We start from the raw sequence: 53,086 nt of genomic DNA on the forward strand, positions 1-53,086 counted from the left end.
CTCCAATGGATATATATTTAGATAGCGGGACATACGATGCCAGGATTTTGTTGGATTACGGTCTTTGTCAGGAATGGGAGTCTGTATCGCGGCAGAAGTTAGATACACGTTAAACCTAGCCGGCTAGCTACACGCCTTGTTAACCCCTAACGTTGTCTTAACGAATGGCTAGGCTTCGTCTTATTCTTATGAAATTCATTGAAAACCTCAGAAGCCACTAACACGCCTCCCCTGATTTTCCAGTAACAACATTGCTACTCCTAAATAAACACACCAGTAGAACCGTGTGCCGTGGCTTTATATCGAACGAGGTAAGGTGGACCCTCCTCTACCCATCTCTCTGGCCTGTGTTTAAACTTAAATTTCGTGAGACCCGACGTTTCACCTGGAATAATACTACTTGCTCAAGCCACGTCTATACCTTGCGTATAATCCCTTTCTCTCAAGTGCGGTCCCTCTGTCACCAATACTCCCACTCCCAAAAAACCACCTACGGAGGATGCTCTCTCTTTAGCTTTAACCTGAAAGCAAACGATAAAATCCACAAACCGAATGTGTTATTTAATATGTCCTATGAGCAGTGGCGCTATAACAAGATACTCATTGAAATAGAGCTAAAATGTCAAGTCAATGGAGTCATTAATTTATCAATGTAAAAATCTTTGGAAGTATTATGTTCACCACAGTTCGTCATTACTGTATGTCTTGCGTGTCGCAGGTAAGAAGTAGGGTCACTTCGAAAACCAATTGCAACAACATGCGAATGTTAACCACTTTGAAATTATAAATCATTACTGAATTTTGTTTATTTAACACCTAATACAAAATCACTACTGTATCTTAATCTCAAATCAAAATATTGTAACAAACCGAATAAAATTGCACACCTATAAAAGATGGGTGCAACGGAAAGAATTAAATAACACATAGAGATATTAAAGATTTAAATAAAAACATCTATCATCATGACCGACCACATCCAATTTGTACAACGAAGACCTCATATAACACAATATATCCTTAAGTGCAATTGTAGCCAACCAGGCAGTTCTTCCAACATAATGAATCAGCGCGTTATGTCCGAGACTTAGGGTGAACATGGCGAACTCATCTATGGAGGAGCGCAGGAACCTCCGTAATGGTGTAATGATTATCATGAAACTAAGTATATTGAATAGCAGTTTTCCACATACAGGCCTTGTAAATAAATAGTATGCAACTCATAGGATTGTCATGTAAAGGTTATAGAAACCACTGGGCGCTAAATATTCCACAGAAGGGCAGATACGGGTGAAATGGTCTTTCACAAAACACTTAACACTATTGTTATAAAAACTCACCTGCTCGCACCACCACTTGTGCTCTCTTAATCAAGCTACAGTTGAATAATTAAAGTACGCGGGTCCCTCTTTATCATGTATTAAGGATAATTCACCCACAGTTAAATAACAAGATGGTAGTCGGCGATCTCCGCATGGAAACATTAGATATGATAAATGATTTCAGTATGTATTAATTAATAAATATCTGAAGAACTCTTCCACTGAACAGCTACGAGATCATCTTTTCACTGCTCAGCTGTTTTGTACAAGTTTGAAGAGTTATAAACAAGTGAAGAGATGTGCATTGTCACACATTATATTCTAAGCTCCAAGTGGGTTAGAGGTAAAAAAGACACTCTCCTCTTTATTTACCCAGTTACTCATCGTGAATCGTGTGCCCTACTGACGTCAGCTCCAATTCTGAATAGAATGGAAGTCAATATTAATCATTACCACGCCGCACTCCGACAACCCACCCTAACTTCCACATGACTCCACACCACACCTACTCAAAAGACTATGAACCAATGACCATTACTGATCACACTTCCGTCCTTACACTGGCTCATATCTCTCAATATCTAGACACACAAAGAAGCTAATGATGCACTATCTGAGCCTTGTCTCTGAAACCACCAAGGAGAAGAACCGCTGACCCTGACACAATAGCGTACTCACCTCTGTAATCCCTTTGCTGAATGACCCTCCCTTTTTCTGTGAGAGCTGCCCTCAATTGGTTATTTTTAGTATATATATTGTCTTTTTAACGCAATTATTCTAAACAACCAACACAAAGTTCTACGAAAAACTTGCTGACTACCAACAAAGAAGCAGACAACAGACTGAACATTCTTAGTGGGTCGACATAGAGATCCAACCCAACCACGACGATGACAAACGTGAGTACAAAGACACACCCATAGTGAATCATAATCAAACCATTCATTACCACAAAGATGGCTGATTTTTAATGTACACTGGACATAATTTAGACGCACTGTTGCTCCTTTCCAATCCACGCTCTGCTTTTAATTTATCTTATATCTCTAGCCTTCTCTTAGCAATAACAACTATAATGGCTTTGAAGCAGATCAAAACAATTGTGTCCTACCAAAGGGTGAGCCTCATATTTATGAATCAGGTGTAAATGTATCCTAGGACACTGTGTGTTAAGTTTACTGTGTCGTTCAATCTGACTACCTGTCACTTAAGATAAGGATTTATTAACGGTGAGGAAATTTAGTAACAAGATATAATCCCACACCTGTTGTAACCTCCGTGCCAACATAACGGACCTATCAACACAAAAATAATACTGCATCGCGTTTTGCAGTATTAATAACGCGTAGTAGAGTTTCTACGTAATGTTGAGGCAAACTATTGTCTTCGACCCACAATATATAATATTATATACATATGAATCTTGTCTCCAGTGACGCTGACGGAGCATTCATCGTCTAGAATGCCCAATAAATCTCAAAGAGTCTCTAGAAAAACATCTTACGTACGCAGAGGACCAGTAGTTACCATTCTCCCTTTTCACCAATGTAAAGTTATTTTCTTATATTAATCATTGTCTGGCCAGGCCAACTCACTTTCTCTTTGTGGGCCAGCCCTTATATTGTATCTGTATACATGCCCGAGCTCACTAACAACCAATCTTGCTTTCTGTTAGTTTAAACGACCTAGGCACATAACTAAAATATCACAGACAGGTAGGTAGAGATTGATGTCAATTGCCGCCGGTCGAGCCCTCCCGAGCGAAAACACGGAACTCCTTCTGGTTCCTATTGTTCAGAACGGTCAAATGCAGAGCAATAACACAATCTAGTGAACCACCAGTATGGAACTATGAAAGTTGACTTCCTTAACAACTCACTCAGGTCTCTAATATCTCTATACATACATCAGCGAGGTTACACATTTGAGCTGTAACAAAATAGTAATACTAATATTGAGATCTTCGCTTTCTCACAGTACTAATCAATGTCAAGCCAGATAAACTATATTGGGAATTTAAATGCCCGTTATTTGGGCCTAGGACGCTCATTGAAGAAATCAATGGTGTGTCTTCAGTTTGACTGGAATGTCCGATTACTTCTGTTCTATTTTGAACTGGCATGAGCAGTGATGGATCGGTTTGTGTACTCATGATTTTAATATGGGAAAGGTGAGTTTGGAGTGGCTCTGACTATATGAGGAAGCAAAAACGCTGTCAAACGAATTGGCAGAAAGCAGCTGAAAGATGTATTAACCTACAGATTGGAGGTTGATTCTTAATGAGCTGGACCTGTTTCTTGTAACCAGCTTCTTCCCAGATATACAAGTGTTTGATTTCACATAGTAGTCATACAAATGTCTTGTGCTTGACCATAGCTTTAAATTCTGCTCCCAGAAATGACTACGTGTTAAATAATGTATTGTAGGGCAGAAATACATTCACTTCTCGAGAGTTGTTGAGTTCCAATTACAGACCAGCGTGTGCAGCTGAACATCAATACTTCAGGAGAAAAACACAAAACTAAAACCATTAGCGATCACACTTGCTCTGTAGTCCATCTAGCAATCAACTCTACAGCCAAATTTGAGACGTTTCATGGTGGCTAGTCACCAGCAGCGCACGAGAACCAAAACACAGCCGCACGCCTTGCTGACTTAACACGAAACATTGTCATTTTTTTTTATATTGAAGTCTCTACCCATTTATCATCATCATTATTCAGTTATCTAAAATTTCTTGCCACAGAGTTTCTTCACATATGCCACTTGTTTATCTTCTCGTCTTATAAAAGTTTTACGATGGGGCTGGAATTTTTGCTGTAATCTGAGAGGTTGTGGTCACATGTTAAAAAACTCTAATAATCTGGCAACTATCTTCACCACAAAGTCATCAGTGTGTTTTACAACAACAATCAAACTGACTGTCCAATTATATCAGAGGCGTCGCTGTTACACTACATCGACACTAATTCTGTTCGACCATACATAAAGCCCAGATCTCGTTTATTTATGGCCACATATCATAAACACTTCATACAATAGGGAGCGCCATAGCTCTTTTGGGACTGGATTGTGAAATGAGAACATCTGCTGCCATTGAGTGTAGCGTTGTTTAAACTAAAGTATTTTCCTTAACACCTGTGCATATACCCTCTCTTCCCAGAGTGGTGGTCACAAAGGAGGCAGTGTTCTTCCAGTCTCACAGTATGAACTAAGCCGACTAAATCGCCTTCTACATGATGGTTGTAGCAACGTGACGCAATCGTACCTCATAATATGAGGCCCTCGAGGGTAACCATCCACTTGCGAATTAAAAACAGTATGCAGAACTTTAGGCCTTTATATTGTTATGTTATATGAATTACATTACCATCTTTCTGTGGCCAGCAGCATACCCATGATTGAAATATCTAACAGTTAGTGGGCAAAATCTGTACCCAAACTTCCATGTCAATCCACCACCTATATCCCACCCTCCTACCAAAATCAGTGACTCAAAAAACTCAGTTTGAGGAAATACTTTTGTTCCTGTGCCACACATCTTTGATCTACCGTTTCTCCTAACAGGAGCTATGAGACTGCTACTACGTCTGCACGGCTCCTCACTTGTGACATAGATGGACCAGAGTAACCGCATGGTGATTTGATGAAGAGGGTCTACATTTGGCATCTTAACAGTACTGCCATTCACACAAAAAAATGCTCACTTCACCGAGCTGCAGAACGTTCAAATAGATATGTTTTATGATCTAACTATACAGTCAGTAATTCTACACATATTGGTAATAATGAATATGATATACATATCTTACTGTACAATTTGCAGGTACTGATGTTGGTCAGACCCTCGAAGATCTTCTTTTATGACATGCGGCTTGTCAGACACCATTCAGTGCTAATATAATGTATCAATAGTTTTTTAACAGTCTTCCTTTTCTAAAATGTGTTTTGTTACGATTAAAGAATCAGTTGTTTCAGATGCTCTCTGAGTATTTTACTGAAACATAAAATATTACAAGATATTCATACTCAACATGCTTAACATAATGCCTTTATAGATTATTCGCATTAGCGCTGGAAAAACCCATGCCCTTTAGTCAGCAAAGAAGAGTTGTCCTCTACAGTAGTTATCGCGGGTTCATAACCCGTGCATTATTTCCTCTTACTGTAAAAAGCATGAATGCGTTTGGTTTGATTTTGGCCAAAAAAAAAAGGCGTTACTACAGATTTCATCTTTGAGAGCAAGTCATCCCTGATTTGGGGAAACAAAAAAACTTCCCACCGTTGTTGCTGTTACATGTGGAATGATGAATATTTACAGTCCTACTTCCTCTTTCTCTCAAAATATATACTTCCAAACCAAGACGTTTTGCGTACACTGTCGCGACTATTACTTCAAAAGCAACGTGGACCCACTCAAAAGCAAATAACTCATCTTTCCCATGACCAGTGCATGCATCCACATTGCAACAAGAACAACAACGCCTGTTACTTCCCATGACCACACCCCTGACCACACGGTTCTTTGAAAGGCAGCTGCACAGTCTGCTGCTGTTCATCATCACAACCAAAGGCAATCTGTGCACAGAATGATGCACCCAAAATAGGCTACTGACAAAAACTGCATTACACTAGAGATGTTTCACTCGAGCAGTCTTGTTTGCCAATGATGTTGCTGATTACGTCTTCATAATGACATAAGCCGGTCTTTTTTATTTGAATGTGCTTTTGATTTGTCTTCAAATTGCTTTTCAGTGAACATTGTGTCCGAGGAGCGCAGTGGGGAGCCAGCCTGCCCCCAAACATGAAGGAGAAACTGAAAAGCCGCGGCCCCAAAGAGTCCATCTATTGACACCACACTTGCCCTCCAAGCTGCAAAGGCTGACAGAGTGTAAGGGCCGCATTTCTCAGCATTCAGAGAAGGCCATATACAGACAGAGCTTTGATGACATTGGCATATTGAAGTGAGTCAACTTTGTTGCCTCTTAGATGTCACAAGGAATAAAATGATTATTTGTCCTGGCAAATTTAGTGTTTTGCAGTTGTGCAAACATGGACAAAACTGGGTTTTTTTCAATGCTAAAAGGTATGCTCAACAATACTTTGTATATGTTTCAGTTTTCTCATCGGAGGAAAGATGGTACAGTGTTCGAGGTGCCGGGCTGGGGTTGTTCGGTTAGGGGCACACAACCAAAGTGCAAAATCTCATGCACTCAGTGGGGACCTCCTTCATGGGCAATATTCAACATTAGCGTACATTATTTACTTTGTATTGTGGCAGCAAATTGAAAACACATACTGTCTATTGAGAGGGAAAGAGCTATAGTTTACTATGAAGGCAGTGATCATACTATTCTGGAGACATCCTTTTCTTATGCACCAATATGCATTACAGCATAGAATGGTAAAGTTCTGCATGCATTAATGTATAAACGTCTTTCTGATTTTCAGACTGAAACACCAAGCAAAGAGGCAATTATTGTCAGTGAAACACCGCTGCTGCAGTCTGGACTTTCCCAGGGCTTTTATATTCTAAAGAAGTTTCCTGTGTTTGGGCAACAGAGATCTCGGCAGAGACAGAACTGTCCAGCGAGAAAAAGCATTTATGCTTGTGCTACCACAACTGAAGGGTAGCACATAAAAGAGCCTGCTGCAATTGTGATGAAAATTTCTTATCCTTTTGGCACATAGCCTCAGCCTTTGTATAAACAAGGGTAACACAGCTTCAGAGATAAAACACTATACTCTCCAATCTGTTTCTTTTCTTTTCAATTTGATTATGGGTCTTGAAAAACACAAAGTTCAACCACATAGTTTCACAGCCCATCTCTCTTGCAGCAGAGGGAAGCCCTCACATGGGATGGACCTACAGGCGCGAGTTGTCAATGAGATACATGTCAGAGTGGCTCACACTTTCTTTTAGTTTGTCATCTTATTTTTTAAGTTTAATTTGAGTCTAGGTGCAATATTCTAATTATGGTGTGCCAATCACATTTTCCTTAGTCAAATACTCTGTTTGATATTGTTATGTAGTGCACCATGGTGTAAAATAAACCATTCACATGGATTTAACCTGTTCTAATGTTATGCTACGTGTCTTTTTGGAAACATAAACACTAATTATCTCAGCAAATATTATCACTATTATTTAGTTTTTCATTTAGTAAGGACCATTGCTTGCCTTCTTACCAAGAAGGTCAGAGTCTGCCACCAAGATTAGCATCTGCTGCTTGGATTTCACCGTCTGGCGGTCCACGGCACACTTGAGCAGGGATCCTCCAAACAGAACTAATTCAAAACAGCAATAAAACTATATTTTGTATAGGCCTATGGGTCTTTCTTTGGAGAAGATACGGAGAAAGATCATCCCAACGGGGATTACAAGTGTATTCGAGTCAAACAAGTGCATGCGTTTCTGCAGTGCCAGAAGACATCCCAACAACGCTCACTGATGTGGACCTAGGCATTATGGAGGGAGGCTCCTATCAAATTGACAACAAAATTAAGTAGTTAACAGCGTACATGTTGTGTAGTTCCGGTTGTTTCATGCCTGATGACTGTATATGGACCTATAAAACTGCCAATATAACAGTTGATTTGATTGGTAACCAATGACTGAAAAATTAACCTAAGTTGGTTTACAGCTATTGGTTAAAAGTAACCCCCACAGTTGACATTATAAGTGGCCAGTAAGGTGTGGCCTCTTGTCTGTGGTGCTTCAGGCTCTATGCCAGTGGTCAGAAATGCATCCAATCTATATTGGTATTTTTTTTTTTTAATGTGTGATCACTGCCTATTTTTTGCAAATTTACCAAAAAAAAATCTCCACTCTTTGCCCCTGCCCCTTTCAGAAAGCCTGTTCTGGCTTTTTACCTGCTATTGTTTTAGCTATTCATTTGTCAACTTGAGCATCAAAGATATCAATGCCCTGACTTTTTGTCAGTGATTTTATTCCAATATCTTTTGACTGGGCAACTAACATAACTCATAAGGCTAATACAAATACAAAATAAGGGTGTGTGGTGGCCTTTGAACCGATAGTGTCACAGGTGTTAAAACATTAACACAAGACTCATGACTCGACGCCCCCAATAGGACATGTTTCGCTCTCTTCTGGCTGGATCCTTATTGAGAAACAGTCTGCAGCAAATAGGTGGAAGTGTCCTGTACTGTTTGACTCTCAGCAAACACCACAGACTACCTGAGTGTATGTTTTGTACTGCAGTCCATAACAGTGCAAAGTTTTTTTCCATTTTTAGTCACGTGTGCCTCCAGATTGACTAATAAAACATGCATAAAGCTCATTGTCTGAACATGCTTCATTCACACTGAAGGATGTAATTGCGGTCGTCTAGGAAAGCCAATTACCACAACAGTAAAAAACACATTTGATTTTGAGTCAGCAAAATGTAGTTGGTTGCTATATTCAAGATGTCAAAAGAATTTTTACATTCAAGTATCTAGCACAAACACACATCACTACTCGCTGTTACTTCTTGATTATCTACAGATTTATTAATAGTCTGTAGCTCAAATTATGGTATTTTGGATCAGAATTACCATAAAGCAACATGGCACTAAGAGGAAAGCAGCAGAGCTCATGTGCAGTATGGCCCACTATGGGGGGATGTTGGACCCAGGCCTGTTTTCTGTCTGGTCAGTATTGTGCTTTCCTTTGCCACGTCTTACCATAATTGGCATTTGTTTAAAATCTTGTAATAGCAGGTTTAGAAATACAGTGGAATTTTTTGTGCCTATTTTGCTGAAGTTTTACACATCTTAATGCATCTAGTCCATTGCGTTTTACTGTGTGTTTTGTTTAGGCCTATTATCGACAGCATCGGTGAGGCTCACCTACTTCTTTCTTCTTTGATCGGAATGCCTATTTTGAAAGATTCAAGTGGTTCAGCAAAAGCAGCGCGCAGAGAGAAACAGATGAGGCCAGCCCAGAGGGGCAAAGGCGCGTGTGTGAGAGTTAGAGTTTCATAAAGTCACGGAAGTGTATATAATTTGAACCTAAGAGTTCACTAGATCAGTCACACAGCATTGACAGCACACCCGTTTCTCACGATTTTTTAAGGTCTCTGCCAGACTAAATTGAGTTTTTTGCATGTTTTTTATTTAAATTAGGGTCAAGAAGTATCCAATGCAAGTAATCCATTTTAGTTCCGTTTTGGCTAACTTCTTGATTTAATGGAGAAAAATGATTAAATATCTGTAGAGGTACCAATTAGTTATCTACATCAGCTACTAAGTACTGGAAACGTGTACAAGATACATCCACACTCATGTTTCAACTTTTAGATCCTTTATATAAATCCCATATCAAAGTAAAATATCACTACTTTTTGTAAGTAACGAGCCCTGCCCGGCTGGTGATCATGCGCATTTGTGTGTCGCGCTGTCTGGCCAGCGTGAGTCTTTGGCTTCCTTCACCACCTTTGAATCAGCGCCATCCTTTGCATCCTGTGATGTTTCAGTGACCTCATCTCTGCTCTGAACACCGTAACAACTTAATGAGGATTTAGGATTTGAGGGCCGCCCTAAACCTTTGAGATGAGGATTGAAAACTTCAGAGCGATTGTTAACACAAAGTCCTCATTCAGCATCAGCAGCCTGCTTGTGCAGACAGAGGGGTGTCGAGTGACAGGATGTCTCCTCTCGTCCCAGAAACTGCGCTCCGCACATCCAGAGAAATTCCAGTTGAAAGAGGAAAAGTTAGACAACGAAAAGAACTTCTTAGAAACCAAAACAGTGCGCTATGTAGTAAACCGGTGACTGCGAGTGGAAACGAGAAGGAAACCTCCAAAGGAGATTCCAAGGAACAGCGGGGGAGCAGAAGGAAGTGTTAAACCGAAAAACCTCCTTTCGTTACAACGCGCTCATCATGATGCGATCCGCCAGAGCCAGAGCGACGCGCTCACACTCAACGGCATCTATGAGTTCATTCATGGACACTTCCCATACTACCGACAGAACAGACAAGGATGGCAAAATTCAATCAGCCACAACCTGAGATCTTAATAAGTGTTTTCGTTAAAGTGCCGCGCCACTATGATGACCCGGGCAAAAAAGCAAAACTACTGGATGCTTGGACCCCTGCAGTGAGGATGTCTTCATAGTGCGCACATTCAGGGAACTCCGGCGCAGGGCCGCATCCTAGCTCCAGGGCCAAACTCGCTCTGAAAAGAGGCAGGGCGTCCGTCTGATTGTCCTCCGGCACTGCACCGACCTCACGTGTGACCTTTGGCCGCAGGGGTTCGTTTTACTGGCCGGTGCCGCCGTTTCTGCCCCTTGCAAACACCAGTGCGACCCACCTTGGCGCAGGGACTTATCTGAGCGCCTCATCCCCGCTTCTCCAAACCACGCCACATCGGTTGTTTCGCAGCGGTCCCGGCTGAGTGCTGCAAGTGCTGCAGAACGCCGACCGGTTCGTGCAGGACCGCACCAGGAGATGTCTTACATCGGGAGTCAGCTGCCGCGGCAATCCGCCGCCATCAGATTGGCACTGCCTGCACGCTTTTCTCCACATCCATCCCTTGCGTGCACACTGCGCTGTCGGCATCCGTGCTCTTTTAACATGATTTCCGGGACAGGCCAGCTACTTTACTCGCATTCAAATACCATGTTGCCGCACACTTTTTAGTCCAGGGCAGAGGACGCGCGCAACGACCAACTCCGTCTTCCGGGACAATTTTTTTCCAAGAGCGGCACTCAGACCTCGCGGGATTGCTGTACATGACTTTCCAAATTATTGCCCTCAAACTCAGTTTTCAAGCCCTCCTCCTCTTGGGAACTATAGAAAAATAAGTAACTACCTCCTAACACTCAAATCTAAGATTTAAAATAGGCCTATTAACTGTAGAATTTAGGATGATCAAAAGAAAAGCCAGAGCATTACACTTCAATGAGAGCCTGCAACGTTGAATTTATTAAAGTTTATGAAACGCCTGTTAATTATAATTGCCCTGCAATATTTGCGCCAATTTTAAATTCTCTGTTAGAAATATCTGAATTGGATCGAGCAAATGTTTTGCACTAGACTTGAAATATTATTTCTCAGACGGCGTGCTGTGCTAATTTGTGTCAAATGAACAAAAATGAGCTGATAAACAGCAATTGTAAGGTCTCACTGAAAAATTAAGTCAATCCTTCTAACACGAGTCATTTTAAAAAACATCTTTTTAGAAATATGTTTATTTGCGCAATTGTATTCAAAACACCATCAGTGTTACCAGGGACAGGCGTCAAAATTATTATTGTAAACTAATGGACACTTTATCCCTAGCTATCTGTTAGCTGAAACACATAACATCTTTATAAACACACACACTCTCTCCCAATTTATGTCAACATCATTATTTTTCACACGTCTTTTTTTTTTCTTCCCCTTTTTTGCTATTTTTTTTGCTTTTATGGCCTTGTGTTTTTATTTTGTCTTATATTAATGCTGATTTTGATGATGTTGACATATAAATGGAGAACATTTGTTGGTAAAATGTATGTGGTTTTCAGCTAACAGATAGGGCCTAGATCAGGGCATTAGTACATTTTATAATGCTTCTTATTTCCTATAAAAGGGTCTCTCTCGAATTCCCTAAGCAACACGTATTCTTATTTGTTATTTAGTGTTTTCTTTCTTTAATTTTATTTTTTTTGTTTTTTTTATTTATATTTATTTTTTTTTTTTTTTTTTATTTATGTTTTTATCTTTTTTTTTAATTTTTTTTTTTTTTTTTTTTTTTTGTTTTTTATGTCTTTTTTTTTTTTCTTTTTTATCTTTTATTTTTTTGTTGTTTTTTTCTACTTTGTTTTTATTTCTATTTGATCTCCACACTTTTTTTTTAATTTTCTTTTGTTTCTTTGTTTTTTTTTTTTTTTTTATCTTTTTTTTTTTTTTTTGTTTTTTTTTTTTTTATTATTTTTTTTTTTTTGTTATTTTTTTTTTATATTATTTTTTTTTTTTTTTTTTTTTTTATTTATTTGCTCTTTTTTTTTTTCTTTTTTCGTTTCTTTCTTTTAATTGTTTTTGTATTTACTATATTTCTTTTTTTTTTTCATAATTTTTTTTCTAGTTTTATTTTTTTTTTAATTTTTTTTTTACTGCTCTTTTTCATTTATTTCTTTTTTTTTTTTTTCTTTTTCTTTCTTTTTTTTTTATTTATTTTTTTTTTTTTTATTCTTATTTTTTTTTTTTTATTTTTGTTTTCTCTTTTTTTTTAATTCTTTTTTAATATTTTTTTAATTTTTTCTATTTTTATGCTATTAAATTTTTTTTTTTTTTTTTTTTTATTTTAATTTTTCATTTCTTTCTTTTTTTTTTTTTTTCCTTTCTTATCTTTTTTTTGTTTTATTTTTTTTTTTATAATCTTCTTTTTTTATCTTTTTTCTTTTTTTATCTTTTTATTTTTTTTTTTTTTTTTATTTTTTTTTTTTTTTTTATTCTTGTTTTTAGTCTTTTTTTATTCTTTTCCATGGTCTTCTTTATTTTTTTTTGTTTTTATTATTTTTTTTTTGTTTTTATCTTTTTTTTTTCTTTTTTATTTTTTTTATATTTTTTTTTTTTTTTATTTTTTTTTTTTTTTATTTTAGTTCTATGATCTCAGTTTTTTTTTTTTCTCTTTTTTCTTTTTTTTTTTTTTTTTTGTTTCTTGGGTGGTTGTTTTTTTATTTTTTTTTTTTTTATTTTTTTTTTTTTCTTTTTTTTTGGTTATTTTTTTTTATGTAGTTTTTTTCCCCATTTTTTGTATTTTTTTTTTTTTGTGTGTGTGTGTTTTTTTTTTTTTTTATCTAGCCATTTTTTTTTTTTTTTTTTAATTTTTTTACAATAGCATTGGTTGTTCTCACTTATTTCTGTATCTCGTGTGTCTCTTCTGCGAACTGTTTGATAGTGGCGAGGTGCTCAATGGGGTAAATAAAAAAAAAAATAAAATAAAAAAAAATACATGTTTTGTTTCATGTATTTCCACGCACCCAAGTAAGATTAGCGCCATTTTAACAAATGCAGGTGGGGCTTGCTTATGTTGTGCAGTCCAGTAGGCACTGAGGATGTTTGAATATCCTATAACTAAGGATGTTTTTCAGAATTAATTTTTCATGGCGAGCCTCTTCTTCATGTTTTATGTCCTCAGCTCTGAACTTCTGTATCTTTACCCTTTAATCATTTACCATCTAGTTAAGTTATCAACACATTATCATTAAACTATAAAATCAACAATTTGACACTTCTAAACTATGTGTATAAACTGCCTAAACTCTAACTCACTAATACATGAGTATATAACAGTGTCATCTGCTACGATGATATAACATTTGTCAAATACACACAATTATCTACTCAAAATTATATTTCTAATATCAGCTTTATATATCTCATATTATGAATCGTGTGCTATAGTATCATTTAACAGTAATTATGTGATATCTCGTCTCTTTAATATTGTCTTCCCCTCTGTCTCTTGCCTGTCTACTCTTTTTCCCTTCTTCCCAGGGTGACCTTGTGATTTCGGAGTGTGGCTGTTGACCACCACCTGCATTTCCACACTCCTCAGTTTGTCTGTTTGTGTATCTGTGAGTTGACAGGCGGAGGGAGGCAGGCATGGAGGGCAGAAACTGGTGGGTCCTGGGGAAGGGAGCACCACTGGGGAGCAGGATCTGGAGGGGGTTGGGGGGGGGGGTAAAAAAAAGTGGGAAATGGGTCTTTGCTGTAACATGATGTTTATTCTCGTGATGTATTTAACTGTAGAAGACAACAGAGGATTGTCTGTTTGGTTATACGAGAAAAACTTGAATACAAATACCAAAACATTCGTTGACGAACATTTAAGAGAAATCTTGTAATGGAAAAGACATTTATGAAGAAAAAAAATATTGTAGTAATATTTAACTTGAGAGAATGTATTTGTCTGTGCTGTGTAAATATCAACATGCTGATATATACGTATGATTATATGTACACAGTTGAATAATTGTGCACTCCATATTAGTTGTTATACAACAAATGTTGAGCACAGAGTTATTCAATTGCAATTACTTTGGTTCTGTTTAGGAGCTCACATAGTTTAGCCTTTGCCCTTAAATTCCCTTAGATTATTCATGCCACAATGATGGTTTTATGCATTCATCTCAGAATCTGTGAAAATCTTTTTTTCTTTTTTTTTCTCATGTGATTGCAAATGTTGAAGGGAAAACAGAAGAGAATTATTGATATATAAGTGAGCAGAAAAAGAGTAATATATAGTAGTAGCAGTGAATATATGATACCAGAAGGTTATAAGTAGGTTGTTTCAACTTTATTTATGTTTTTATATGTATTTTTCCATCAAATATCAATGTCGAGAGAGGGTGAACTCTTGTGATACACAGAAAATTTTGAATCCTGACATACAAAATCAAAACTAGCATATAAGGTTAAGAAAATTAGTGAGCATGGTTGCATCCCATATTTGCTGTGCTCTATAGTGTGCTGTCAGTATGAATATCGTGAGTCGGGGCAGAGAACAACAGTTTTAGCGGCGTGTGTTTGTTTATTTGTTCAGATTTATGTAAAGGCATCCAACAGATTTTGTCAGTGAACCTCTTCATGTTTTTTTTGATCGCCTTTTACTGTGGTCCAGAAAGTTGTAAGACAGAGTCATATAGTTTTTTAACTGGCGTTTCTATCACACTGTAATCAGTGACTTACATAACTCACATTAACATGAACCATAGGTAAAATGAGAATAAAGTATATTTACACTTTAAAGACCTTGGCTATGCCATGGTAAACATACGTTATCACGAGGCGGTCTGAACAGTATGTCTCCATAAATACTTCTCCATCCTCAATCCTTCTTTATCTCTTCTCTTTCTGAAGGCAAGCCAATTCACTGCACGCATCTTACACCTTATATCCTAAAGCATCCCTAAACATGTTTGAGAGGCCGAGGCTCAAAGCTGCAGGAAAGCATTAGACTAAACAGTGATACTGTGGTATGTTTGATCCATCTCAGTAGATACTGCACAGCACATACAGCAGCTCTGCTATATTCCACTCAAAGCACACAAGTGCTGCAATAATTACTTCTTTCCAGATATAAATACACCCTTCCTACCGCCGGTCCTCCGTTTGGATATACAAGATCGTGTTTGCCAAATGGTAAGAGATGTGTCTTGATTGGTAGTTTTTGCTTCCACAGTCTTCATCAGAATGAGTATCGTCCATCTCCAGTATATCAATCCATTGCACAACCTTGGTTCACTTGTATGTTTTTTTTTTAAATCAGGGTTCTTTGAGTCAGGCAGTGTAGAAGCACCTGACTTTCTCTCTTCCTCTAGTCCGCCCCACCTCTGTTTTTTTCTCTTCCTCTTTCATTGTAGCTCTTATAAATATGCTGAAATGAAATATACTCTGTTGTTAGTGGTGAATGATGTCTTGTGATACTCTCTACGCCTTTGGATAGTGCTGTGTTTATTGTGTATGATGTATACATATTAGTATTTATGATAATGATAAGTCAGAGAAAAAAAATATCCAAGACTCTCCAGAATTCTGCTGTATTCTTATTATATGGGATCCATGTGAAACAAAATGAAATAAACTTGAAATTATTCTGTTGAAGGTTAAAATGTGCACTTCTGTTCATAGGAGTTGATTGTCCATTTTTTTTTTCTTGGTTGAGTTGAGTTCACTAAAAGTGTATTTTGAAATGTTAATCAGTTTCATTAATATGCTGTAAAAAAGATTATCGTAAAAGTAAACACCAATTGTTGTTTTGTTTTTTGTTTTTTTACAATAAAATGTGCTATATAGTCTTCAGATAATTAGAAGGTTCTAACATGCTAAAGGTGTTCAGGTATTTTACTTGACTGGCCTATATTTGTTAGTGCAACAGCCCTTTAAACACCATTTCAGGCAGGCTGTGGATCAATATGTAAGTTAGCTCGATCAAAACTCTAAAAATAGCCCTTAAACTTTGTCAGTCTATGGTTTGGCCCAATTTGGTGAGGACTCTGGTACTTCCTATTGGTAATTGAATTAAGGTGTTAAATATAGTTAAAATATTCTATTATACAGTGGCTAATGTTTCTACAAAGACGTCACTGGATATAATAAACCCATAGCAATTAATGATGATCATATATTATAATTTTATGTCATACTGGGTTAATACGTGCATGCAAAGAGGTAGACGCCTATGTTATCAGTGTGCCGGTCTTATCAGTTTGTTGCTGTTGTTGCCAAAGCAGATACGGTTGCCTTTCCAAAATAAGTTTCTCGTAAAGACGTCTCACTGTCTATTCAAATTTACAACCCACTTCACTTCACTTACATCAGTAGCTGTCTCAGACAGACTGTAAATCCACACAGTTGAAAATAATATAACTGTACATTTACTTCACTTTGCATATAAATTAGAGGCATATAGTGTACGCACATTACACTACATTTATTTGGTCTGTAGTTTTTACTTTACTGATTCTATATACAAAATCATAATCAGCGTATAAAATATATGTTGTTATAGAATAAACTACCTATCAGTATAAAAATCAGTTAAAAAGGGTTTTTCTTTGACCAGCTACAACATTAAAATGTCACTTACACATTAATGTATCAACAATAATATTTGAATAATATAATTTATAAAATGATATAACACTGCATAATGACTGATTTTTCTTGTGATACTTTAAGTACATTTTCTGCTAGTACTTTATACTAGTGGGGGAAGAAATGCTGAGATCATTTACTTATTTTTTCTTACCAATATAACAATCTAAAAATACTACTGTCTTAATAATACTTCCACATTTCATATAAAATATTGTTTATTTTATCTTGCTGTGTTTCTGTTTGTGAATTGCTTGATCCATGGACCAGATGTGCCTTTAACAAATTATTATTATTATTATTATTATTATTATTATTATTATTATTGATACAAAATAATGCTAATAGATAAAAAATAAAATGGTGCTGTTCCTCCCTTATTTCCTGCACATCCACAAACCATCAGGGGTTTATTCTACATACACACAGTTTGGCCACAGACACTCATCATAATCTAACCTCAGTGTAGAGAAGAAACTCTTGTTGTGCCACCTCAATGAGAACTATGAAAACTTGCCCCGCCACTGTAACACCAGTGGGGCAACAAGTACTCAGAACATCCACAAAACGTCACTTTTTGCCACAGATCTTAAGAGTTGTGGAGTTTCCGAGTAGCCCCTGAAGGCAAGAGGGCAGCTCAGCTCGATGGTGCCCGGAACAGCAGCGGCTCCTCCTGAGACCAATGGGAGCCAACGCCCCTCTGTCAGTTCCTGAGCTCCGCCCTCCCTCCTCAGAGAGAAAGCAGAGTTTCCACAGAGCTGCTGTGGCAGTGACTAAGATCAACCAGGGCTTTACACCCGGACTTTTCATTGGAGAAGTTGATTCATCGGACTGGGGAGAAAAAAAAACAACAACGTTCAGCTAGCTTTAGCGGGAGCAGCAGCGGTCAACAACAACTGGGACTTTTGCTTTCGAAACGAAAGTTTTTATACCAGAAGCTGTTCGTCGGTTGGCGATAAGGCTCTTAAACGACACACAGCTGGTATAATAAGTTAGTTATTAAAGAATGGCTGATACAAACGCGTCCAGTTCTGGTGCCAACTGCCTGGAGAAGCTGAAAAGTTACTTGAGGACCCAGAAAGGGTTTATCCTCGCAGCAGAAATAGTAAGTTCACTGACCTGAGCAGCTAACGTAACTTTGAGCTACTGTGCAGCTTTTTTTGTTTTTTAAATGAATGGTTATAATTGGTGTGTGTAACGTTTGCTTAACTAGCCTGCAGCTAATCAGTATTTTATAAAGTGGGTTAATGTAGCCTCGGTGGTTGTTATTGATTTAATTTCTGTCACAAATGCTTTCTTCTTCAAAAGTGTCTAATTTTCAAAGGCAGTTTGGTTAGTAGGGAATGAAAAGCATGTGGCGTGGGGGTTGAGGGATCATGAACAGAGGTTAAGGAATCCCACCTGTCACATGTGCTCCACTGTTTCCTCATTTTGGCACCAAAGAGCCAAATGCTGAGTGCTAACGGCAGATGAAAGGTTATATGGGTTAACTCAGCCCAGTGACTGTTGTCAGGCATCTCGCTGTTCTCCTCATTACCACAGGCTGTATACTATTTGTAGGCAGAGAGGTAGTAGCCCAAATATGGGGAGGAGAAAATGCAACTGCAATGGATATTACATTCCTATTAGTATAAAAGCTCATAAAGTGACACACCCCCCCACCCCCCAACATAACATCATTGCACATCTTGCACACAAGAGGAGTAGAAACACCAAAGCAACGCCTTAGTCCTGTTGATAAATAGGTTTGCGGGAAAGTATTACCACATTCTTTCTGGGAATACTTCTTTATTTATACTGTCCTTGACCAGCATTTTCACATGATTGCCTTTGTTTGCATTTCACAGTGGTGTGCTCTCTTAACACGAGTCACTTTGACCTTAAATTCTTTACATACACTTACCGAAGTAACTTTCTTAAGTAGCCTACAGCTTGGAGGTACTCGTACTTTACTCTGCACCTTTGTACTTTTTCTACACAACATTTCAATGGCAAATGTTGTGCTTTTAGATTTTTACACACAAAATATATGATCCAGTTCTAAAATATGATGCATTGTTACAAATTAAACCGCAAAACAGTACATGAAAGAGTAAAAATTAGCTCCACCTTCATCAACGACAACATTTCAGTACCACTTGCATATCAACACCTCAATAATAATGCAGTACTTTTAGTTGTAATTGAGTCATTTTATAGTTTCCTATATTGCTTCTTTAACCTAAGTAAATGATTTGAATACTTCTTCAGGTTCTCAGCGTGCACATGCAGTGGCGTATTATCACATATCTCACAGTATCCTACAAAGCACTGAAAATGTTACTGTTCAACAGCATTATTACTCACCAAGTTTCCAAAACTGAGGAAAGCACTTTGTATCAGTGATGAAAAGCTCTGCCCTCATAACTCAGCGAGCTCATTATAAAGCAGGCTCTCAGATGTTCGTGGTCAGTGGTCCACCCAAGTTTTTTTTTTTTTTTTGGATGTAATGGAAATTCCAGGCCTTGTGTGAAGTTTGGCCCCGGGAGCAAAGAATGTGTGAATTGCTTAGCACACATCTCTGGTGTGCCATTCAAGGATATCTTCGTGCTTCACTGGACACACTCGATAGTTTGTTGTTTCCTCTCCCACTCAGGACTCCACTCTAAAGGAAGTCATCTGTGATGTTGGATGTCTGAAATAGTTTACAGTGCAGGGAGAGGGCTGTGGGAGCGAAACAGGAAGTCAAATGTCATTACTGCTCATTATGTCCAATATAGCAGGAAATAGGATATTTAACCCCCAGGAAACCAGGAATACTGATGTTTAAATCTTCCAGCTAGTGAACCAAATGCCTAATGGAAAAATGTAATTTTTGACTTCATGCACTCTCAGCAAGTTTTGACAGCAAGGTTTTTCCGTGCCTCGCCAGGTTACATCTAAAGTTATTCTCCGTTCTTTTACTCTCCCTGTCAGAGGCATGACCGTACTTGAACATTTGAAGCTGGAGAACAGCATACAGGTCACAGTCACACCCATGTAGTGCAATTTTCTGTTTGTCATGGAGCACCGCTAAGCCAGTAGTGATAAGTGGGGGATGAGTCATGCACTGAGTTAATCTTCCACCTTACTGTTAGTTTTATGAATATGAAGAGATCACACTGTCTCAGGACTGGAAACCATTTCCTGTTTGGTTTTCACCTTTTAGAAAATTCTTAATCAGAAGAAAGGGCCAAAGAGAAATAAGTTGAGGGAAATAGAGGGAAAGAGTGAAATGAGTAGACATTGAGCAAGAGGAGTGATGAAATGGAACCAAACTTTCCGTTTTCCCGTGAACACACATGATACACACTTTAGTGAGCCACAGCAAGCGCAAAAAACCGCCTCAAAATGTAAGTGACTTCCTTAGCAACTGTTGCTGTTTGGTTTGCCTCTGCACAACGGACTACCTCTTGGCTCTCATGTTGCTGCTGACTATAATTAGCCAACAGTTCACAACAATTTCTCTCCGGTCAGGTTAAAAGAGCAGCTCATTATACTGATGTGAATAGATCCTAGTTGGGATCTTTTAAAGCTGAGCCATGCAAACAGATCCGCCGCTGTGTGGAAAACATAAAGGTGTCGACATCTCAGAGCCTTTCTTGTTCTCAGGGACTCGTGTAGTGGGTGTTTCTCTGTGTGACGGCTGCTGCCCTCAGAGCAGCCTGCTCCGGCCTAAATAGAGCCTTCTTTGTGTAGGACCTTGGGCTCGGCCACCCCGCTACTCTACAGAGGCAGTTTGTGCCAGTCTCGAGAACACATGAACTACTGATGCATCTAGCTCGCTGTGCGTTTGTGTAACAGTTGCGGGTGAGGGGAGGGGAGGCAGCATTGACAGATGCAGGGCTGGTGTCGAGTCAGTTAGATCATGTGTGTATCATATAGACTGCAGTGATTTGACACTTGCCACTGAGTTGTGTGTGTCTGAGAATAAAACACTGCAATGTGCAAAGTGTGCTTTTTTTAAACGCACATCAGAATCAGAGCTGTTTTATTTAGTAAGCGTTACAAGAATAAACTATATCACAAGAAAGCAATGCAGATAAATGGGTTATATGTAATTACAGATGATATAATTACATATTTTACAAAAGGTCACAAGCTGATATAATATGTGCAGTGAAATTCAGGGTGACATACTCTTTGCCAAAAAGGATATTGTGCAAAAAAGAATAATTTGAATAAGAAAAAGAAATGCAGAATAAAAAAAATAATAAAAGGTCAAAGATACAAATGAGAAATATATGTAATGTAACTATTAATATGCTGTATTAGAGCTGCAACAATTAGTTGATTAATCAGTTAGTCAGGCAGTTGATCAACAAAATTAATCAGCAATTACAATAATCATTAACGTCACTTTTCGAACAAAAATGTGAGACATTTAATGGTTCCAGCTTCTCAAATGTGAGACTTTGTGGATTTTCCTCGTTTTACATTGTAGTCAATTGAATATTTGTCTGTGGTGTAGAAATTGTTTTAAAATGACAAAGTAAATGCTCTTTAGTGTCTTATAGTACATGATATTGTTAGACTTAAAAAGGCTTTAGGACTAAGTTTCTACTCTTTCGCAGCTGGCATACACTCACTGTATTAGAACACCTGTGCACCTGCTTATCCATGCATTTATGCAATCAGCCAATCAGATGGCAGCAGTGCAATGCATAAAGTCATGCAGATACAAGTTAGGAGCTTTACTGACATGATTGCTGGTGCCAGATGAGGAGAGTGGCAAGACTGGTTGCAGCTGACAGAAAGGTTATTGCAACTTAGTTGACCACTGTTTACAACTGTGGTGAGCAGAAAAGCTTCTCCCAATGCACAACATGTAGAACCTTGAGGTAGATGAGCTACAACAGCAGAAGACCACGTCTGGCTCCACTCCTGTCAGCCTAGAACAGAAATCTGAGGCTACAGTGGACACAGGATCATCAAAACTGGACAGTTGAAGACTGGAAAAGTGTGGTTTGGTCTGATGAGTCTGGATAACTGCTGAGGCAGCAGATGGTAGGAACAGAATTTGGTGTCAACAGCATGAATCCATGGACCCAACCTGCCTTGTGTCAACAGTCCAGCCTTGTGGTGGTGTAATGGTGTGGGGAATGTTTTCTTGGCACATTTTGGGCCCCTTAATACCGTTCAATCATGGTTAAATGCCACCATCTATATGAGTTTTGCTGCTTGCCATGTGCTTCACTTTATGGCCAAGATTTTCCATTTTCTAATGGCTACTTCCAGCATGACAGTGCACCATGCCACGGTGTACTTCAGTGGCCTCCCAAGTCATGAGATCTGAATCCAGTAGAGCACCTTTGGGATGTGGTAGAGCAGGAGATTCACAGCTGCCAAATCTGCAGAAGACTCTCAAAAGAAAGTTTCCCACATCTTGTGGAATCCATGCCACAAAGAACTGAGGCTATTTTGAGAGCAAAATGGAGGCCCTACCCAGTATTAGTGTGGTGCTCCTAATGAAGTGTCCAGTGAGGGTATGTCACTGTTGTGTGAGAGCATCTACCCACACAGTTTGACAACAACAAGCCTCTGAGCCGTAGGCTGCATAAGTTTATGATTTTTCCACATTGGCAGAATTTCAGTGGAATTTACTGAGAAAAATGCTCACTGCTTTTTTTTTTACCCTCATATGGAACGATACGACCTAGATGGAGCAAACGCTCACTGTAAATCTAACAAGAAAGCAGCGTGCGATTGGCGGAGTGCAATATGATCCGTACAGTTGTCTCACTTTGTTTATTTGCGTAGAAAATATTTTTTCTTGGCAAAAATGGTTAACATTATGTGGTTGTTGAATTGTGAACTGGCTGGAGTAAATGAAACAATGCTGGCTTTGTCGGAGTGATTTACTGTCTGACTGGCCTCGGCTATTTAGTGGACACAGATCTTTTACTGTTACTGGGCATTGAGATGACCAGTCCTCTGTCAGGTTAATTGCAGCTGATTTGCAAACTGTTTTAATCAAGTCATTGAAGTGTCATTGAAGTGTCAATGTCTAACACACAGGAGGAATTTAGGCAGAATCTGTTAGTTTTCTGAAGCTTTCTGGGATATTTTCATCATTCTGACATCAAAATCAACATTCTCTCTTTATTGTTTTTCCCACCTCCCGCTTTCCCTCTTATCACCCTTAGGTTCTCAGTTTAATCGTCCTCATCTGCTATGCTGCATCTACGTATGGAGGCTACTCCGCTGTGGCCATCTGTGAGATGATCTTCGCTATTGTCTTCTTCGGGATCTTCATGATGGAGTTGGACAAGCAGATCCAAGTGGTCAACTGGGTCTGGAGTGTGAGTATTCATGTTTCTTGCAACTGACATGCACAAACACATGTACACTAGTTGCACAATGCTTCATCGTCCGCTTCCTTCTTTTGTGCAGGATCTTTTCCGTGCTGGTATTGGTGCTGTACTTTACATCATCACTTCTCTGATTTGTATCATCGGAGGATCCCAGGATGGCGCTCGTATCGCAGGCGGGGTCAGTTAAGCCTTTGTGACTCAGCCTGAGTTTTTAACTGAATTCTGAAACTTTATAATCATGCAAGTTTCATTGTTTGTTTTGACAACCATGGTTCATAAGAAGCATATCAACGTAACTCTATCTCACGCTTCCTTCCTGTTTAAGTCAAGTGTTAACAGTTTGCCTGTTGCAGATAGATTTCTTCCCAACTGAGACAATAATTCATAATAAATAACCACAATAAATCACCACACGTCCTCTAGTTCAAGCAGGAGCTGTCCCAGACGCTATGACAGTTTTCAAATGTGTTTGATTTTATCGTAGCCAAAAACAGGCTGGAAAAAATGAAGAACACAGTGGCTTGAATCATACAAGCATCCATCCATATTTTGTTGTTTATTGAATGGTTAATTCATGATATTCAATAGTATTGTTCTTATTCTTTCTATTTTTTGTCGTATTTATTACAATTAGTTTATTCAGTTTTAATTGTGTGGTGTGGGATGTCAGAGAGAGTTGTGGTGATTAAAGGTAAATTTCACGTCTCTTTTCCCACCACAACATTCCTTGTGGCTTGTGTAAATGAGCTAATTTTATGCCTGTTCTTTTGTTTATGCATACTCCACATGTACTTGAGACTGAGCGCATCATGTCTACACATGAACAACTGATGCAACTTTGCCCCATAGTAATTTCTCACATTCCTTTTTTTTTTTTTTTTAATATCACAGTCATTTCTCCAGTTGGGGATTTCTCAAAGTGTGATGTCATAGTAATCGGTACACCACATCTGAGACAGTTTTGTAGTTTGTGCACTCTCAGATGACAGAGGTGTGAATGGGACAGAAGTTCTGACATTTTGAAAGTCTTGTAGTCTTCACTTTGCTTAACTGTGTAACGTATGAGAGATTTATTGTGGTATTTAACTGTGTTACAGGATTTTCACATATTGCCATTTGAATGTTTGCATTAATCACAAAAGTGGTGTTTTATGTGACCAGTGAATGGGACTATCATTGTGATTCTGATCCTGAGTTGTTGTTTCTTAGGTATTTGGTTTGATCGCTGGTCTGTTGTTTGCCTATGATACCTACATCATCTTCCTGCAAATCAAGAGCACCAGGCAGCACACAGCAGCTTCCACCGGTGAGAGCGACACGCATTCACTTTCGTGATACTCTCAAAATATGCTGCTGATGACAGTAATCTGCTTTATTTCCTATGTAGAACAACTTTCTTTCTCAAAAGTCTGATTTAAAAAAAAAAAATCTTTTTTTTTTTTTTTTTTTGCAGATGACAGAGTTTAAACACTCCAAGACACACGTACCTCTGTCAAGAATGCAGCAGAAGAACAAAAAAGGACATTTGTGCAGAAGTTAACAGAAGGGTGGAGCAGAGAGGACGATGGACAGTAAAATGAACAGGTCACAGTTTAATCAATGCCACTGTATGGTGTGAAGAGATTTGTTTTAGAGCCGCACCTGAGAGGAGGGTGACATAGCCAAAGTGAGTGGTACTGTACATCTGTGCCTGCGTGCCATACTATACACAATGAAACACCCCCTCAGAAACGTTTAGTCCACCCTCGATGTACCACTCATTACAAAGGGAAATCTGTAAATAACCAGTAATATAAAACTTTGGTTGATGTTGTAAAGTAGCTTGTCTAATACACATCGACTGTTAATGCACTGCTGTATTAAGTAGTAACTGTAATTTGGACCGAAGAAGTAACTGACACATGAATGGGTGCTTTAGGAATTGTTTAACATCATAATTGTGCTCTTCCTGAGTTTAATTTCTGTATTTTCACTGAGGTTTCTCAGCGGCTTAAAGATTTCCCTCTCTGTTATTTAATCATTGAGCTTTAGAGTGCTTCCTGTGTGACACAGTTCCTTTAAGTCTCATTCACAGTAACCAGTTCCTTCATCCTATTCATCTTTTATTCCTGAATCCTAAACATTTCAAGGAGCCTTCTTTCATTGATCAGGATCATTAGGAACTGTAGACATCCATTAACCATCAACCACATGTTCATTATTTGAGTTAGTGTCATCCTCCACTTTTACCTGTCTACTTTGATTCTTGCTCAGGTTGTTTTTTTTTTGTACATTTGTAACACATTGTTAAGGTGCAGAATGTTTCTCTGCTGTCACTTTTTACAGTCCAGTAGTAAAGTCCAGTTTTATTATAATATTTTTTGAATGCATATGGCAGATCAAGAAAAAAAATAATTTCTAAAGAAAAATCACATTTGAAATTTTATTATATGAATATCACAGTTTTAATATGTTGTGTAACTGTTCCTGGTGGTTATTTGTCCAACTAAAACATTGCCTTATTTTATTTTATTTTTTTCTAACAGGCTTTACAAGTTTGTAATTTCAATATTCAAAGCAGCCATGCTTTGGGAAATAAAAGCCATTGTTACTGCAAAGAAAATCTGTTTTGTGGCTTAAATTGTACACTAATCTCCCACACTGCACAATCCTAGTGTTAAACAACAGCTTTACAGCAACAACTTCCTTTGCTTGCATGTTTCTGGATGTTTGGCCTAACTTGTCTTCTATCAGATTGCCACTAGATGGAGGCAGACTGCCATTCATTAAATGAAATGACTTGCTTGTTAAAAGCCCCTGCCTCATCAGTTACTGGGGGAATTAACAGTGAAAAATATCAACATTGTTATTAGGGCGTTGGCTTCAGTCTCTCATCAGGCTGTTGGTGTTCAGATTTGATCAGGAATTACTACGTTTTCACACAATCCCTGCCAGGATCTTCACTGACCTTGTGCTGCATGCATCTCTGCTCTCTAATCTCATCTGAAAAAATTCTCTCGCAGTTATACACGCTGTTCCCCTCTATTCAATTTGAGATTACATTGCGTTTTAAAAAAAATCCTCTCCTACTTTGTTTTCCGCCATGGCGCTGCTGCCTTTCATTTGCAATAACCACTGTATTACCCATTTTAAAGACCTACAGTGGAACCATAATCCTTTGTTTGGGGTCATACTGACTGTCATCAAACTAATTCCCCATGTTGCTGCTGCTGAAGCAGACCGGGTTCAGTAATAACTCTCTCCCAAACAAATTTGTATTGGTTTGTTCTTATTCCCTTGTCAAACTGTTTACTTATTCATTTATTTATTATCTATTTATTCATAAGTTTAAAAAAAACTACAGTCGCCGACCCCTCCCATGCTCAATGTTTCCACGATGAACCAGACTCTGCATATGGATAAATAAAGACTAATTTTGGTATGAATCAAAATGTGTAGGTCAGATTTTTAAAGCAGTCAATTGAGAGGGTTTTGTGTGTAGGCGGTCAACTTCCTTGTAGCCAAGGTGAAGTAAAATCCATAACTTTGGGTCAGTTTGCTGCTTGTGTTCAAGTCTGGGACAGGAGGTAAAGTTGAAGCTTCGTCAAGTTACACAGGTCCTGCCAGGATGGCTGTTAAGCGACCGCACCTTCAAGATAAAAGTGGAAACTGTTTCAGTTTGACTCAAAAGAGTTTGTTTGTGAATATGTTGTCTAATAGAGTGGTGTTATGTGGATTTACTTAACATTTATTTCTTAATTTGGTTTTAGTTTTGCCAATGCTGAAGAAATGTCATACATAGGGATTAATAAGTGTTTTAATTTGAAAGCTTAGCCGGAAGTCACATTTTTCAGTTAAAGTAGCTTGTCGGTTAAGTTGCCAAAGTAGTTAGCTAAGGCGGAATGAGGAGTGCGGGACAGTGTGAAGGGAACATCATGTAGTTTAACTCAGTCTGTGTTACTTTAAATATCCTGAATTCTGTTTTCCTTCCCTCCGTTTCTTCACCTGGAAACTGTGTTTTTAACGTCCAAACGACATCATGTTCCTGCGTGGGTCTAAAAAGCGACGGTCGAACCGCTCGGTAGGTGTCTTATTTTTCGCCACACATTTATTTCTTAATGACTTTCACAACTCAGTAAACGCTTTGGATAATCTCTCATACTGTCTTATTTTAGCACGAAACAAACCAAATGGTTATTTTTACGGTATTGAGGCCATTTTCTGCTTCTCTTCAGTAGTAAGCTTGAAATGAACTTGTGGGGTATTGAAGTCCAACACAGAAAACAGCCCGAGCGGAACTTTGTCCCACCTTCACCTGGCGTTTGTGTCGGTGAATTCTTTTTTGTATAAAGCGTCCCACTCCTTTCCTATACTGAAGATAGTACGTATGTTAAGTTATTTTATAATAGGGAGTACCAGAAAGCCCTGCATTCTTTGTTTCTTGAGTCATTTCGGGCGCCCCAGGTAATAGTCAGGAGGGGTCAGACTACGTCATAGATCTCTTACCTGAGCAGGTTGGGATGTAGTAGCTGTAACTTGAACATGTTTATTACCTTTGTCAGGTTTTCGTCATCACAGCAATTAATGCTGTGTTAAATTGTGTTCCAGTTGGAGTTTTGCCCAAAACACAGCCGATATGGTCAGGTTACAGACCAAATGAAGCTTGTTTTCAGACCAGGCTAACAGCTGTGGCCATGAAACATCTGGCTCTGCAGCACACTTGGAATATATCCAGACAGTGACTGTTAATCCAACTATAATTATACCACACTACTTTGTGTACAATTCACATACAAAGTGAACTTGATATAATATAATATAATGGCAAACCATATTTCTTAACTTGGCTTAACTCTTTTAGTGAGTTTGTACATAAAATTGTTGGTATTTAATTGAGAGCTTGTAATTTACCTGCAGTATATCCTTTGGGTAAGTGCTTTAACAGTGTTTAAACACTCAGGACACCTGGTCTCACCTTATACATACAATAACTACACTCAAGTATTAATGAACCCATGAATATTTTATGCAACACTCTACACACAGCAACACACTACATCAGCACTAGAAAAAAGTGAATTATGAATGTTTTTTGCAACAAAAATATTTAGCAGAGCAAAGTGTATCTTAAAAACTTTAAACAAACATACAATTATTTGTAGATAATAGGGATGTAACTCACAATTTCTTCCATTAAGTAAGTAAAGTTTATTTATATAGCACCTATAGATCAAATGTCACAAAGTGCTCCACAATGAAAGATAAAGCAAATAAAGACACAATGTAATAGTACTAAATAAAATAGAAAAGAACATTACTAGAAGGCAAATTGATAATCAATTCATTGTGTAGTTTATAAAACATCAATAAGATTAAGTAATTTAAAGTAATTACTGATTGTTTTCTGTTGATCAACTAATCTCTGACTGTTTCAGCTAGTAGATTAATAGGAGGCAGAGTAATTTCTTATTGATGTTGCTATGTGAGAGGTATAGAGCCAAAATATGCAGGACTCAAGGTGTTGAAACATTTGTTTCACAGTGATTGATAAGGTGGATGTACAGCCAGATCCCATAACAGAAACATGCAGTCAAAATATAGCATGACCAAACTTTATGCGTTCTTTTTACAATCATTTTGTGATTGTTTTGTGTCTTAGAAGTTTTTGTTGCATGACAATGTCCACTTAACCTGGAATATGTGTTGGAGCCAGTGTTCTGGGCTGTCTGCTGCGTCTGGATGAATATCAAGTTTGGTTATTGTTTTTTAGCAATAAATACCTTTTAGATAGTGACTTGCTGAATATCTAGCAATAGTCCTTTTTGTTTGAAGACATTTTCACATGTCACACTAGGAAAAGCACAGGTGTAAATAATAGAGTTAATTGATTGGCTGAACTCAGTTCAGCTGCTTCAGTTTCATGGTCCTGGTAATGTGCATGCCGGCTCACACTCACACTGTCATGGAACGGAGCCATCGTTAATGTTATTAGTAACACCTGTGTTTTTTCCTTCTATGACAAATGAATATGTCTACTGCTGTGGAAAAAAGTCTCTACAAATTTACTATAAGAAATGCATCTGCTCGGCATGCCGAGGCAGCAAAGGCCCCTGACCTCTGACCTCTCCTGTTAATGTTTAACCCCTCCCACACCACAACATTGAGGAGAGGAGCAAAACCTTAATGACACTGAGCCATTTCTTTTATTTGGGTAGTGAGGGTGGGTAGTTGTGAGTGCTTTTCTCCTACCTGAGGAGTACCACTCTCTTAATAGGTGCCTAATGAAGTGTGTATTACTTTTTCATTCTGTCATATTATTGCAAGTAATCAGCTGAGCCAATGTGATTGCCTTCTGATGTAAGATAACAGAGCTGGCAGGCTTTCAGCGCGTCCATTACCTGGTTACACGGTTACTTGGTAGCAACAGAGAGCTCAAGCAAACTGAGGCAGCACCATGTGATTAAACACACTTGGTAAAAAGTAGCTGATATGAAGAGTCTGACGCTGGTCTAAGTGTGAGCATGAGAGCTCATGTGAACTTAGCACACTTAGTTTAGAAGAAACTTCCTACCACCACTCCCATCACATCCTTCATGCGCAGCACAACAGGCAAACCTCATTGTTGGGTCACAAACTTGACACATTATCTTTTTGTGGAAAACTGAAAGGAAACACACATGAAACCCTCAAGTCTCTGTGTAGCTTTGACATGTAGGACACTGCCATCATGATAAGGAAACATTCAAGGAAATGTAAAACTAACTGGAAGCTGGTAATGTTCAAGGCTGAAAGGTGGTCCTTTTATTTTTTCACCAAAACACAGTCACAACACAGAAGTAAATTAAAGGTTTCTACACATTTATATTAACCTTTGATTTTAACTAGGAGAAAACAACAGCTGTGAGGACCCAGGATGGTGATGAAAGCCCTCTCAGTTTATGTTGTTTCCATCTCACAATGTTTGACTTTATAAACATTTGGTTCTAATTAGAACCGAGTTGACAGATTGGATAAGATCATATCTTTATTTTTTCATAAGTAAAATTAGCCTTAATGGACAAAGTTTAACGTTGTCAAACTTATATTGAATATTGTGAAAACTATCTGTGGTGGTCCCATGTTGTCTGTTAGCACAATACGGGACTATTTCAAGTAAATTTAAGGCTTTTCTCAGGATGCCTAATCCTTCATTATTCATTATGTCACAATTGTACCTTAACTCTTAATTTCTATCTGTCCTCGAGTGAGTGAAAATCTTGCTGGTTTAGTTGGTGGTTAGTTGTTTGTGGTCTTGTGGAGATTATGGAAGCATCATCAAACTACAAGTGTAAACAGACCAAAACCAGATCATTATTCCAAACCAGATCATCATGCTGAGCTTAATCTAATGTAGGCAGACCTCCATCTCAGCAACCTCCTAGAGCTCTGGAGACAATCAACCAGAAAACAGAGACACAGTATTTGTCATTTTACATTAGACAAATAATATTACACTCAGAAGGACGTCTTTGTTTCCAGTAGAAATAATCCTAGATAGCCAGAGGTGGGCTCTCAAAGAGCACCTCCAAGTTCAGAGGCAAAGAGCCTTCAACATAAGCCACCATGGTATCTCTTTCCAAATGAAAGAGGGACAATGAAATCATAATTTTCTGAAATTTTTTCTGTTCATAAATGATCATAGTTCACTTCATAAGTTATGAAGAAAATAAGTTAATACTGTTCTCACTCCCTAAAATTGTCCAGTTATGATGACTTGTTTGTGATCTGCTCTGAAATGTTGTGCACTGGCAAATGAACTAGGCTTCACTTAAATAAACAGGTCAAAGAGTACACGTGTGGAGAAAAATGTCAGTGCAAACATGAACATATAAAGTGTCATTTCATTTCTTCCCTCTATGAATGGAGAGTCAGTAACACCCTAGTATCCTGAAGTGTAGTCGTCTCAGGTCAGCTACAGTTTCCCAAAGTGTTTTTATCCTGCAGCTATTTACTTTCATTCTCTGTAACTTTAATAATAAATGTAATATTTAGGAGTGTAGCCGTGCACCACGTGTGTGTGCCTGCCAGGCCCAGTCACCATGTCAGTGTGTGACAGTTCAGGAGCTCCTTTCTAAGGAAATAACAGCTGAAAGGTTCAGTCACCCAGAAATCACCTGTACGCTTCATTTAGCCCATCTTGTCACCTTTCATACCTGGTTCTGTTAACAACAATCAGAGTGTTGATTAATAAGGCAGCATGGTGCAGGTCAGATCCCTGTGTGTGTGTGTGTGTGTGTGTGTGTGTGTGTGTGTGTGTGTGTGTGTGTGTGTGTGTGTGTGTGTTTGTGTGTGTGTGTGCGTGTGTGTGTTGCCTTGTGTCGCACACTATGAGGCATTAAAAATGGCATGTAAATTATTGTTCGCTGACACGTGGAACAATTCTGGACTAACTAGTTCATGTTCCTATGAAACTGGATATAGTTATCAGTGCACATAATCATACATCTCCACCCTGTAAGCATTTATAAAACTTCTCAAACAGAAAAATTTCTAATTGAAAAAACACATAAAAAGTAATTGTTCAAAAGCACATGAAAGCAAACTGCTAATAGCTCCCAGTTCATCTATCTGTCATCTCTCAGTGCATTAGTAAAGCACTTAAAACCCATGCAACAGCCCTTACAACCCACAGATATCAGCAAGATAAGCAAAACAAACCCAGTGTTGCCCTAATCAAAGCAATATATTGCACTGTGTGAAAATGTTACTAATAAACTCTGCATGAGAAATCAGGCTTGACATGAATACTGATGTTTTAGTGGTTAGGGCAGCTGTGTGTGTGGTTGTAAAAAGAAAGATCAAAACACAGCTGAGCAGGTATGCACAGGTACCTTGTATCACATATCTGAATTTTATTGCTTTCCTAATTAAACTCTGTTAGCTTCTGTGCGCATGTGAGTATTATGCATGGTGAAATTCGTTCATGTGTTTGAGGTGAAGAGCAAGTGTTGTTTTTATGTTTAAAAGTAAGTTTTAAGTTCAGTTTTCTACATTTATCTCGCTTTTTTTAAGTATAGAACAGATGAGGCACATACTTTGTCCTTCTCCGAGTAGTGGAGTTGAAAACAATAGCGTCAGGGTCCCATGAGAGGGGGGAAAAAACACAGTGTTTAACAGATCTGGAAAGAGCTAATAATCAACAAAGAAGATAAAATTCCCAATCACAGATGAGCTCTTCACACAAAAGACAGGAGAGATACAGTAGAGTTAAGGCGCTAAAGAAAAGGAAAGTAGAGACTGCATGGAGAGGGAAAGGGTGCAGCTCTCATCCTGTGTCTGCTTCCTTCCTCTCATCTCTAAAAAGAGGCCTGTGTCTGCAGTGTACGGTCTGCACACACACATAGACACACACTATGCTGCAGGAATAGAAGCGAAATATGAGGTAGCTGGTTTAGTGCAAAGCTGTTCAGTTGCTGTTGGCTTTGTCAGATGCACTGCTCAGCACTTTTGGCAAAAGGCATTTCTGCGATTTTGCTCCATGTGCTATATATCCCTCCATTATCAATTCAAAACACTCAATACAGCAGCACTCAGATTCACAGTTGAATCTAATTGTGTAGCTCAATGTGAGGACAGGTCTCAAACAAGTTTACCAAGGGGCTACTTATGTCAAGGTTAACACCCACTGCAAAATGTAGTTCTCATTCTTTTACCCCATTAATTAGTGATTTTACACGCTCAACAGGAGCTGCAGTGTTTGGTGTCAAGCCAGAATCCAGCAACAAAAATCATGTCATGTATAAGCATGAAAACGTTTGGGCACAGAAGTGTATTCAGACTAACCACCAGTGTCAAATACGACTTATCTATACAGATGTTACACATGCATATTATTCCTAATTGTTTATATCTCTTCCAGTTCAAGAATACATTCTGTATAATAGTAATTTATGGTTTTGATGTAATGTAGGGATATTCATAAAGTGACTCTACACATGACGTCATTAAGTCATATATAGACAACCCATAATCCACCCCAAATGCCGCTAAACTAAAGGCTGAAGCGATTGTCTCTAAGTGCATTCTGCTTGTGGCTTAAGTGGAAACAACACTCACCCACTCAGTATGATGTTGATGTTTCTACGACCATGTGTAGCAATCACTGTATGTGTTAACTATATCTTTTAACTTGATGGTCTTGTGTCAAAGGATATGATACTCCATTGTACTCCATGATTTGGGCTGAAGTGAGTTTGTGTTTTGTTTTCAGCAGGAGGAAGAGGACCCAGACAGAGGCCAGCCCTGTATGCGCTGTGGAGACCAGTGCCCCGGCTTCCGTGTCCATGGCTGGAGGTATGAACTGTAGGACTCTTAAACATTACCAGCACTGCCTGTTACCTTTGCAGGAAATGTTTTTCTTGTACTCTGTTTTCACCTTTGGTACAGTCTCAGTCTCTCCTGCTGCTTTTTGGATTCTGTGCAACCATTGTTAAGAATTAGCTGCTTAAAACCATTGTCTGATATCAGCTTTTCTGAGGCTGGGTAATTCGCAAAAGTACCTGCCAGTTTAACTTCAAAAAAGTATTTCACAGAAAAAGAAAACTGTGATTATTTTAACAGCATTTTGTGTACAGGAACTCCTGCTGTGTGTACAGATAACCAATTGCAATGTGTAGACTCACAAAAACAGATTCTCTTGGTTGAGTTTTAATTTTCTTTTAAAAACCAGCTATTGCATTTAGTGTGTTTCTGATAACATGGGGCCAGTTAACGTCTAGGCAGCAGACAAACAGGAGGTAAATTCTACCAAAGATGTCTCAGCTTTGTTGGGAGAAAGTGGAGCAGACTGCCAGTCAATCTATCATGCTGACTGATAGAGTGTGTGGCTATCAGCAAGGACTAAATTTGTTTCTGATTTATTCACTAGATTTCTGGGTACTTAAAAGTGAAGTCAGCATATGTAGGCATTGGTAGTTCAGGAGTTAAACTGTGTGTCTGTGTGTATTTGCACATCTCTTAGGAAGGACAGCAACTTTACTACCAAAGAAAATCAGCTTAACTGTGATCTGTGTACACGATGAGTGCAGATATACATTAAAAGACAACAAACATGACCCAGTCAGGGCACCACATGATATTCAGGGAGCCGATCAATCCTACTGACTCCGTGGTGGTAAAGAATCAGGGCTATAGAGTCATGAGTGCCATTAAGCCCTGACATCCACAACAGCAGCAGCTGCATTTAGTTTGAGTTGACATCATCTTCATGGGACAACAGAAGCACAACAGGGCAGCAGGATTACCAATAGTTACCCTGCAACATGTTGCTGTATGTCTGAGCTCCAGCGATTTAAACTAAGACCTAAGTCATTGTAGCATTTGTCATTTATTATACCAAAAACAGGACCATATGGTCTGTGGTCATGAGGGACTTTTAAGGTGAAAAGCATTGTGCGCTTGATATTACAGTTCATTTTCTTTTGTACAAATCAAATGAGATTTGCTACTCAGCAGAAAGATAAGTGTTTCGTACGATGTCTGTATTGTGTTTTTGAGTGTTTAGAGAGTTTTTGTAACTGCAGGAGTCTTTGCAACAAAGGGGCTTTCAATTCCTGTAATTCCTGCTTTTTAAACTCTGGCACAAGCCACTTGAAATGTCAGCCTATGTACCTCTTACACCTATTTGTTCAGGAGTTGTTAACCATTATCAAAGGACCTCCTGAACAACAATTTATTTTCTTCTCTTAAGCGGGTTCTCAGTTCTCACAGGCTTTTATTTGAGCCCCCTTTTCTTTTCTCTGTCTTTTCTATTCCTTTAGTGTATATCCAGCTGGTTGGGTCTCTTGGTTAGTCTAATCCTGTCAATCACGTTAATAAGATTAGGCTTTACTGCTGTGATAGTAACCCTCTGGACCACTTCATACCTCCCTCAGTTTGCCTCGCTGTCTCCCCCTTTCTCCATTTCACTGCGGCTTTTGTTTTTCAGATGTGACTGTCGTATTTCATTAAGGTTTAGTGTAGAAAATAACAGAAAATGGAAGTTTTAGTTCTAGACATTGTTATGTCAAAGTGTTATGCAACACTAAAGTATAGAAAATTACACCTGATTAGATATGAATGTAGAGGAAGTGAAGAGTCGATCACATAGAAGGAAGCTGTATGATACACTGTGTTGTGTTTTGACGTTCCAGACTTTAAGGCTCTAGAGAACAATCACCAGGTTTACCACACAGCTAAATGAATGAAGAAAGGAGGAAATTTATTCCCTATTCACAATTCCAGATGGGCATGGCTGAGGGCAGCCGTGGCTTGGTGGTGGAGAGAATAAAACAACAGGCACAGGAATGCGTACTTCATGTAACCAAAAGACTGTAATTGTATCTTTTAGCTTGTTCAGTTCTGTTCCTTCTATTCAAGTCAAGACAAAAGCGTAGAAGTTAGGATGTAATCTAAAACATGTGCGCGGTGCTTTACCTACAGCCACACTTTGGTGCAAGTGTGGCCCCTGTACACATCGATCTGTATACAGTATGTTTAATCAGTGTAGTATTAACATTGAAGCTTAGTATTGAAGCTGCTCAGTTATGTGTTTGGCTGAAGGACAAATCAGAAATGACTTTTAGGTGAGGTGACAAAGGGAAATGTCTTGTCAAGACATTTCAAGTCTTAGCTGATGCAGGAGAATGAAGAACATGAACGTGATTAAATGATTGAGATTTATGGGGGTCAGTTCTTAAGACCCCAGAGTCTGGTGCTAATTGCATCTTCCTTAATAACCAATTTAGAGTCACACCTTCCATGATGGAGAAAATCAGCCAAGTGACCACAGGCTCAGCTGCTGATGCTCGCTGAGAGGGAAGTGATCCATCTTCATCCTGAGCTTTCTCAGACAGAGCTTAAACTGAGGTGGGGGGCAGATGGTGCTTCCGCTGCCCAGCAGCGAGTGAATTGAGTTACTTCTGACCCACAGGTCCCCGCCACGCTTCAAAAGTGTTCAAAGTCGCCATCACTATTAGTCTGGGTGGCCATGTGGCAATTACTCAGTCACTAATTAGTGGCAGAGAGTTATAGGACAAGGCCCATCTGTTTCTTAGAACCAGATCTAAAGAGGGTTCACTATACCCCACTGAAGTCAGCTTCAGTTATAGATTATCACACCAGCGGCACACATTTAATGCAGAGGACTATTTTATGGCTGCTACACTTGCTACACAAACTCTGTTTGTTTGAAAGTTAGCTGTCTAAGAATTGCATTGCGGTAGGGCTATTGTTAGGTAACTAAAAATAGTTTTTTTATCAATTAATCTGCTGATTATCGTCTTGTCAGTAAAATGTGAAAGAGAACAATGAAAAAAGTGAAGGTGAAATTGAGATTACTTGTTTTATCTGGCCAACATTTCAAAACAAACAGATCTGAAACTATATAAAAAAAGTGGCTTTTTATTTTTTCGTCGATTGACTAATGGATAAATTAATTATTTATTGCAGCTCTAAAATGTGGCTATCGCAACAAAGTAGCATTACTTGCTCTGATCCTGCAGTTGGATAAAGCAACTTGGAAAAAAAAGAAATATTAATAAAAGAAAGATACGTGAATAATGAAGGATCGAAGCATACTGCCTCGTCTCCAGCAGACACATACTGACATTCATCCTCAGTGACTCACCGAAGTCAGATGAGCTAGAATGATTTCAGAGATGTGTCGTGACTTCAGTAAGACTGAAAGTCATGCTGTCTGCTTGATATTTCACCAGAGACACTTTGTTGTCATGCATGGCCATCTTGATCACATAATATGACAAATCCTTCACAGCACAGCATTGCTCACAGGCTCAAAATCTGCTCCACTTATTTCTATGATTAATAACTGCATCAAAGCAACAATCGTCCATCTGTTATGAATCAGTCAGAGCAGTCTGGCCAGAGGAGAAAAGACACTGCGAGTTTACTCTTCATGATTGTCGCTTGGACTCTGATGTTTCATATCTTCAAAGGCAGAGTGAGTAAATTGTCGGGCGTAATTGAAATGGGTAAAATAAATGTCCACTGTGTGTGTACTTTAGCTTATCTTATTTAAGAATTACATGAGCATGTGTGTACCTTGAGAGCTGTGTTTGTATATTGTGTATGGTTGTGTTCAGTGACGCCTTTTGTTTGAGCCCACTATCAGCACGGAGGAGGGTGGGAGATGGGGGTGGCAGCGACATTGAAAAGAGCCGCTCAGACCAAGAAATTACCACATGGAAAAGAGCTGCCATAGAATATCCTGCTCTTACTAACAGACAGGCTGACAGGCAGGCAGCAGTGGGCGCCTATTGGATGCAAACCTTTATAGTTTCAGTGGAAGATAAGTCTGGATGGGACAACTTCAACGGGCCAACCTGGGCTAATTTGTCATGATTACAGCAGGTAATGAAGACATCATATTTTACTGTCTAATAGGATTAGAGGGGCTAGAAACACAAACAGTCATTAAGTTGGGAGTGCAAGTAAACTATAGGTTTTGTTGTGTGTGTTTAGAAGATAATTCTTCTTTTGTGTGATTGTCTGACTTCATGTTGCTTTGCACACATATCTGTATGGACTTCAGGTGCAGAGCATGACGTCATGTGCAGGTAGTGTTGCTACTCACCTCCCTTTCACACAGTTTGCTGCCTATAATGCATCTTTACAAGAAAAACTGTATGGTATATTTGTGGAGATGTTATTTTATTTAAAGATTCAGAAAAAAAAAAATCTGAAAGTAAAGGCTAATGTATTACTGGCCAAACTCAGGTCAGTTTGGGAATCAGGGAGGGGCGAACAAGCCTTAATCTTTGCGTTAAACAAAATTAAAATGATTTCAAATCCCCACAGCTAAAGCTAATTAAAGCTGTTGGATTTCCACAAGTTCAAATGAGTTTATTTCAGTTCCATATAGTGTCAGTATTTACTGTGAAAATGTACTCCATCAGCATGACAGAGCAGTACTCACATAGACAAATACTTTCCTACCCTTTATGTCCTCTATCACCCTACTTTATTATCTAAAGTTTAATTCATTATTATTTTGTTGTAATTATTTAACTTATTATTGTTCCATTTATTAGAGGTAATCAATTAGTCATTGGACAGAAATTTAATGGGCAACCATTTTGATAATCAATTAATCATATCAGTGATTTTTCAAGCAAAAATATGAAACATTCTCTTGTTCCAGCTTCTCTATTGTGATGATGTTTCATGTATGACAAAGACAGTAAATTGAAAGTGTTAGCAAATTGAAGACATTACCATGCGCTTTAAGAAACTGTGACAGTCATTTCCTCACTATTTTTAAACATTGCAAAGACTGCTGATAAATCTATATTGAAAATAATCATTAGTAATAAAATAAAATAAAGAAAATAATCCCTACTATCTATAGCCAGCAAACAAACAAAAGATACATCATGAACAACAGTAGCAGCAGCAGCAGCTGTACCAGCAGTCTCAGTAACAATGTTTTGGTCCCACAAAGCAAATTTAGCAGCAGATTGTGGATTCCTGTCCAAAGCAGCATCTGCTGTGTCTCTTGGTTAATAACACATATGGCTGGTTATGGATTCAGTGTAGTACAATTACCTTGTATTTCTTGTTTTTTAATTTTGTAGACAGCACAGGTCGGATATACACAGATGTTGTAGAGAAATCTAATATTCCTTAATTAATTACATTTGTCCGTGCACTTTTATTTTCACCCCTTCACTCAGACTCATGGATATTTTCCCATAGTGACGTGGGAACTACAAGTTGATGTGTTTCCTCACAAGCAATATCTCGCACACTCCTGGTCTGATTTTGACAAGGCCTGCAACTAATGACTATACTTAATTAATAGTTAAGTTTATTATTTGACTAATCAGCAGTTTGGTGATTGTTAGATTTTACCATTTACAAAATTATAAACCCAATTGGCAGCTGCCATTACAGCTTGAAGTCATTTGATGACTTGATTGAATATTTTTATCAAATTTTGAACTTGAATAATAATTTTTTCAACTTATTAGTACCAAATGTGGTCAGTGTCCTGGGGGGACAAAGCCTTGTGGTATTACATCAGAGGCTTATGGCTCCAGTAATTGAACAGTACAGGGCTCAGCTAAGCAGTAAATTGCAGTGTGAATACCCTTCAGAAATGTACTGCTTTTAAGTTTAGTGAAGTCATGATTAAATTACCACCTACTAGCAAAAGAGATTCCCCTGCATATTAAAAACCATATAGTACACTCTAATATAGGGATGCTGCTTGCAGTTGCTGATTTGCTCACTTGTGTGTCCAGCAATTTGTCTCTTGTTCATGTAGTGAGTCCCTTTGGTTTATATTTATGCAGCATAAGTATATTTAAATGTTTTGGCATGTACACAAACCACCAGGCTTTGTTTGAACTCGGCTTTAATGTCAAGATGTCTGAGAAACAATCAGCACAAAAAGAGACATGATTTGAGCCTCTCCTACATACTTTCATATCCCAAATCCATCCAAACTGGCACTTTGTCATCTCTCAATTACTGTAGGGTGCTGTGAGGGTTGGCACCCGCTGGTGATTATATCCTTGTTACAGACGCTTTTATCATGTGGAGGCTGGTGGGGGTGGTACTGGTGGGGTTAGAGACTGGGTGAGGCGTGGTGCATCTGCCATCTGTCCCATCATGCCAGGTCTCCGACTGTGTTCTCCTACCCACTTACATAGGAATGTACGTGGAGGCCCCCCCCCCCCCCCCCCCTTTTTTTTTTTTTTTTTTTTTTGTTAACACAGGCACACACTTTCAAAGGCACGCACACACACACAAATACAGCTGGGACCAGATTTGTGCCAACATGGTTTAGGCTTAGCTGAGTTGCAGTGTTTACTATTATTTATATTGGTTCAACCTGCTTGACGACCATGGCTTTACAAGGTGCCAACCTGGGACAGCTTACATATTACAAGGATTTATTGTCCTGGGCCTGAGAAGGGATATTGGGATCACATAGTATCATTTCTTTTCTCTGTTTTGTCAACTCATTGACAATTAACTTGTGTTGAGTAAAGAGAGAAGAGCACATTCACATGACACGCAGTTATTACCCGCTGTCACTAACATTTCAAAGACTTTAGGAGACTATCGATTAAAAGAGGAGCTTTCATGCAGTTTACGAGCAGTTGTGTGTGTTTGTCTGCTAGCTTTTTGGTTGTGTGGGGGTTGGGTGCTGGAATAAAGCAGCTTTGTGCCTTGTGAACTTGAGCCACAAGTGCCAGCTGGCAGGCTGTTATGCAATCACAACAGAGATGTACACATGCAATGCACACTGCATATGGCCATAGTGTCACATCCATTCAAATACGTGACACCCACACCTCACTGTCACCCCGGGGGCACTTTATTCTGACTCCACCGGTCCCACACGTAGGCACGCCCACCGGCAGATTGAATGTGGCGAGGAGACAGAGGACAAGATGGGTTGTAATACGAGGCTGAGGGAGATTATTGCTCCCATCTTCACCTCCCTCTCTTAACCGCCGTGGGATTGGCAGCCAGGCTTATATCAGTGACCTCATTTCCTGCTTGTTTGGTAGAAAATGTTTGGGATGTGCTGGTCCTGATGCAGATCTAGTGAGATGTTGGTGTAATGAGGGCATGAATGCATCTGAGATTGTTTTAAGCGATCTGGAGATTGTGTTTCTTTGTTGTGACAACTGTTGTATTAGTAATTGTTGACAGCAGGAAGTCTAGTTGAGTCAACATCAAGAATGTGTGTGTGCTCGTTTGAGACGTGTCGTCTCCAACGCAAAGTGTGCATAAATAGTATAGTTAAACTGTAGGGGTGCTCGTGTGATTGTGGTGTTAATATACGCCATATAGCAGAGGAAAAGAGGGGATGAGTCATGTTCAAAGATTAACACTATGTTTTGCACCTTAGTACCGGACACACCAGGAGAACCCACCTGTCATACTGTATTCATTGAAAGATTTGACATTTGATCAGTTGTAGCTTGTGCTGTAAATCAGTCCAAAAAAAAAAAGTCCCCAGGGGTGAAGCCCAACGCTGTCCATGTCTCCACAGGAAAATCTGTGTGCACTGCAAGTGTGTGCGAGAGGAGCATGCCGTGCGCTCTGTGCCGGGCCAGCTGGAAAAGATGATGACGAAGCTGGTATCAGACTTCCAGAGACACTCCATCTCCGACGACGACTCGGGCTGCGCCTCTGAGGAATACGCATGGGTCCCACCTGGGCTCAAGCCCGAACAGGTAACAGCCAGGGTGCAGAGCAGACACAGAGTCAAGACATAAATTAATGCAACATAAGAACGCACAATGCATGCTTTCACTTAGACATGTCCATACAGACACTCAAACAATTTGATAATGATGGGGAAAAAATATTCAGTTTTTTGATTTATGACAGCAATTGAAAAAATTGCATGGTCGTTGAATAAATTGCTCTGTAATTGAATAAATTGCTGTCTTTATTCTGTCATTTATGCCTTTATGTGAACACACTTGTCTCTTCATACAGGTGTACCAGTATTTTAGCTGCTTACCAGAGGACAGGGTGCCTTATGTGAACAGTCCGGGGGAGAGATACCGAATCAAACAACTGCTGCACCAGCTGCCAGCCCACGACAGTGAGGTAACATCTCTGTGACTTCAGATTTTCTAGTCTTTGGCATCACTCCTGGTGCACTGTAACAGTGTTGTAACATGCCAAATACATACAATCCCTCCATCTAGTAGGCTTACTAAATCACGATACAGCAAACCTTCTCATTATTATTGATTCTGAGCTTTGTTTTTTTTATGACAGGAACAAACTTCATACAAAAACTTCATATGTCTTACAATTGTTTCTACCTATTTTGGGTTATGCTCTCCTGTCTTTTACCTTTCATATATTATTTGCAGTATTTAAAATTTATTTTGAAATATCCATTTTTATACCGATCATTGTGATACATATGAGGCTTAATTTGCCGTCTTTAAAATTTCATAGGTTTATATTAATTTGCTTCATGCTTCATTTGCATAATGCTTCTCCCTAGTTCATTTGAAGCCATATATGTCATTGTATTTATTAAGACTTGGATCAGTTTTGTCTCATGGTTCACAGACAGTTTCGCTTTCGCAATTCTGAATTAATATGTAGTGTTATTGTTTGTATGTTTTTTCTACTTCATCGTGTTGTTTCTGTGTATGTTTTTTGTATGCAGCCCTAATAGTTGGTAAAATGTCAGGACCATCCTGTAAATTAGATGATGCATCTGTCGAGGTTTATCCTGTAAACAACATACCTGTTCCAAATTATCATCAGATATAATCCATTTTACTGAACCAAACAAAGTTCAGAAATCATTTTCGAATGCACTTGTCACCATGAATTTCTCTGTGTTTCTTGCAGCCACAGTACTGTAACTCTTTGGACGAGGAGGAGAAGAAGGAGTTGCGTCTGTTCAGTCAGCAGAGGAAAAGAGAAAACTTGGGCAGAGGCGTTGTCAGACTCTTCCCAGTAACTATGATGGGAGCCATATGCCAGCAGGTAAAGCAGCATTTTTATTTTATGATTATTTATAATAGATTTCCTCATGAGACAGGTCAAAACAACAGGATCCTTATGTAACATTAATGCTTGAATGTGAATGCCTCTTAAAATACATCAGAGGCAGGCAGAAGAAGAATTTCTTTTTATAAGACTGGAGCAAGTTCAGGTGCAAGTAGGTGCAGGCATAGCTTAAGGGACACAGCACACTGGGATTTAATGATTACAGGGCAAGCTGTACTGCGACCTTGAACGTTCACCATTTGTTAAAGGATCTAACTTCTTTCCCTCTGAGCCACACCCTCACCCACCCAACCAAATCTATTTTTCCAGTGTGGCAGACAGATCTGCGGTGGAGACATAGCGGTGTTTGCCAGTCGGGCCGGACACGGCAGCTGTTGGCACCCTCAGTGTTTCCAGTGTGCCTCCTGCAGTGAGCTGCTGGTTGATCTGATCTACTTCTACCAGGATGGGCAGATCTACTGCGGCCGGCACCACGCTGAAAGGCTCAAGCCCCGCTGCCAAGCCTGCGACGAGGTGACTGTCACCAAGATCCCCAACCTGTCTGATAAACTCTCATTAACATTAGGTCTCTTAAAGCAAAGTGTAGTGCGAGTCACAAAGCAAAAAACTGGTGTGAGAGGCATACTTAGCTTCATTTTGCCCATACTTTTGCCCCCTGGCTTCCCTTCTGTCTCTCTACTGTGAACTGCAACATTTAAAAAAAAAAAAAAAAGCGAGAACCGCTGTGAGTCACTTGTGTAAGAGGAGAGAGAATGTTTTTGTTCAAGCTAATCTGTGAAGAAAGATCCTGTAATTTATCCCCGAATTAATCATCAGGCCCTGTCAGGTGCTTTACTATTGGTGTATTTCATCATTTCGTTTGGTTGGTGCACAGTAGAGGGTTAGTTGAAGCTTTTCTCTCAGACTCTTCTTGTTTTGAATGGCCTCTCACTGTGACTTAAGAGATTAGTTGATTTATCTGACTAATGGATCTGGCACAACTGACCAAGAGTTCTTTAGACCCAGAGGATGGCTAAGCCTGCAACAGGAGGGCAACGTTGGCATCTTTTTTTTTTCTGTCTTGTTAACCCAAATCCTCAGTATTTCGCAGTATTTTTACAACTGGAATGTGTTTATTTCTGTACCCATGAAATCATCTGTGCTGTGCTGACTGACCTCTCTGTCTCTGTCTGTCTTTCACTGTTGTCTCTTAATCTTAGATTATTCTAGCAGATGAATGTACAGAGGCAGAAGGAAGATACTGGCACATGAAGCACTTCTGTTGTTTTGAGTGTGAGGCTGCGCTAGGCGGTCAGCGTTACATCATGAGAGAGAGTCGACCGTACTGCTGCTCCTGCTACGAGTCCCTGTATGCAGAGTACTGCGATACCTGCGGAGAACACATAGGTACTGAATTAAGTCTTAAGACACGAATTGATGGGCCTTTCAACACAGCTTGCAGCCATTCTCAATCTCAATCTCTATTTAGCATTTATAAAGAGTATGCAAACATTTAATAAATGGTTTGTAACACACTTTAATCTAGATGTAAGCAGATATAAGGACATTTTAAGTGTAAGTAATATTTATATATATTTTTATTTTAATTTATATATTTATTATTGTTTATTAATGTAAAATTTGTCTACAGTTGTAACTTCTCAGATGAGGACATATATTTTTACAATAAGGTTTTACTATATTGTCATTGATTATCTATTTATACACCAGTGTGTAGTTTTGACAAATACATTAATAAACACTAAGATCTGCTTTCAGCTACAGTATGGTCTGTTGTAAACCATTTAATAAGAGTTTGTATACTGCTTATAAAGGCTAAATAGGGGGACTTAGAGTGTTACCATTTCCTCTTAAGAAACCACATGATATTTCATTTTAATCAGTAGTAAGTGATGAATGTAAATAGGGCCTCTTTCAGACATGCAACTCGTTACATAAATTGGATGGCAATTTAACATGTTGGTCTCTTGCCTGATTAAGTGCCTGACTCACTTTTAAATAAAAAGTCATGACAGTAATCTTATTAGGTTGGATGAAGTGAGTTGCCTGTAACATTTCTGTGAAACTTCCAACACGGCACATGTCTGAACAGAATGCTGTCAGATTACTGTAAAGGTTCGAAGGTCAAACACACAGGGAGAAATAAAATGCATGTGTTAGAGGCTAAATAAAACCCTCTAACAATAACACATTAATATTTGATTTGTTTGTAAAATTTTCATTCATGCACGCTGCCTACATGAGATTATGAATAACCAGCAAAGCACTTCATATGCAGCATGTGAACAGACGAGAGTCCAAACATAACTTCTTGTCTTATAGGCAGAGAAATTCTGAAAATTAATGAAAACATTAATGAGGTAATTCATTGTAAGAAGCCTGCAATGTTAAGTATTCCATGTCTGAAAAGGGATTGAATATCACAGATAAATATTATTTCTCTCAGCAATATTGTTCTTAGAATTAATGAGTTGCTCATACTCTAATTTAAATTAGTCACAGAGTTTAAATACAGATGAGATCATCATATTGAAGAAATACTGAGTGTACACCCACACTGAGATAACAGAGATAGATTTTCCGATTCTGCAGCTGACACAAATGATATGTGTAATCACAAAATCATGTCCTGTCAGGTATCGACCAGGGCCAGATGACATACGAGGGTCAGCACTGGCACGCCGTGGAGTCATGTTTCTGCTGCGCCCGCTGTCAACTGCCTCTGCTGGGGCGTCCCTTCCTCCCTCGAGGGGGGCTCATCTTCTGCTCCAGGCCCTGCTCGCTGGGCGAAGATCCCAATAACTCAGACTCCTGTGACTCAGCACTGCAGAGCAGACCACCTCAGCATAATAAACGCTGCGGGACAGCAGAGAAACAGCAGCAGCAACAGTGTGGTTCTCCACTGAAGCCACTAGAGGGCATCACTATAACTGCAAAAGACTGCATTCATACTGCAGTGGAAAACAAAGGTGAATGTGGTACATGGGTGTGATACTCAGATGTTATATATGTTGAGCAATGAACCAAAAAATACCAAGTGAACTACAATAAACTTTTATTTTCCCTTTGCTCTAACAACACATTTATTTGCTCTGCTTCTCTCAGGCGTCCACTGCACTGCTCCAGTTCAAAACGGAGCTCCTGCACCCAGCGGTCATCCTCATTCAAGAGGCTCCTATTCACCTCTTCCTCACATTCATCTAGGAAATGGCTTAGGTCCATCTTGGCCCAGTGACGTTCCACATTACAGTTTATTGCCAGGGGACTGTGGGATCAAACCTGCAGTCAGTGGTCTTCAGTTCAAGGGAGAGCTAAATGAAAATACTGGACTAACTGGTGTTAATTCAAGAGGAACCTCGACTGCTAAAGACTGTAGGAACTGGGTGGAAAGGACGAATCAGGTTCTGCAAGGTATCATAAGGCACTGCTACTTCACACACTTTAAGTTCTGAATATTTATAATTACTAACTATATGTGTCCTCTGATGTTTTTGTCCTCAGTGTTTCCTCCCCAGAAAAACTCACACGTGACACACCTGGTTTCACCTGACTCATCTCACCTCTCTCCCAATAACCCATCCATCCTCCCTCCTCCTCTGCCCGTCAAGACTCGTGACTTGATACCCCGGGAGTCACCCCCACCAAACCCCCCCCAGCTAGAGGACAGACCCTCAGATTCTCCGCCTCCACTGACTCGCAGTGGCACAGCTAGAGTCAGCTTCAGAGAACCAATCAGCAGCAGCTACTCTGTTGATGAGGATGAGGATGAGGATGAAGAAGAGAATGAAGAGAAGCTGCAAGAGGGTGAGGAAAACCAGCAGGCCGAAGATGAGGTGGAGGGAGGTTTCGGAAGCAGGTTAAATCTACAGAAAGGAATCCCACCGCAGATGGATCTACTGGGTGAGTACGGCCTTCAGAGAGTTAAATATTTACTCATTTTAAATTTGGAAATCAAGTTAATTTAGTTTTTTGTCGCACTTCTTTTTCAACCAGACGGATCCTCTTACCATCAGCGGAGTCTGAGGCGAGGGTGGGGTCGCTGCCGTATCCCCTCTGACCCGTCTCTCCATCCGGGCGCAGAGAGGCGATACAGACACTCGCGGCCTGACCGACCCCGTCTGGACACCCTGGAATGGAGAGGCGAGAAAGAAAGGGACAGCCGGGGCTCCTCCAGCGCCTCCTCACTGACCCTCCAGCCGGGTCACTACAAACACGAAGACTGTTCTACATGTTCCTCGTCCTCAGACTCTGAGGAGGAAGGCTACTTCCTTGGACAGCCAATACCTCTGCCCCCACAGCTCAGAAAACAGCAGCCTGAGGAGGGTAAAGACAGGGAGGGAGAGAAGGAGAGGGAGGTGCAGAGAGACTGGGGGCTGAGAGGCAGCATGAGGCGGAGCAGAGCTCACAGTCTTGGTGCAAAGGACAAAGATAAAAACTGTGCTGTTTCCTAACCCCCAACAAGAAGAACTAATGGCCCTTCTTTATTCTGGTGCTCAAGTTTTATGATAGTGACGTGTTGTTAGATCCAACACACAATGTGATCCACAGCCACTGTTCATACTTAGCAAAGGGAAGCAAAATAAACCTCAGAAAATCCACTACCCCAGCTTTATGGTATTGACTTCTCACTGTTCAACTTTGAGATGTGACATTAAAGAAAATGATGTACACAGTGTGTGAATCATGTGAGTAGTGATTGATGTTGAATGATTATTGGTTATAATTATGCCTGGATTGTATTTGAATATCCAAGAGAAAACTCAGACCTGTGTTGCAGTTAGCTTGAACTGTTGTGACCCTGCAGTGACATTAAACTGCAGTTTATCATCACTGCTTTTCATCATTACCATCATTTACATATGCAAACCTCCAGTTGCACCAGGAGCTGACAGCACATTCCTCCATCATTGTTTGTAAAAAAGAACATTAAGTATATCTTATTTTAACTCTGCTGTAACCATGTCCTGTGCTCTTTTGTGCAATTTTATATGGTTGTAATATATTACAGTTAAAAATACTAAACGGCCAAATAGTATGTGATGGAGTTTGATTACTTCAGCAAACTGTGGTAGTTTTATACTATCAGAATCAAAAGTCTCTACCTATTTGTCAAGTCTTTAATCATGTATGGCTTAAAAGTCATTTATTTTTATATACTGTACTTGGTGTAGGTCACTGTTCCTTCTTGTTTTATTCTAGGTAAAGAAAGAGATGCAAATGTCAGTTTGTTTGATTGTGAGACAACTTCATGGTGACATTAAATTTGTCTAAATTGTTGGTCTAAATGAGAACTTTTTTCATTTTACATATATACTCAACACAGACCTTTGAGCAGCAAAAACTGTGTCAACATGTAGTGTAGATTAATTATGATGCCAGTAGCAGCTGAATGTAACATTTAGTCGACTACAGTGAGTACTCTACTTGAGTGTTTTCTTCTCATGCTACTTTATACTCTACCTCGCAACAATTCAAATTATTATTATTATTAAACAAAAATAAACAGAACATATTCTACTTTTTACTGCACTGTTTGACACCTTTAATCACTTTACAAATTAAGATTTTGCATGCAGAATTTATGCTTATAAAATATAGACATTGTATACAAGCAGAGCTGAAACAACTGGTTGATTATCCTAAAGGAGTTTTAAATCAAAACGCAACTGGACTTGATTATTTGTCTGGGAAGACGTTTCACCTCTCATCCAAGAGGCTTCATCAGTTCGTGTACGCATCTGACCAGGCTGGGACTGGTCTGTCTGCCAGTGAAACGTCTTCCCAGACAAATAATCAAGTCCAGTTGCGTTTTGATTTAAAACTCCTTTAGGATACCATGACCTGGACAAATGAGAATATGCACAGGCTAACTGGTTGATTAGTACAATTCTTCATTGACATGAGATTAATTTGATCATCTCATTTAAGTAATTTCTCATGTAAAAATGCCAAATATTTCACGTTCCAGCAAATTTGAACAAACCAAACAACTAATCAAGAAAATTATTATTAGTTGTAGTCCTAGACAGATCAAAGAAATAAAAGAAAATTACACATTAGCATATGAGTAATGATATATATAATAGTATACCACTCTGCATTGAGTACTTTTGGTTTTGATACTTGAAGTCCATTTTCCTGATAATACTTCTGTTACTTAAATAACATCTTCAGTGCAGGACTTGTAATGCAGTATTTCTGGTATGAGTACTTTTACTTAAAGGATCTCAATACTTGGATATGAGCAAACAGAAAGTGCTTATCATCTATCTAAAACAATAGCAGGGTCATGTGGCCAAAGAAGTCAGTGTGTTTCCTGGTAGGAGAGTAAATGGACCAATGAGTAAAAAGGGGGCGGGCTCAGGAGCCGCACACATGAGTTGTCAAACAGGTTTGTCTTGTGCTGCTAAGTGGTTTCAAACACATTCACACACACATTCTCTGTAGGACAGCGCAGTGTGTTTGCTGGGCTACACCAAGAAACCCAGGAGAGGCTCAGGAGCTCAACAGGAGGTGAGTTTTTCTGTAGAAATACCAAACAACAAAAAAAAAAAAACTGGTCGACAACTAACCTACACCTTCATAAAAGCAGAGTTGGGCTTGTCAGGGCAAGACCAGTGCGCAGGCCTTGAGTCTACAGAGCCTTACATGAGGGACTTCTTTGTTTACCTGCCTTTTGTGTTGCTGTGTCATTTGCCTTTGGCTTCATCTTTGTCATTTACTCTCAGTAGCTGAACGTGCTGGCTCTTGACTCAGACACACATACAGTAATTAGTGGCTCTATTTTTGTTTGTGTGGCCGACCTCTTGACATTCCTCTTTGGTTTGTAACACACCAACATCTTAATGATATACATCCCAGTGCTGGTTGTCTTTACTGGTGAGGGGAGCTTGCTTTGTTTTTTTGATTTTTTTTTTGTAAACTGAAGAGATCCGAGGACCTCGAGGCAGGTGAGGGTCAGAGGGGAGATCCAGAGAGTTTCACAGCTCTATCAGCAGGAGTTTTGCCCGGCTCAGACTGGAATGGCAAATATGTGGAGAATGTGACTGGCAGATGCAGACTGTTCAAGCGGCGTACACTCAGGATATTAAGTATACACAGATATTCAGAAAAAGTGCCTGTATTTACCAAGTTCATTCTTGTGACCTTCACCACAGTTTGAGGCTTAGAGCTTTACACAAACTGTGATAGGTTAACAGATGCTGAGTTGAACCTCCTTTGTTTTTGACTTCACTAAACCTACGGAGGCTTGTAGTTCAGGAAGAAGTCGGCCACAAACCCAGGCAACTGGCTGCTTTATTTAAAGATGAGGAGTCATTGTTCCCATAGCAGCTGTTGGTGTGTGTGTGATCTGCTCTGTATTGCCTCCAGACAATAGCTTGTTGACAGCTGGACAGCTTCCCCATCACCCCTCTCACACACACACACACACGCAACTCTGCCACTCTTTTCACAGGCCTTCGACTGACTGAAAATGAAGTGTCACTTTTATTGTGTGTTTGTCTGCGGAGAGATGGATGACTGAGAGTAATTGTTTGAATCCGTCTGTGCCGGCGGCCAATGAACTTGTAGGATGGAAAAGGCCTTAAGAGAATGATTGGCTGCAGTCGCAAAGAAAAGGGAGGGTTTATGAGAGTAGGGTCTTTGTGAGGTTGGCTCTCTCCTCTGTGTGTTGGAGTACTAAAAGTGTCTGATTCTCACTTGTCTTGTAAGGTGAATGCTTTTATTGACTGTTGAGTTCTTTATAGAGTTGTCTTTCCTTCCTTCTGTCCTGACTGTCGTGCCTCTTTTCCAGGGGGAGTCCAAATGTCAAGGAACTAGAGTTCAACTGAGATGCTGCAGTTACATCTCTTCAAAAATGGAGTGGAGCTGATCATGAGACAGCTATACAGAGGCACGAATAAAGGATAACATCACAATTTCTGCACGTGGCTTAAAAAAAACAGAAGGTGGACAAAGACGGGTACAGCTGCTAGTTTTATAAAATGCCTGTGGAGACTTTCCAACGCCCAGTGAAGCAACCAGCGAGGAGCGTTAAAACTGCTACACCCCCACGGTTGCGGCCCAAGGGGCCAGTGGGGCCAGACCTCTATCGGCAATGCCCGACAGCAGAGAGCAGACCAAAGCAGAGTGCAGTGGAGAGGCTGGAGGCAGACAAGGCTAAATATGTCAAGAGTCAGGTGGCTCTTTCTAAGCAGCGGCCACTAAGGCCTCCTGAAGTGGGGAAGCCTCTGCTGAGCCCCGCTGCTGCCCTGCGGCCCACCAGGAAGACACCGACCCAGACAAAAACAAAGCAGGAGGGAGTCCAGCTCGACCTGGAGCACCTGAGTAATCTCATCAGTAATGTGAGTGATGGACCCCAGTCCAGTGCCACTGTAAGCTCAGAGTACAGTAAAGATCCTGATTGTGCCGCCACTGCACACAGCTCTCCTCGCCCCACACCTGTAGGGGCACAAGAGAAAAAAGAGAGGCCGTGTCCGCCTCCCTGTCCTGACTGGTCCAGTCCTGCTAAGGTGAGATTAAAAGCCTCTGGACCTATAGAGAATCCAGGCTCTCCTGGGTCTCTGGCTGCAGGGACGGTGCGCAGAGTGGACGTCATGCCTCAGGCCAGCCCCGTGAGGACAACCTGCAGACGGCCTCAGTTCATCCGGCAGCCCCTTCGGCCCATACCTTTACATTCCCAGTTTCCACTCCGCCCGGCTGCTTCGCACCTGCGTCTCTTCCACCCCAGAACAACACCAGCCTCTTCTCCTCTGAAACCTGTTGTTGCCCCATTTAAACCTGACAACCCTCCCTCCTCTCCAGCTGGATCCCCAGTCCCTGCTCCACCTCCCCCTAGCTTCCCTGTTTTCCCTCCTCCCTCCCCAGCGATCACCCGTTTATCCTCCTCCAGCTCCAGGAAACGCCCGTCTCTGACCCGGTCTAAATCAGACATGAGCGACAGGTACTCCAGAGCTGGGACAGAGCTGGAGCGCTTCTTCAACCTGTGTGGTTTGGACCCTGCAGACCTGCAGGATTTGACTGGATCCAGTTCTGACATTGTTTCCCTCGCCCGTTTTCGCAGTGTGAGCGCTCCGGGGTCTGAGTGTGCGGGCTCCGGTAGAGAAGATGAAGAAGATGAGGAGGAGGATGCTGGCAACGTCGCAGAGCGAGTCCCCTACGGTGTTTCTGTCATTGAGAGAAATGCAAGAGTGATCAAATGGCTGTATGGACTCCGTCAGGCCAAGGACAATGCAACCAAGAGCACCAATTTATAGGATGGTGTAAAAGATTTAAAACAAAACACATGTAGTGATGGGACCCCATGATCCCCCCATGAAATGATGGATGCAATTTTTCTGCCAAGTAATTCACTCTGAGTTGTTTTGATTGGGGTTTTTGTTTGTTTGTTTCTTTATAAAATTAGAAATTTGATGATGAAATATTCGTTAATATTTTTTTGGTATTTTGACTCTTGAAATTTTTTTTTTTTTTTTTTGTGAGTCTCAGTGGAGCTTTGTTATTGTCGCTGTCTGGCCACTGAACTGACACCTGAGGTCAACAAATCCCACTTTGCTGTAAATGGAACTCATTAAAGATGAATGTTTGGACCTCTCTGTAATGTATTTTTAAAAAAATCACTCCAGAAATAGAAGTAGACGTTATCACCTGCAGAAATATCAGTGCAGGTGATTTGATTATACATTGACTTGCCAGCTTAGTGTTAAACAGTGAATCATTTCCCCAGAAGGATTAGAGCATGATTTTTTTCAAATTGTAATTGCTGTATATGTAATAATGTGAAACTGATGGCCTGTAGTGTTTTCATGAAAGGGAAAGTCAGAGAGGAACAAGATCAAACAAGCTCCATTTGATGGAGGGAAGTTTCACTGATGTTCCACAAGAGGTCAGAGCAGTCCACGCTGACACACTTTGTTCTCTGAAAAAGAAAAGTCACTGAAAAATGTTCCTATTTTCAGAACAACTGTAAATGAACTGCTACTGAGAAAATATTAAAACTTTTCACTTTGAAGTCAAAGTGCATCGTGTCTTTTAATGGTGGACTCTGTGAAATCCTTAAAGATCCACTGAAATGTTGCTTATCTATCTATCTATCTATCTATCTATCTATCTATCTATCTATCTATCTATCTATCTATCTATCTAACAGATATAGTACAATGATGAAAATAAACTATACATCATAAACTGGTGGTTGAGCCACCAGCTAATGACGTGTGGCTTCCTTCACTCTTAAATATGAGGAGGTGGACCTCACTTTCAAATGCATGAGAGTTGTTAAACCAGATCCCACTGTCAGATAAGGTAAAACCTGAATACAA

The 53,086-nt window shown here is 39.5% G+C and overlaps 3 protein-coding genes and 1 pseudogene across 3 annotated transcripts; all 4 read left to right on the plus strand.

Annotated features, from left to right (window-relative positions):
* Positions 1 to 9,878: 9,878 nt before the first annotated feature.
* LOC111234858 lies at positions 9,879 to 11,167 on the plus strand (annotated as a pseudogene).
* Positions 11,168 to 17,632: 6,465 nt separating this feature from the next.
* Positions 17,633 to 24,792, plus strand: plp2 (proteolipid protein 2). The gene is made up of 5 exons (XM_022763469.1): positions 17,633 to 18,019; positions 23,079 to 23,234; positions 23,326 to 23,424; positions 24,456 to 24,552; positions 24,700 to 24,792. Exons 1-5 carry the CDS (start codon positions 17,921 to 17,923, stop codon positions 24,711 to 24,713), a joined length of 465 nt encoding a protein of 154 aa, XP_022619190.1. The 5' UTR covers positions 17,633 to 17,920; the 3' UTR covers positions 24,714 to 24,792.
* Positions 24,793 to 27,186: 2,394 nt separating this feature from the next.
* Positions 27,187 to 48,036, plus strand: prickle3 (prickle planar cell polarity protein 3). The gene is made up of 11 exons (XM_022763346.1): positions 27,187 to 27,306; positions 33,475 to 33,557; positions 41,272 to 41,455; positions 41,724 to 41,837; positions 42,603 to 42,740; positions 43,074 to 43,277; positions 43,964 to 44,150; positions 45,401 to 45,733; positions 45,870 to 46,175; positions 46,266 to 46,664; positions 46,758 to 48,036. Exons 1-11 carry the CDS (start codon positions 27,265 to 27,267, stop codon positions 47,213 to 47,215), a joined length of 2,448 nt encoding a protein of 815 aa, XP_022619067.1. The 5' UTR covers positions 27,187 to 27,264; the 3' UTR covers positions 47,216 to 48,036.
* Positions 48,037 to 49,224: 1,188 nt separating this feature from the next.
* On the plus strand, positions 49,225 to 52,178 carry LOC111235081 (protein FAM110A-like). The gene is made up of 2 exons (XM_022763399.1): positions 49,225 to 49,277; positions 50,560 to 52,178. Exon 2 carries the CDS (start codon positions 50,750 to 50,752, stop codon positions 52,019 to 52,021), a length of 1,272 nt encoding a protein of 423 aa, XP_022619120.1. The 5' UTR covers positions 49,225 to 49,277; positions 50,560 to 50,749; the 3' UTR covers positions 52,022 to 52,178.
* The last annotated feature ends 908 nt before the right edge of the window (positions 52,179 to 53,086 follow it).

Source organism: Seriola dumerili, unplaced genomic scaffold, assembly GCF_002260705.1.
Source record: "Seriola dumerili isolate Sdu_G_001 unplaced genomic scaffold, Sdu_1.0 BDQW01000468.1, whole genome shotgun sequence".
Classification (NCBI taxonomy): domain Eukaryota; kingdom Metazoa; phylum Chordata; class Actinopteri; order Carangiformes; family Carangidae; genus Seriola; species Seriola dumerili.

Coding starts and splice junctions, on each gene's coding strand:
- plp2 (XM_022763469.1), top strand. CDS start 17,921: ATGGCTGATACAAACGCGTCCAGTTCTGGTGCCAACTGCCTGGAGAAG. Junction 18,020..23,078: donor TTATCCTCGCAGCAGAAATA/GTAAGTTCACTG, acceptor TATCACCCTTAG/GTTCTCAGTTTAATCGTCCT. Junction 23,235..23,325: donor TGGTCAACTGGGTCTGGAGT/GTGAGTATTCAT, acceptor TCTTTTGTGCAG/GATCTTTTCCGTGCTGGTAT.
- prickle3 (XM_022763346.1), top strand. CDS start 27,265: ATGTTCCTGCGTGGGTCTAAAAAGCGACGGTCGAACCGCTCG. Junction 42,741..43,073: donor TGGGAGCCATATGCCAGCAG/GTAAAGCAGCAT, acceptor CTATTTTTCCAG/TGTGGCAGACAGATCTGCGG. Junction 46,665..46,757: donor ACCGCAGATGGATCTACTGG/GTGAGTACGGCC, acceptor TTTTTCAACCAG/ACGGATCCTCTTACCATCAG.
- LOC111235081 (XM_022763399.1), top strand. CDS start 50,750: ATGCCTGTGGAGACTTTCCAACGCCCAGTGAAGCAACCAGCGAGGAGC.